This window comes from Misgurnus anguillicaudatus, chromosome 3 (assembly GCF_027580225.2).
Source record: "Misgurnus anguillicaudatus chromosome 3, ASM2758022v2, whole genome shotgun sequence".
Lineage (NCBI taxonomy): Eukaryota > Metazoa > Chordata > Actinopteri > Cypriniformes > Cobitidae > Misgurnus > Misgurnus anguillicaudatus.
This window is the reverse complement of record NC_073339.2, coordinates 37,109,010-37,175,000: the sequence shown is the minus strand read 5'-3', so window position 1 is coordinate 37,175,000 and position 65,991 is coordinate 37,109,010. Positions and strand designations below refer to the sequence as shown.

Genomic DNA, 65,991 nt, shown 5'->3' with positions numbered 1-65,991 from the left:
TCAAGGTAGGACTTGCAGATAATTTATTGCATAATGGTTTCTGTCTGGAAAATCTGACTAAATGAGCTAACGGTTCCCCATTTGTGGGTTTGTTATGAATTTTTCAGCTTCGATTTTAAATACTTGTTGATGATATGCGTGAATGTGGTTGTTTTCACAATGTTTCATAGTATTAGAACGTTGTAGCATTTTAAAGACAATCACAACATGCTTAATTTTATTTCTATTTACTAGATTTGCTTGTTTGCACAACAAAATAAAGTTTAATTCTAAATAGACATAATAAAGACAAATAATTACCAAATAATCCATCTGGTGATGTTTCTACATTGTGACTGTATAGCGGAGGCAGCATTGCTTGCATCTAAAAATAAGCAAAACACATTGGCATTTCTGTTTTAATTTATTTTCAATGAAATCATATTTGTTTAATAAAGATCCATTTGATCCAGTTTGGAATTTGATTTATGGGTTTATAGATAGATTGGTGGGGCATTCTAACAGTCAGAGCTTAGCATGCTTACAGACATGCTTACAATCACAATAGACCAACAATACAATCGACAATAATATAAAAGTGCATGCTAAAGATCAGGGGTCTCCAACCTTATTGTGAGCACAATGGAAACAATCTGGAGGGCTACTTTTTGATATAGTCTACTCAAACCTTTTATGGTTTTTGTAGATTTTATTCTATTTTACTTGATATGTTTTATCATTGTTTAAAATGTTAACATATATAAAAGAAGCCAAGCAATAAAAATGCAATAAATAAATATCACAATTTAAACTATTAATAGAATGTGCTTTGGCGGGCAACTCACAGACTCTGTGCAGGCAACCTGCCCCCGGACACCATGTTGCAGACCACTGCTATAGACATCCATGCTATGTACATACATTTGCTGCAAACTAACAAATATACAATAAACAATACAATAGACTAAAAACTAATCATAAAAAATACAATGCAATTTTTATACTGTAAAGATACAGTTAACTGAAATTGACATAATTATCAATAGAAAATGTGACGCACTCATGAATAAAGAGTAGGTTGGAACACAAGCACTATAACAGTGCCAATGGGCAAAATTATTACACGTTATGTTGCAAACATTATATTTGCATGACAGAATTATTATTGCACATATTGAGTTTTCATGAATATGACAGAAAGTGTGGAGTGTATTTAAGCATTTGACAGACATTTTTTTTCTAAGAAGGATTAGTGCTAGTATAAATGTATTCATTATTTTTATAGTGTTCATAGGGAGTTAAAACCATGACATTAACCCTTGTGCATTGTTCAAATTTACTACCCTTTCATGTTGTTAGTGGATGAAAACATCCATTATTATCATGCATTTTTGAATGTCGGTGGTTTTTCCTTTTGCAAAGAGGTCAAATTTGTAATTTTTACTGTTGATCACTATGTGGCACTATTAACTCTTTAGTAGACCTGTGCAAAAACAGAGCTTAATTTCTAGCTTGTACATAAGTATTAGTATATACATTTGTTTGACATTTTAAAAACTGATACATACTTAATAATGTAGTTTACCTTTTTTCCACACTTTTTTTAAACAAGTCATTTTTTGATACCATTAATTTTCAAGATTTTCAAAACCTTTCAGAAAAGTTGTCTTAAGTATATTTTATTGGTATCGTCAAATGAATACACTATATATGTGTGTGTGTGTGTGTGTGTGTGTGTGTGTGTATTTACTGTGGAAAAGGCCACCATGCTACCATTAGATTTGCCGTTTTTGCAATGTTATAGTGATCATATATAATTATTTCTCAGTTTCTCTTATTAACCAGAAAATACAGGAAATGTGTATGTAGTATTAAAAACAGTATAAAGTATAAGCTGAAGTGTCAAGAATTTAGGGTAAGTATTTGCCCTTGAGCAGGATCTCTTAAACCTAAATTAAATTAAATCCTAATTTCTAATTCTAATCCAATGCAAAAAAAGTTAGGCCAATAATATGCTTTTTCTTTAGTAGATGAAATATTCTGTACTTATCCTGTTCTTATTTACTTCTTCCGGGTAAACATTTTCACCACAATATTTACCCATATTTATGATAAATTTCTTTTATAACTATGATGAGGATGTTATGCTGTCGTTGTGCTGTTATTTCAGTGTTACACAACATACTTCAGCATCACTGATTTAATTCACTCAACCGTACAGTCTCAAAAGGTACAAAAGCTGTCACTGTGGTGGTACCCTTTCAAAAAGTAGCCTACACATTTTTACTTAAAGGGTACATTTGGGTACCTCAGAGATGCACTCTAAAAATTTCTAGGCTATTTTCAGCGTTGGGCCAAAATGGTTCGAGCAATGTTAACCCAGATAATGTTTATATTTGACCCAACAATATTAAAACAACCCAACGGGCTCGGTTCGTCCCTTTTTGACCAGCGCTGTTGAAAATAACCCAGCACTTTTTAAGAGTCTACGCATTGGTACTTTAAGGGCACATATAGTACATATTATGACCTTCTTAAGAGGTACTGTCCCGTGAGAGTGTATATGAAAACCCAACTGTGGTTTCTTTTTAAATTTAGGTCATTGTCCCCATTTTCAGGCCATAGTTTTTTTTCTGAGTGGGTGGTTCCTTGCCTAAATAAAGCTACTATGTGTTTTATATTGATAGCCTAAAATCTAATTCAGAATTTTCTCCAATTCTTCCTGATTTTTTTTATATTTAGATGCTATATAAAATAGGATTTACCTGTATGCTTTAAATATTTTTTGCTGTTCACATGTTTTGTGTAAAGTCTTTTGCTCTTGTTTTTTTTTGTGTAGAAACCTCAAACCACAATTGTTTCCAGTGATCATTGTGTCTGACTTTTTGTAAATATGCTGTTTTGCATTTAGATTTTAGCTATATAAATAGGTGTTCAGGTGGGGAAAGTATTTTCAGTGTTTTTTAATAAATATGATAAATCAGAAAAATTACAATATCGTTCACATCTAATTTTACAGAATGTCTGCCATTCAAACCATTAAAGAGAGGATGTGTGGTATTTTATTAGCGGTTTCATTATTACAATTAATAAGTGATTCAGATTTTACCCTTGATTCAAGAGATTGAAATGAGATTAGAATATGATCTGCAAAATGTGTTCGGTGCAGAACCAGATAGGATTGTTATACTAGGGTTAAAATGATCATGGGTTAATAATATCAGTTTTGGAAAAAATCATAAAAGCCATGCATAAAACAGATAACATGACATCATGTGATAAGACACAATCTGATTTTTACGTTGTGTATCAATAAACTTTGGACTGGAAGTATCTGAACAAACAGGATGTCACTGTGGGTTTCCTGTTATGGGCTGCTTGAATTTTGTTACCTCTCAACAGCTTACGTATTTCTCACTTTCTCCCTTTTTTCTCTCTCTCTCACTTTCACTGTATACAAATATGAAAAAGTTGACTTTTTACAAAAATTCCTAGCACTGAAATTACAAACACAATGATTTTGATAACTCAGTAATTAATATGTTCACAACATCACCACATATAAACATAACCAAAACAATAAAACCAGCAGGTTAAAGAAATCAACTTTAAAGTGGGTCTTTATGCATAAAGGCCTCCCACCACAGTGAACCAATCAGGACAGATCTGGCATCCGTTCTAAAGACCCTCAGTCTGATCAGAGTCGCTTACAATTGAGATGGAGCGGAAAAGATTTACCATCAGCATCACACTTGTGTGTAAGTTCATTTGTGTTTGAATTATTATGGTCATTTGCATATTATGCTACATGTTGTTAATTTGTTTTAACTTGTATATTTTTTGCAGATGTTTTGTTCTGTGCACATCCGAGAGTCTTTGGGATAGAAGTAAAGATCACTGTTAAACCAGGAGACAATGTCACTCTTTATTGTGATTGTGTCATACCACTTGGTTCACACATCTTTTGGATTAGAAACAGCTCGTATGGAAATCAATCATATCTACTATTAAGTGCTGAAGAGTTGTTCAACGAGAACTTTCCTCGTTTTAATTTTGTGCCAAATATCTCCAGTAACTCTTATGATCTACATATTAAGAACATCAGTGTGGATGATGAAGGGATCTATTACTGTGCAAAAGCAGAAAGAAAAATTGCATCTGTACATGGCATGCTCGAGTATCAGTATGGAAACAGAACAACTCATCTAAACGTTTTGGGTGAGAAAACACCTGCTCATGTTCTGGAGAAACTGTAGGTCTTCACACTTCACACATATAACATGCAATTACAAATATTGACATCAGACCTAACATTTTAAGCGCAAAGTTGCACAAATATGTATTAGAAAAATCAAAATTTCTGCAACCATTAAAAAAATCATGACTAAATAATGACACTATACTTCAAACAAATTATAAACCTTGAAACTCACAATGAATCTGTTTTCTTCTAATATTTATTTGAATTTAAAATAATTATAGCAATTATAGTACACATGTGCGCACATGAAATTGAGTTAAGCCTTACTACAAAAATGTTTACAACATTATTGCACTAGTTTAATATAACAAAGAATTTTTATAAAAAAATGTAGCACAGGCAAACTTTATCATTAATCTGTTCAAACACGCATGCAGAATATTTCATATTTTTTTCCTATTTATTTTATGTATATACATTCTGTGGCATGTAGAAAATGTGCACTACTGCTGCATTTAAATGATGTAATTTATAAAACAGCAAAGTATATGTCCATTCAAAGTGGTCCAGGTGATAATTATGTATTTTTTTTTATTTAGACACACTATCTACTTTTACTGAGACTCCCAGTCCCACTCCACCATATGACCACCTCAAAATAATGCCTTTATGGATGCCGCTGGTCATTGTGTGTCCTGTGTGTGTTCTCATCTGTCTATGCTGCCTTTATCGTCGAAAGAAAAAAACAGGTAGACTCTTTTTGTGTTTTGCCACCACAAATGTTGTTTATGAACAGTCTAAAGATTTTAGAGTTATTGTAATGAAACCTTTGAACTGAAATAGTTGAAAGGTGAAATCTGGCCAGGCTTTTTCATAACTTTTCTTTACTCTTTCTAGATTCTGGAACTAGAATGCTAAATAAGTCCAGACATGATGAGGTAATGCATTATATGTACATTATTATATACATTAATCAACATACACTGTAAAATGTGTTAATGTAATGCAAGCAATTGCTTCCTTAATGGTCTATTTCTACTTGATCTAAACCTTATTACTTGTATTGGCCAATGTTAAAAGTTTAATTTAAATATTAATTTTGACAAATGTGACCCTTTGTGTGAAATCCAGGCTAAAGTCTCATCAATCTAATTATAAGATCAGGAGCATTGATTTCAGATTGTAATTTTTGAAATTTTTACTTTCTGTTCTTTACGTTATGTAGGATGATTTTGTGTAGAACATAGTAAAATGACTTTAGCTGGGTTTTCACAGAGAGGGTCACAAACTAAATATGAGTATTAAAGAACATATTTTAGTTTAAAGGTGAGCGGGGCACAAACTAACATGAGGTTAATTGTAACACAGCTACGTATTTATACAGCACCAAGCAATCTGTGCTTTTGGTATTTTTCTCTTACTGTCAGAAGATGATCTCCTGTGAATCTGTGAAAAGTTTGACGTGTGTTTGTTAAGATTTTGAACAAAGAGTGTTTTGGAGGCATGAAAGTAAATTTCATCTTAGTTTTTTTTTCTTTTTTTAATTGGGTGTGTAAGTCACCAAATCAACCCTTATATTATTTTAATCACTGTCTTGTTACCTAAAACATGACACTATTTTGAAACATGTCAGCAACTCATATTAACTGATAGCTGGGACTGAAAACATAATTTACACAGCGGGGTTATTGTCACGCAGTGTTACAATTAAGCCTCAGGAATACAATGATAATGAATTTAAAACAATGTAAATACTATTCATCAAAATGATAACTGTTAATGCAATATCAGGGAAAATAACTCACAATTATGATTGTCTTGATTTGTTATGATTGAACTGACATTAATGCATAATACAGGGATGGTTAGTATCATGGATGGATGAATGTGTGGATGTTTTTCTATTATAGGCAGATATACAAACAATATCACCTTTAGTGTATAGACAGAATTTTATAGATTTGTATTTAAACTAAATTTTCTAGCAGGTGTTAAAACAAATCCTCTGTTACAATTAATTTGTAGCAGAGATGTGTGTGTTGATTGTATTGTATTGTAAAAATTATTAATATTTTTTATGATAGAGCCAAAGTCAAAAAGCAATACTTTGTGCCTCGCTCTCCCCTATACTTGACAAAACATTTTTATATAATTAAAACAAAAATGTATTTTTTAAATCTAAATTAATGGTTGATTGATCATCTTTTATGAAGATCTGCATTTATTAAATTCTAATATTATTTTTCAGGGAGAGCGTGAAGTGTATTACGCCTCATTGAACAGGACTTCCCTACAACAAAAACAGCTGAGGGATAAGCGATTGTCAAATTCTGACTTTAGCACTTATTCTCAGCTCAGAATCAAATAAAGAATATCCTTCTGAATATCTTTGTGATTTAATGCGATAATAATGTACAATCGTCACATAATGTCTGCACTACCTGTTAAAATATGTGCACTGTCAAAAAAAAATCAGGAAATGATCCTAGTTTTCACTCAGGGTGGTACCCTTTCAAAAGTATTTGAATTGAGTTCATATTCAGAGGTACATATTTGTACCAAAAAATGCATATGGAAAAGAGACACTTATGCATTTGGCAAATGTTTATATCAAATGTGACAAAAATAGTAAATTCAGATTTTTTTATTTTATACATTCCCAGGAAATTGTATTCATCACCTTGACATTGTTAGTGTCATATAGTGTTTAGTAAATGTCATTTATAATGTAGCTAAATTGGTAGAGCCTTGCTAACGTCAGGGGTCTTAATTCCAAGAAACAAGTAATTTACTGTAAATCGCTTTGCAAGTGTCTGCCAAATGAATGCATGTAAATGCTATTGGCTTGTGTGTCTGCACTGTCTGCGTGGTGCTGACACATACATGTTTGGTTACAATGAAAAAAAATCTTTAAGGTAAAAGGGGAAACCACAAAGGTTTCCACTCAAACAAGCAACACATCAAGGGCAAAACAAAGATATGTGTGCGAAAGCAAAAAAGAGTTTGTGGTTGAATTGGGTTTGCATGCATTTGAGCAACATATAGAGACCTAGATGCTACTGTGAAAAATGTGGTTGTTAAAACAAACAAGCAAAAAAACATCCTGGAAAAAGTGAGTTGCATCTGCGGTCGACTGACACCCCTTTCACACCAACTGCGTGTGCAGTATGCGGTACTTTTTTGCACCTATGTAACAGATGTGGCATAACTGGAGCATAGTGAAAGCAACAAGGTCACGGCAACAGAATGAACAGATTAAAATGAATGCACTGGATAAAAAGCATTTGACAAACTTTCTATTTTTCCTATCTATTATACACGGTTTTAAAACAAATGTGCGAGAGAACTGGTTTCAGGACAATGGACAGCTCAGCTTTTAGTGCCACCCAAATAACCACAGCAACAAAACCATGTGCACAATGTCATAATGTTGATCAAAGCCAAAGCCACATATCTGATAAACAGAACTACAGTCAAAACCACACATCTGATAAAACACAGCTAGAGTCATAAACACAAATCTGATTAAAACAGCTACAGTCAAAACCACAAATCTGGTTTAAGACCATGAAGCAATCTGCAGATGGCTCCTGCATGAACACAATAAAGAGTTTGAGCTGGGTGATCATTTTTTTTTATTTAATCTGTGTGCACCGCCTTGTGAATGTGTTGCATTTAGCCTGGCCCCATTCATTCCTATGGCTCCAAACAAAAGTTTTATTTGTGCCACCATACTTACTCATGTAATGGAGGACCACAAGAGTCATGCAAAATGTAATAAAGAACTTTAATATTCAATAACTACCTGGACAGTAAAAATAGCAATTAATAGATTTGTTTAAAAATTCATTAATTATTCTATAAATAAATAGACAAAGTTAAAAAAAATCATTATGTAACATTTTATTAGGCAATAAAAAGTGATATTATAAAAATAGCGTAGAAATGAAATATTAATCCATTAATAAATAGTTCAAAGTAATATAACAATTTACAAAAACAACATAAAACACTCAATAAGTTCATCATTTTAAATTGCATTTACAAATTCTTAATTAAATAATGGAATTTCAAAATGTATTTCAAAAAGCGGTTTAAAAAGAGAAATCAATAACTGGATTTATAAAAAGAGCATTTCTGTTTAACATTTCTGTTTTCATTTTCCCGATGGTTCTTTTTATTCTTTTCGCTATTCGATTTGCTTTCGTTTTAGCCTCACTATTTAGCTTTTCCGTGACTCTTTGGGTCCTCATCCGAGATCTATAAATCTGCGCATGACGTACAATCAGAGCCAATCAGCGAGCTTGTTACATCCACCTGGCCATAGCTAATTTGCATTTCTCATTTGACCGTTTGCAAGGACCCAAGGAGTCACGGAAAAGCTAAAGAGGCTAGAACGAAAAGCAAATCTAGTGGCGAGGGGAATGGGGAGAGCCATCGGGAAAATGAAAACAGTAATGTTAAACGAAAATGCCCTTTTAAATGCCTAATTTAAACCTGTATTTGTACTTCAATTTATAAATCCAGTTGTTTGTTTCTCTTTATAAATTGCTTTTAAAATACATTTTAAAATTCCATTATTTGATTAAGAATTTATAAATGCACTTTAAAATGATGAACTTATTGCATGTTTTATGTTGTTTTTGTAAATTACTTCGAACTATTTATTAATGGATTAATATTTAATTTCTACGCTATTTTTATAATCTCACTTTTTATTGCCTAATAAAATGTTACATAATGATTGTTTTTTTAACTTTGTCTATTTATTTATAGATTGATTGATGCATTTTTGAATAGATCTATTGATTGCTATTTTTATTGTCCAGGTAGTTATTGAATGTTGGGGTTCTTTATTGCATTTTGCATGACTCTTGTGGTCCTCCATACTGTTTGGATCCTAAGGAATGAATGGGGGCTAGGCTAAATGCTAACACATTCACAACGCACTGTACAAAAGTGCATGCATTGAAAAAAGAGAGGAATGCATTCATTTGTCTAAGTTAAGGTAAGAACACAGGAAAATATTGAAAAACGGTGGTGTTTTCCTTTAAAGACTGCATACGGTATATTTATATAATAAACCTTCATTTCTTCTACAATATTTCAGCAGTTTAAATACGGGTTTTGTGATCCAAATATCACGTTATACATCTGCATAGCCTGTCTCATGTCAAAGAACAACACAGTAAAATTAAATCTGAACCTTAAACATTCAACAAATAAAGCATGAGAAGAAATTCAACCAGAACCTACATCTTTCAATAGGTACTATACATTTATTTCAATACATTATAAAAATAAAGGAATACAGCAGACTTGTCATAATAGGAAAACATTCTTATTTAATTGTTTTTCTCAAGATTTTCAAAATAAATATTAATTGCAGCCCTGATAAAAATATTCAGGCTGTATGGCATATTTTTGACAGAATAAGAAATATTCACATTTTCTACAACTTGACCAAGTATACAAATTGTTACAGAAATCCCATTCAGACCACAAACAATAAATTCAAAACAAAATAAAAAAATAAAATACAATCCAGTAAATTCAACATATGCATAATACAAATCAATTATCTACAAAACACTTATTATTTGAATATTCAAATAATTGTAAATGCACCGCAATTGAACTTGAAAAGGTGTGGGGGAATAAAGGTAACATATTATAAGCATTTTAAGTATTATACCCATAGATCATAACGGTCCCCGTTCATGCCATTCACCAAAACAGTCACGCTTAGGCTGAAAGCACAATGCTACACTGCATGTCTCGCATACAATTGGAGTTTTTTGGCTGCAGAGTTTGCATCTCCGCCTACCGATAGAGCTGTCCTGTGCAATGTATCTCGGCCTGTGGAAAAAAGGAGTATCTGAGGGGGGAGCGGGACTTGGGGTCGAAGGCTGAGCAGAGGTAGAAATCTGAGGCCGGGTAGAAACAGGATTCGGGAACTTTTTCTGTGAACCTTTCTGAACGATTTCTGTAAGCTCCTCAATGAGCATCTCCATGAACGCCTTTCGAGTCAAAGCTTTCGTGTTTCTTTCCTTGGCCATCAGTTCCTGCAGGATGAATGCATTGTTGATGGCAATGTCCAAAAAATGATAAAAGAAACACTGGTACCACTTTTTCGGTTTATGTAGCGTTCTGTAATGCGCAGTAATGCGATTAGATGGATCCAGTGCACTCATAGTCCTGTGTGGAAAGATAGAAATACATAAATGATAAACAAATGGTTAAATAATATCAAATAACATGAAGGAATTAATTGTACTAACCTCTTGTAGTCCAACACTGCAGCTGGAATGGGAATATCAGCGAGGGTCCGACTTCCATCCTTATCGTTCACTTTCCTCTTCACGGTGTCTCCTCCATAAGCTTTGTGGAAAGTGGAGCACATCTGCACTTTCTGTACATCTTGCCATTCAACAAACAGAAGCTCATTTTCCCTAATCCAACGCACTGTGCCACGCGGATCGTTTCTTTGCAATTTATTGACAGCTGCTTCTGGAAAACCTTTCCTGTTTGCCCAAATAGGTCCACAAGCCCAAATTTTTTTAAGCAGGAGGTCACTGAAGAGACCGGGGCTGGTGAAATATTTGTCCAGAAATAGTTTGTAGCCATCACCCAGGTAATTTTCATCTACCAATGACATAACCGACTCGTAGCTCAACCTCTGGGTCTGCGGTGCGCGCGACTTACCCTCGTAAATAAAAAAGTCCCACGTGTAGCCAGTGGTGCAGTCTGACAGTGCGAACAGTTTGTAACCCCTACTTGCAGGTTTACTTTTCGAGCATTCTCTGAGTTCAGTTCTAGCCTGTGACATCACCATTCTTTCATCGATCGTGATGTTCTGAAAAGGATGAAAATAATTCTTGCAGGCATCCCTTATTTCTAGATACATGGATTTTATTTTGCCTAGTTTTTCGTAGGATGATGTTCCTTTCTTCATGTCATTTTTCTCATCCTCGCTGGTATTGCTTAAATGCAAGGCATTGGAAATCATCAAAAATTCCCGATAAGACATGACTTGTGCGGGAAAGGGAAGACTTGAGTACAGAGACTCGCTCCAATAGTCCTTCAAAGAAGAGCACTTAAACAGACCCATGTAAATGACCACCGCTATAAACGACTTAAAGTCTTGATGTGAAATGTAAAGCCATCGCTTGCCTGTTTTATCTTTGCACTTGGTCCCATAAACATTTGTGTGCCCTACGATTCCTTGTAACACAGATTTTGAGAAGAAAAGCTTAAAAAACTGCAGAGGACTGCTGCAAATACAGGGTACATTCTTTGGCCCAGGTGTTTCAATGGGTGCGAACAATATACAGGGTGGTTCCACATCTGCCTCATTTGCATTATGCCACCTTTCTTTGGAGGGAACATCAGGTAAGGACTGATTATCGCCTCCATCTTCCATGTCACCTCCTTCGGAAAAAGAGGATGTGGAGGACAGACGGGGTCGTTTTCTCTTCTGTAAATCTGTCTCTTTCTCATGTAAGTCTATCTTAGGTCTGTAACGGAGTAATCAGAAAATTGTAGCATGAGTATAAATATTTTTTATGGCAATAATTAAGGCAGATTCTACACATATTAAACAATGTTTAATATTTATAAAATAGCCTATGTATATTTTAGCAAAACAATGCTTTCACAGTAGGACCGTGTCTTGCATGTAAGACCTAAATTACGGTATAAACACAATGTTTAAAAATATGTAGTAACTCACTGATCTAAAACAGGGTCAAGACCATCAAGAAACATCTCCTCTGTTGTGGTGTCCACACTGGAAGCCACACTTTCTTCATCACAAAACTCAAGGTCTTCATCATCACAACCTGGAGCTTCCTCCACACCATTCCCTGTGTTTTCTGGATCCATCATTGATTCAGCAGATATCTGCTATGGCATACAGTTTGAAAAACAATGGGTCAGTGGAAAGTGCATGTGGGTCAGCATCCAAAAAGTGTTCTTTATGTTATGAAATGTTTTACAAAACTGAACAGGACGGTTAGGTGATTGGATAATTATGTTGTGTAAGCATATACATTTATATATAGAGAAAGAGAGTATGCTGATATGATTGTGTTTTCTCCATTTTTCTTTCTATATTAGAGTAATATATAAGAAACGACAAATCATATCTGCACATTACATAACAGAAATATTAGTAATGCAGTCAGTGATAATGAACTTTATACTACACCGTATATACTTTAGTCTACATTGCGTACTAATGTAAAATAGTATGCAAACTAGTATGCAATATCTGCTGGGAAAACATTAACCCAGCTTGCTACTATTAGCAGAATGACTCACCCGTTGCTGGTTTAGCTGAAAAATGCCAACTCTCAAATATGTTTAAAACATCCCATTGTTAACAGGACAATAAGTCACGACTATGATAGGCTATTCAATCAAAACGAGCCTAAATGCACTTACATTGGGGAAAAAAACAAGTGGTAAACGCCGGGAATAATAGTTTTAAAACACAACTACCCGACGATTTGGAAATGACCACAAAATATAAAAAAATTCACGTGTGAGCTACAAATCAACAAACAATATTTGGTGGGCGTTCCGGCGCGAGAATTCCAGGAAATGACGTTAAGGGACGTGACGTAACATCAAGAAGCATATTTTATTTTTATAATAAAACATCAATTTTATTTTTAGAATAAAAATGTCTGGGCATTTAATTTTTTTTATTCTGTCAAGGTGTCTCTTTTGGATTTATGAATATAAAATCTTGCATAACTAAAATAAAGTTAGTTATAAAATATTCGTTCCTCTTATTGGATGAGACTTTTGTATAACCGAAAAAAAATTCTAAAATAAAGAAAAAGTTAGGTCAATTTGTTTAGTTATTAATCTAGACCAATATTTCCATAGATTTCAATCTATATGTCAAATTTAAAGAAACAAAGTTTCTGCCACTGTATCACAAAATTAACAGTTTAAATCAACATCCTTTTTTGAATTTAACAAGAAATGTATTCACTGGATATCTGTGTAATATTTTGAAAGAAATTTCCTTTATTTTAGGCTATTTACTAACCATTTGCTAGGTAAACTCCAGATGGCCTTCCAATCTACACCTTCCACCAGTCTATTCCAATAGAATACACAATTTGGGGTAGTACCAATGTTTTTGCAGTTATTAACATTAATAACATCAGGGCAAGTTTTCCTATTTAAGTGTCAGATAAATCAGAGAACGGAGGAGGCACACTGCTGTTTTGACAATTAGCTTTGAATAACATTACTCCTATGGGAATTGATTGATAACTGATTGACTTGCACTATGCCTGCTGAAAATCTCTCAAAGAATAAAGAATTATTTTTAAATAAAATCATGTAATTGTTCCAGATTAAATATCTATGTGGTGAAAATAATGTTTATATAAGAGAGACCAGGCCAGTAACATTTTTTAAGGAAGCAAGAAAATTTCTGATTAATTTTATCACTTTGAAGTTGCAAGCTAAGAGAAATCTAAGGCCACCTAACAATGATATCATGTCAACATATATTTTTATGTTACTTTAACTTGACAAATTAAGTTAAACAATTTCAACTTGTTTTTCTACGATATGCCAAATTATCACAAGTCAAAATTTTAAAAGGTAGGTGGAATTGACTTGCAAAATTAAACTGCATTAAGTTGTAAATTAATGTTAATTTTTTTCTGAGAAAACTAAGTTGGGTATAAAATTCCATAAAGACTCTGGGTTTAAAAAGAAATGTCTAATCTTATTTATTTTAAAAACATTAAGAGCAGTATTAATTGCAATACAAATCTCCTTTAAACAAAGTGGCAGCATAAACTAATATCGATAGTATTGAGCTTTACTTAACAAAACACTACCTTTTAGTGATTTAAGTTTGCCTTAGTTTTCTTGAGATAGGGTCAAAATGTATATTACACCTGGAGTTTTGATCTTTCAAAATATAAAACCCCCAAAATGTCACAGACTCTTCCACTGGAATCTTAGCCAGCATTGTGAATTACAGGCAATAATTATTAACATCTAGACCACAGGCTTTAGAGAAGACCTCTTCCACATTAAAAGCAATTTGAACCTGATGATGATCTTTCAAGATGATATAATGTTTCTACCAGCAATAGATATAACTTTAATATGCTTGACCTGCCATAAGTTTTCATATTCTGAGTACCAGCAATGAAATAATGATTATAGAGTGCTGCAGGTATGACTTTTTTGTAGGTCAACCCCGGAAGTTAACAGAACACTGGTTCCCTTGCTGAAAAGCCCATTCGTTTTCCCCATAAACTTTTGGATTATTGCAACAAACATTTTTATATCAAAGTTTATGACACAAGTTTTGTCCAACAAGATAATCGTCACAGATGCAGACAATTTGTATGAATTTTGAAGTTAGTAAATGCCTTTAGACTTCAAAATTCATAAGAATTGTGTTCATCTGTGAAGATTCTATCTATATTTTATAAAACCTGAACATCTCTATAACTAATAATAGTACAATTTAGCTGTCAACGTACAGTTCAAATGGGTGATCCAAATATATACGTCTGCATAGTCTGTTTTAAAACAAAGAAGAATACAGTAAAGTTAAACTGAACCTTAAACATTCAACAAATTAAAAATGGAGTGAAATTCAAACACATCCTAAATCTTTCTAAAATCTATTCAGTAAGATATACATTTAGGGGCGGTTTCCCGGACAGGGTTTAGTTTATTCCAATTTATATTAAAACAAGAAGTTTTTACAAACATACCTCACAAAAACAACAACAAAAAAACACTACAGGTGTGCATCTTGAGACAAAACAATGTCACTGATACATGTTAAAATTAGCCAGGGCAAGATGTTTTTAAATTAAAGCAGCTCAAACAGGCATTTTAGTCTAGAAGCCCCATCAAGGAAACCACCCCATTTTAATACAAGCTTATTTAAGAATATAGCAGACTTGTCATACACTTTTTATTGTCTTCCTCACAATAAATTTCAAAATAGACAGTTGCAGTCCTGATAAAAATATTTAGGCTGTATGGCTAAGCATTACAAAATTTTCACAGAGTAACAAATATTCACATTTTTCGAAAAAATTAGTTTTTTTCCTGGAATGACCCGGTATAAAATGTTACAGAAATGCCATTCAGACCAAAGACATTAGATTCAGCACAATGCAAACTACAGTATATTCAACATATATGCATGGAATGAACAAGAGACAATTTCCCCGCAATTTAATATTACAAAGTCAGCAAAACACTTCATATTAGAACATTCAAATAATAGTAAATGCATCTGAACTTAAGAATGGTGGTGGGGAAATATAATAAACATATTATTTAAAAGTATTATAGCCACAGATCATAACAATTGCTGTTCATGCCATTCACCAAAACAGTCACGCTTGGGCTGAAAGCACAATGGTACATGACAGGTCTCACATACAATTGGAGTTTGGTAACGGCAGTGTTTGCATTTCCGCCTACCGATAGTGCTGTCCTGTGCAATGTATCTTGGTCTGTGGGGAAAAGCAGGAGTATCTGAGGGGGCAGGTGGGCAGGGGGTCGAGGGCGGAGCAGAGGTAGATTTCTGAGACCGAGCAGAAAGAGCAATCAGGAACCTTTTCTGTGAACCTATTTCTGTAAGCTCCTCAATGAGCGTCTCCAGGAACTCCCTTCGGGTCAAAGCTTTCGTGTTTCTTTCCTTGGCAATCAGTTCCTGTAGGATGAATGCATTGTTGATGGCAATGTCCAAAAAATGATAAAAGAAACACTGGTACCACTTTTTCGGTTTATAAAGCGTTCTGTAATGCGCAGTAATGCGATTAGATGGATCCAGTGCACTCATAGTCCTGTGTGGAAAGAAAAATGGAAATATATGAATGATAAACAAAAGGTTAAATAATATCAAATAGCATGAAGGAATAAATTGTACTAACCTCTTGTAGTCCAACACTGCAGCTGGAATGGGGATATCAGCGAGGGGCCGATTTCCATCCTTATCCTTTACTTTCCTCTTCACGGTGTCTCCTCCATAAGCTTTGTGGAAAGTGGAGCACATCTGCACTTTCTGTACATCTTGCCATTCAACAAACAGAAGCTCATTGTCCCTAATCCAACGCATTGTGCCGCGCAGATCGTTTCTTTGCAATTTATTGACAGCTGCTTCTGGAAAACCTTTCCTGTTTGCCCAAATAGGTCCACAAGCCCAAATCTTTTTAAGCAGGAGGTCACTGAAGAGACCGGGGCTGGTGAAATATTTGTCCAGAAATAGTTTGTAGCCATCACCAAGGTAATTTTCATCGACCAATGACATAACCGACTCGTAGCTCAAGCCCTGGCTCTGCGGTGCACGCGACTTTCCCTCGTAAATAAAAAAGTCCCACGTATAGCTAGTGGTGCAGTCTGACAGTGCGAACAGTTTGTAACCCCTACTTGCAGGTTTGCTTTTCGAGCATTCTCCGAGTTCATTTCTAACCTGTGACATCACCATTCTCTCATCGATCGTGATGTTCTGAAAGGGATGAAAATACTTCTTGCAGGCCTCCCTTATTTCTAGATACATTGATTTTATTTTGCCTAATCTTTCATAGGATGATGTTTCTTTCATCATCTCATTTTTTTCATCCTCGCTGGTATTGCTTAAATGCAAGGCATTGGAAATAATCAGAAAATTACGATAAGACATGACTTGTGCGGGAAAGGGAAGACTTAAATACCGAGACTCGCTCCAATAGTCCTTCAGAGAAGAGCACTTAAACAGACCCATGTAAATAACCATTGCTATGAATGACTTAAAGTCTTGATGTGAAATGTAAAGCCATCGCTTGCCTGTTTTATCTTTGCACTTGGTCCCATAAACATTTGTGTGCCCTACGATTCCTTGCAACACAGATTTTGTGAAGAAAAGCTTAAAAAACTGCTGAGGGCTGCTGCAATTACTGTGTACATTCTTTGGCCCAGGTGTTTCAATGGGTGTGAACAATATACAGGGTGGTTCCACATCTGTCTCATTTGCATTATGCCACCTTTCTTTGGAGGCTTCCGAAGAAACATCAGGTAAAGGCTGATTCTCGTTTTCTTCTTCCATGTCACCTTCTTCACAAGAAGAGGATGTATAGGACAGACGGGGTCGTTTTCTCTTCTGTAAGTCCGCCTCTGAATCACAGTCTTTCTCAGGTGAGTCCATCTTAGGTCTGTAACAGAGTAATCAGAAAATTGTAGCATTTATTTAATAAAAGCATAGGTATAAATATGTTTTAAGCAATAATTACAGCTACAATGCTAATGCTTCACATATTAAATAATGTTTCATATTTATAACATATGTATATTTTACCGAAACTAAGCTTTCAAAGTAGGACCATCCATGTCTTGCATGTAAGACCTAAATAATAAACACAATGTGTTTATTAAAAACATGTAGTAACTCACTGATCTAGAACAGGGTCAAGACCATCAAGAAACATCTCCTCTATTGTGGTGTCCACACTGGAAGCCACACTTTCTTCATCACAAAACTCAAGGTCTTCATCATTAAAGCCTGCAGCTTCCTCCACACCATTCTCTGTGTTTTCCGGATCCATCACTGATTCAGCAGATATCTGCTATTGCATATAGTTTGAAAAACAATGGGTCAGTGGAAAGTGCATGTAGTCAGAATCCAGAAAATAACTGTTAAGTGTTCTTGAAGTTATGAAATATTTTACTAAACTGAAACTTAGGTGATTGGGTGATTTTGTTCTGTAAGAATATACACATTAACTCTTTCTATTTATATAAATAAGTATTGATAATGTACTGCATAAAACACCGTATACACATTACTATGTGGTAATGTAAAATAGTATGCACTACTAACGTTATCTGCTGGAAAACAATCAACCCCGTTTGCTACTTTGTGCAGACTGGCTCACCTGGCAACCTCTTACGACAAAGGCGACTTAACCAGGTTATACAGGTGCGCGAGTAATTTTACATTGAAGTAATGTGCATGATTAAATCCTCAAGAAGCAGCTTACATAAAATGCCCAAGTATATAAACATCTTATTGTAAACAGTTAACCGAATCACGAATGTAATAGCCTGTTCAATCACGCACCCAAAATTTGGCCTAAACGCACTTTTATTTAAATACTGAGATGAAGAAAAAACAAGTGAAACACAAAAAGTAGTTTTAAAACACAACTACCAGGCGATTTTGAAATATTACCACAAAAATTGTAAACAATACAAGTGTAAGCTACACGCCAACAACCAAACGATGCATGTTACTCGCGCGAGAATGACAGGAAATTACGTTTGGGGACGTGACGTAACTATGCACTCGACTTCATGCGGCGCTTCAAGAACTGGACAGGCAGATGACGTCTAAGTACCGCGAGAGCAGGTCAAAATTAGACTTCTCCGTATTTCTCTAATCGCTCTCGCGGTACTCTGACGTCGGTTCTAGCGGCACCCCATAAAGTCAAACAAGCGTATTGTCACTGTTGTGTATACCAAATGAAGCTGTTTTTTAATTAACAGATTTAAACCTTATCTAATTGTGGCTAACAATCCTCAACATTGACTGTCGTAAAAGTCTGAACGCGCCACTGACGTTATTCCTATTATATGATCGGCTTAGGTGTCTCAAATAATCCAAGTTTACTGTTACGTTTTTCCAACAGTAGGCTTAATTTACAGCAGCAGCGCTTGATATCCATAATCTTCCATAACACAACCAACCTCCAGTAAGTAACATGAATGGCAGTAAATGCTATATACACAAAAGTTGTTTAGACACATGTAGATTGTGTGTTGCTGATCACATTAATGTATATTTACAGTGGTAAAATGTATTTGTTATATATAAATCAGGGTCCGATATCTCTGCACTTTTCGTTGGTCATTATGAACTAATAAGCAAATAAACACCAATATTGTGCGTTACATACAGTATCTATGCTCACATAATTCGTACTTCGTAGTCATCCGAGGCCGCATTAGTTTGAGGTAACACTGCCATCTACTGGCGATATTAAAATTATGGTGTGGGTCCCGACCATAGAAGGTCCCTTCACTACTGCCTTCTACTAAATTTTCATATTCAAATAGCTTTATTGGCATTGCAAAAAAGCCTTTACACTGCCAAAGCATAGAAACGTTAAATATATTTACAAACAAGAACACACAAAGTATGAAGTATATAAGAATTACTGGCACCCTTAAAGTAAAGACGGCTGTGAAATGTAACGGCACACCAAACCCATTATCTTTGCAAAACTTTTATAGTAACAGCTATTAAAACTTTAAACATCTCTAAATGTTGTACCTTTATAACTGATCTCTCACTCAAAAGTGCTCCTTTAAATTATTATTACCTGATAGAGAATATTGAAATCAATGTGTTGCACATTTGATGCTTGCTACATTTCAAATAATAACCCACTAACTAAAAAAAGGTTCCTATCAGATTAATTCCCAAATTACATTTATTTAACACTTTCATTTACACACGAGCAAATATATGATTAATCTCAAATGGCCAAACCTTGGTCTCTTTGGAAAAAGCATTGAAGCTAAAATTTACAGTACTACAAAAGTACAGAGAGAGCAACACTGTAAAGTAAGAAAATGGCATCAACTGTCATACCACTTGTTACTGTGCAAATCATCTCTACATCCACTTAAATTTATTGTAGCCATCAATTATAAACCTTGTTCTTCATGCCACTCATTGAAACAGTCACGCTGTGGCTGAAAGCACAACATCACATCACAAGTCACACACATGACTGTAGTTTCCTGGTTGCACAGCTCGCACTTCCGCCCAGCAGCAGTGCTGTCCTGTGTGATGTGCTTTGGCTTGTGGAATGAAGTAGAAGCAGGGGCAGGAGAGGAGGGAGATGAGGATGAAGCAGGCGAGGAAACGTGGACCCCTGCTGTAAGCTTTAAAATAAGCATCTCCAGGAATGCCTGACGGGTCATAGCCCTCTGGTTCTTTGCCTTGGCAGTCAGTTCCTGAAGAATGAATGCATTCTCTACAGCAATGTCCAAAAAGTGATAAAAAACAGACTGATACCACTTTCTTGGTTTATGTATAAGTCTTAATTGTCTGGTAACACAGTTAGATGTATCCATTGCCTCCATGATCCTGTGTGAAATAGAAAAATAGAGCATTTTTTAACTATACACATTACTTACAAAAAAGAGAAGATTCCTAAACACAAGTGTAATCATTCTACTAGCCTGTCGTATTCCAGCACTGAAGCAGGAATGGGGATATCCACAAAGGTCCGAGATCTCTGATGTCTCTTCACCTTTCTCTGCACAGTGTCTCCTCCGTAAGCTTTATGGAAGGTGGAGCACATCTGCAGTTCCTGCGAATCTTTCCAATGAACAAACAGCAGCTCATGGTCTCTAATCCAACGCATGGTGCCACGTGGGGCATCTTTTGGCAAAGAGTTAACTTTAGTTCTTGGAAATCCTTTTCTGTTTGTCCAAACAGGGCCACAGGCCCAGACATCTTTGTGCAGAAGGTCCCTGAACAGCGTGGCACTGGAGTAAAATTTGTCGACAAAAAGCTTATACCCAGTACCCAGAATATTGTCATCCACCAATGCCATAACAGCCTCATAGCTCAGGCCCTGGGTCTGTGATGCACACGACTTTCCCTCGTAAACAAAAAAGTCCCAGGTATAGCCAGTACTGCAGTCTGACAGTGCAAACAGTTTGTACCCATCACTTGTTGCTTTGTTTTTCATGCATTGTCTAGTTCTAGGCTGTGATATCTCTATTCTTTCATTAACTGTGATGTTCTGAAATGGATGAAAATTGGTCTTGCATGCCTCTCTGATAACTTGATACATCGGCTGAATTTTACCCAGGTGTTCATAGGCTGACGTTCCTTTCATCTTCTTGTTCTCCTCATCTTTATTGGTTTCACTTAGATGCAAAGTGTTGGAGATTGACAGAAATTTCTGGTAGGACATGATTTGTCCGGGAAAGCACAGACCAAAGTACTCCGACTCTCGCCAATAATCCTGCAGAGAGGAGCATTTAAATAATCCCATGAAAATGACCAGTGCTATGAACGATTCAAGCTCTTTCATAGAAATGTTTTCCCATTCCTCCTCCGTTTTCTGGCATTTTGTTCCGTAGGCATTTGTGTTACTGACAATTTCCTGTAGGATGGTTTTTGAAAAGAATAACTGAAAAAACTTCAGTGGATTGCTGCATGAATTAGATATACATTTCGGTCCAGGTGCTTGGACAGGTGTGAAGACCGGATGAGGTGGTTCATCATCTGTCTCATCTGCACTATGCCACCTTTCGATTGAGGACTTGTTATCTTTTTCATTTCCCCCGTCAGCTTCTTCAGGGGAATCAGATGTGGAAGGCAAACGGGGGCGTTTATTCTGATGTAAGATGACGTCTGAATCCGAATCTTCCTCCAGTGAATCAATCTCAGTTGAAAGCCTACTGCATGACACCAGAAAACAGAAAAACAGGATTAGAAATGAACCAGCACTTATTAAAATTTTTGTACTTATTACAAGGTACCAGTTAAACAGTGACATTGGGTCACAAGAATTGTAAATTGTCATTAAATCATACAATTAATAAATAATGTAAAATTATTTCTATACATGGTAAACAAACTTAAAGGTGCAACGTGGGACTTTAACTGGCATCTAGTGGTGAGACTGTGAATTGCAACCAATGGCTCAGTCCACAGCTCACCTATCCTTTTTGAAACACATTTGAAACACAATTAAAGTTATGGTAGCCTCAAACATGTCATTGTCTACTGTAGAAACCGGGTGTGCCTCATAAGTCTTAAAAAGTGAAGCCTCTGGCTCTTTGATCGCCCCCTGGTGGCTGGCTGCAGTACAAGACATAAACCCCACCCTCTCCATTCAAACGAATGGGACCCTGCTCTAAATAAAAAAAAATTATTTACACTTCCAAAAAAAGTTTCCAAAAATAGTTTTGGTCTTTCAGGTAGTTATCACGCTGATATATGTTCAAGTGTTCATTTTTGTGATAAGTTTAATTTTAGCTAGTAATTTGATGCTATAGAAACGGGGCGTGGTGTTATGATTGGCGTGGTTGAATTGGGCGCAAAAGCGTTTGGGCGGAAGTTTGATATCGCACCTCCGCCTCTGGCTCCACAGATGATTCCTTCTGCGCATTAGCTCCAAACTGATGTTTTTTTTTAACATGGCGATGACCATGGTCGGATATTTTTAGCTTCAATTCACAATGGAGGCGCGTTGCGTCGTCCATCTTTTTTGACAGTCTATGGTAGAAAGACGACAGCGACTTCCATGTTAGAGTACCCGCAGTGTATGTAGATAAAAACGGCTCATACTAAGGTGATAAAAACAATATAGTTCATTTTCTGGGGTCTTAATACACCACTGATAATATAGTTATGTATATTATATTTGTGAAGAGATCCTTCTTAAAGTCCCACATTGCACTTTTAAAGAATGTATTTTGGATAGAATATATACTTTAAGGGATGCACCGAAATTTCGGTCGCCGAAATTTCGGCCGAAAATGGCATTATCGGTTTCGGGCCGAAATAAAAAATCCAGCCGAAAATCTAAACCGAAAATGAATGTCAACCGTGCCCCTCCCATCTGTGCGCTAGCGCTTGGGTTTCACTCACGGTGATCAGTCGTCTCCCACCCCTCCCCTTCGTGCTCAATAGTGCGGCAACGACGCGTCGACGTCATCGATTACGTCGACTACGCGACGCGTCACGCTGTTTACATTAATCTCGCGTAATGGCGGCTTCTGCTCCTGGCAGTGTTATCCATACATTTATTTGTTTGTGTGCACCAAAAAATCAACAATGGTCGCAACATTTACATTTTTATTTTCATTTAAAACGGCTTCATTTATTGTTGTGAGCGCTCGGTGGTGCCTCTCTTGTGCACGCTCTCTCTCTCTCTCTCTCTCTCTCTGTGCGTGAAGCCCCTAGACAGCGCCTCTCTCATACATGACACTGAGTGAAAGAATTAAAAGTTGGATGTGTTTTCAATGCGGATTCCTCTGTGTACTTGCATTTTCACGTAAACGTTAGATGTTACTGACAGAGAAGACGACTGATTTGAGTTTATCATGAAAGGTTAGCAGTGTTTTCCCACACACACTGGTTCTCTATGTGCTTGTGCGCGAGCTCTCTCTCTCCTATGCCCGCACATGCCTTCTGTAGTAACTCTGTGTAATGGCAATTTTGTAATTTGCGCCGAATTGTCTGCGATGTCTCGTTTATAAATCAAGATTTTAGTAATTTAGTAGTTAAAGTAACAGCTGGTTGGATTAAACACAAGGTTATTGGGTCATGTTTAGTCACTATTTTAATAGTCTTTGGGGTGGTTTCCTGGACAGAGATTAGCTTAAGCCAGAACTAGACCTTAGTTTAATTAGGAAATATAATTAGTTTAAACAAACATGCCTTACTAAAAACATTACTTGTGTGCATTTTGAGGAAAAAATAAAGGCACTGATGTATTTAAAGATATGTCAGTGCAAGATGTTTTCAGTTTGGACAGCTCTTATATTTATTTTAGTCTAGGACTAGTCTAATCCCTGTCTGGGAAAACGCCACTATATGTCTGACAACAGAACAGATAATATGTGAAAATAGCATTCAGTTGTGTTAAAATGCTAATTTCAGACCTTATTAATGTACAACTTTGTTCTTTTGTTTATTGTTTATTAGATTTTTCCCACCTTTTTGCTGATCCGAAAAATAATCTGATCTGTGCCTCAAAAACTGTAATGTGATCCGAACTGTGAGTTTTTTTTATTCGTCACACACCCTTAGTAAAGTTAGTACACAGTGATAGCCATAAATGCAATTGTACTAATAATTGGCATAATAATTTATTTTGGTGTTTCGGTTTCGGTTTTTTGGCCTTGGTTTCCTTTTTTCGGTTTTGGCCAAGAATTTTCATTTCGGTGCATCCCTATATACTTTGGATAAAAGAGTTCCCCAAAAACGTAAATGTAAAATATATGCAAATATCTCACCAATCTAGAGCAGGGTCAAGACCATCAATAAACATCTCCTCTATAATTGTGTCCACACTGGAAGCCACACTGTCTTGGTCACAAAAATCAAGGTCTTCATCACTGCACCCTCCACCTTTCCTCAAGTCGTTCTCAGTAGTTTGGTTTGGATCATCCGAAGAATGCAGATTAACCTCTGCAGATGCCTGTTGTAAAAGGTGTAAGTGTAGAATTTACCCACATATCTGTACACAAACTCCATGACAGCCCAGTATGAAATATGACACATCCAAACAAAAACATTACATTTTAATGGAGAAGGTTCTTTATTCAAACAAACTTTAGCCCTTGCCTTTCTAAAACTTGTTTTTTTTTTTTAAAGAGTATCTGTTGTAATTAAAAAAAAAATCTGGTCACCTTACCCTACTATAATCTACTATGTCAGTAGCATAAACCAAAAGAAAGACACAAACAGAATTACAAAAAAAAAAACACTTACATCGGTGGGACAGCTAGTTGGCACAGCTCCATTCTTTAAAATCAACCTTGATGCAAGTCCAGCTTCGTATTGGCCCAGGTTTGAAAAACTGTCTGGCGAAAAGTGTTTAGAACACACAACCATTCTTTTGTCCACACTTTCTGGGGGATTTCCTTTAAATATAAAATCAAGCCATTTTGCTTTTGTTTCCTCTGAGACTGGGATTCGGTGTAAGGATGCATGTGAACCTTTACAGCTGAACACAGAGCAGGTTTTATGTGATTGCCTTTTTGTCCAATGCTTGCTAAAACAAGGCTTCGCTACCTGGACCTGTGAACAAAACGGGTGAAAAACTTTGTATTTAAGGTATAAAATACAAACAATTCTTTTTTAGTATTTCTTTATTAAAATTATCTAAGTGTACTTATTTGTGCATTTTTGAGACACCATGAATATGAACTAAAATGCGCTTTTAACATACCATCTGTATTAGAAAAAATGCATTTAGTTAAAACTTGTATTAAACTTGAACCCAACTTTCATACAAAGATGGGTTCAAGTTTACTACATGTGGTAACTAAATACACTTTAGCACATTTTAGTTCATATTCATAGTGTCTCAAAATAGCACAGAGAAGTCTTAAATGTTTATCGAATCTTAAATAGAGCTCTTATTGGGGTGCCCTTCTTTTTCACCTGGGCCTGCTCCCTCATTTGTTGCGCACTAAAATGTACATAATTTATCATAGCAAAAAACATACATGGGTAATTCTTACGAAATCCAGACTTAGAAGGTTTCCAGCATCAGATTAAAAAAAAGTCCTTGAAGCTTATTTATTTTGCACATATAAGATTAGGTCTGAACTTACTATAACCATTATTTTTAGAGGATTTAAAAAATATTTCCTATAGAATTATTAACATTATTTAGATATCATTATAAAAAATTATCATTACCGCAACATGATATTACATTAAATATACGGATTTACAAACTCATGTTTCGGTAATGAGAACTAAAAAGCTGTCTAGGTACTATGACAAAATTTCAAGTTTTATCTGGAAAGAAAAAATAAGAACTGCTTACATGGTAGCCATTTTGAGTGTCACTTTCAATAATGTCCCTTCCAACTTAAATCACCAAATACCGCATGTTTCGCTACTGTAAATGTTTATAGTATAACATGCACTGAAGCTTTTTATTTTTTAGATTTTTTAATTATGAATATTTCCATGTCAAAGAACCCAAATCCAGCCATGGACACGTTGCGGTAATGAAAATTTCCCCCTTAAATGTGAAAAAACAACAACAACAAAATTGGTTTGTATGATGTCATTTGAAATCATGTGCAAAATAGTACGTGAATGTTTGTAACTGTATGCTTCTTATTTTGATACTCTTACTTTGCTTTACTTTTTTTATCAAAATGTTTCATGACATTTCGCGAGAATCACCCACATACTTTATGGCATTCCAGTGGCAGTGAACATACTCTGCTCTGATTGGTCAGCTGGCCGAGACTGTTGTGATCGGTCCTTTCGCATGCCTGACTATGACGTTTCTCTGTGGTAAATTTTAACATCGTTTGTGGTACGTTACTGTATTTCTAATTAATTGTGGTGCACGTGCGAGAACTCAGAATGCTAAACTAAGCTGAAAACCACGTGCTGTCATTCTTTTGAAGCCCACAGCATGCAGTTATAACACTTGCCAAAACAATAATGGTACGTTAGCTGAGCACAAACGTGACTGACTGATATAACGGTGCTTAAACCAAAATTTGAATACATCCTTTATCATTACTCAAAGTACTAAGAACGATAGACATTCATGAAAAACGACACGATATTATACTACAGCGGGCCACAGCTATTTCAGCAACTATTTCAATAATAAGTTAGCTTAGACTGTCCACACTACATAACACACAAATACTGAACAACCCATAAAAATATTCACACAAATTATTGATCTCACTTACGGGTTGTGTTTCGGAGGTACATTGTCCAAATAAAGTGGGTACTGACCCATTTTTCAATGACAAACGTCTTTCGTATCCCGCGTTCACATTATCGATGTTGGAAAAACAGTCATCAGTGAAATGACGGGAACACAAGAAAAGGTTGGGATTATACTGCTGTGGCATTGCTGAAAAAACGAATTCTATCCACTGATTCCTCACATTCTGCTCTTTTGGTAGTGAAAATAAAACGAATTTTCCTTCACAATTCAGAATACAACTTCTCGACATGATGCAAAACAAAACCCGCAAACCAGCTGAACTTCTTCTTCAACTGTTACTGGCGGTTGGCATCCAACATGGTGCATTACCGCCACCAACTGTTGGGTGGGTGTGGTGCATCAAATCCATGAGGTGATTCCAGGCTGATGGTTACATACACACCACCAGACAGGTGCTACTTTATTATTTTATTAATGACCAATTTGAAAATATTAAAATCAGTGCATTGTACCTTGATTCCTTGTTACATTTTGTAAAATAAACTCTTACTGGGAAAAAATGTTTTTTATTGTTTTGCATTTCCAAAGCAGAAAAGAAATGTACTTATTAAATAGTCTAATTTAAAAATGTTTGTTTATATACAAGCAGGCATTTTCAAATCTCAAATACCTAAACCCTTGTCCCTTTTGAAACAGAATTGATGCTTAGTCCCACATTACCATTATAAAGTGCACAGATGAAATCAGCTGTACCCCCAGCATGAAGGATCCCATCATAACCATCAAAACATTTGTTTACTGAGCATTTATGTTGCAGTAGAAAAATATTAACATTATCTATAACCATTTACATTTATTGCAGCCATCATTTATAAACCTTGTTTTTCATGCCAGTCATTGAAACAGTCACGCTGTGGCTGAAAGCACAACATCACATCACAAGTCACACACATGACTGTAGTTTCCTGGTGGCACAGCTCGCACTTCCGTCCAGCAGCAGTGCTGTCCTGTGTGATGTGCTTTGGCTTGTGGAATGAAGTAGAAGCAGGGGCAGGAGAGGAGGGAGATGAGGATAAAGCAGGAGATGGGGCAGGTGAAGACGGAGGAGTTCTTGTCCTTGCCGAGGGAACTTGGGCCCCTGCAATAAGCTGTAAAATGAGTATCTCTAGGAATGCCCGACGGGTCATAACTCTCTGTTTTTTTGCCTTGGCAGTCATTTCCTGCAGAATGAATGCATTCTCTACAGCAATGTCCAAAAAGTGATAAAAAACAGACTGATACCACTTTCTTGGTTTGTGTAGAAGTCTGAAATTTTCAGAAATGCAGGTAGATGCATCCACAGCCTCCATATTTCTGTATGGAAATATAAATATATAGAGTAAGCATATATTTTACATGCAGTTGTACAAAATTCCTAAACACAAGTGAAATCATTCTACTAGCCTGTCGTATTCCAGCACTGAAGCAGGAACGGGGATATCCACAAATGCATGAGATCCATCATCTCTCTTCACCTTTCTCTGCACAGTGTCTCCTCCGTAAGCTTTATGGAAGGTGGAGCACATCTGCAGTTCCTGCGAATCTTTCCACTGAACAAACAGCAGCTCATTGTCTCTAATCCAACGCATTGTACCATCAGGAGCGTTTCTTGGCAAACTGTTGACTCTAGTTCTTGGAAATCCTTTTCTGTTTGTCCAAACAGGGCCACAGGCCCAGACATCTTTGTGCAGAAGGTCCCTGAACAGTGTGGCACTGGAGTAAAATTTGTCGACAAAAAGCTTATACCCAGTACCCAGAAAATTCTCATCCACCAATGCCATAACAGCCTCATAGCTCAGGCCCTGGCTCTGTGATGCACACGACTTTCCCTCATAAACGAAAAAGTCCCAGGTATAGCCAGTACTGCATTCTGACAGTGCAAACAGTTTATACGCATTCCTTGTGGATTTATCTTTTGTGCATTTTCTGAGTCCCGTCCTATTCTGTGATGGTGGCACCATTCTTTCATTAACTGTGAGGTTCTGAAATGGATGAAAATAGGTCTTGCACGCCTCTCTGATAACTTGATACATCGGCTGAATTTTACCCAGGTGTTCATAGGCGGATTTTCCTTTCCTCTTCTTGTTCTCCTCATCTTCACTGGAACTGCTCAGATGCAAAGTGCTGGCGATTGACAGAAACCTCTGGTAAGACATGATTCGTCCAGGAAAGCACAGACCAAAGAACTCCGACTCTCGCCAATAATCCTGCAGCGACGAGCATTTAAAAAGTCCCATGAAAATTATTAGTGCTATGAATGACTTAAGCTCTTTCATACAAATCTTGTCCCATTGTGCCCCTACTCTCTGGTATTTTTTTCTGTATACATTTGTGTTACTGACAATTCCATGCAACAGTTTTCTTACAAAGAAAAGCCGAAGAAACTTCAGTGGATTGTTGCATGATTTAGACACAAACTTCGGTCCAGGTGCTTGGACAGGTGTGAAGTCCGGATGAGGTGGTTCATCATCTGCCTCATCTGCACTATGCCACCTTTCGTTTGAGGACTCGCCACCTTCTTCATTTTCACTGTTAGCTTCATTAAGGAAAGACAAACGGGGTCGCTTATTCGGATGTAAATTGGCATATGGTGAATCGGTCTCAGCTGAAGGCCTACAGCATGACAAGAAAACATAACCACAGGATTAGAAATGAACAAACTCTTATTTGATTTACCAATTTAACTTTACTAGTAGAGACAAATGGTACAATACATGCAGAAAACTCACAGATCTAGAAAGGGGTCAAGACCATCAATAAACCTCGCCTCTGCTGTGGTGTCTTGGTCACAGAAATGGAGGTCTGTATCACTACAGCTTTCTACTTTCACTACATTGTTCTCAGTAGTTTTGTTTGGATCATCTGAGAAATCCAGATAAACAGCTACAGGTGTCTGCTGTAAAGAGAACATGAAACATATTTTCAGATCTTAACATTTTGTATCTAGACTCCAACATGGTGCCCGTACGGAGTCTGTGTGTTGCCCCCCAAAGTACATTATAAGAATAGCCTCAATTTTATTATTACATATTTTTCATATTAGCTTGGCGTCTTTCATATATGTTAACAAGTAAAATAAAATAAAATCAACAAGTAAAACAAAAAAGTTGTGAGTAGACTATATCAAAAAAGTAGCCCTCCAAATTGTTTCTCCATTGTGGTAGCCCTTGCTTACAAAAAAGTTGAAGACCCCTGCTCTAGAAGTTAGTCAGTAAAGACAGGTATATGTTGTTTTTGCTTTAACTAAAAGCTGTGGCAACTTTAGCATTACGTTTTGTTTTAATAAGGGAAACAATAAGCTATCAAAATTACATCAACAGTTTCTACTGATATAAAAAAACGAATTTATGAGCATTAGCACATTTAGCAGAACTGAAGGTGTTAAAATACAACTGAAACGCACGTCTGACCAATCATAAAATAGCTGTCATCCAAGCCCTCTCTAAAATAATGTATTGTAAAGATCTCAAAGAACGCTAAGCTTGTTCGACTTCACGTGGCGCCGCAAGAAACCAACAGGCGAATCACATCACATTAACGCGAGAGCGATTCGACAGAAAACTCCTCCCTATGAGTTCTCCAATAGCTCTCGCGATATTTTTATGTCATTAGCCGGTCGGTTCATGCGACGACACATGAAGTCGAACAAACCTGTGTGTACAGTTTTAACTGGGGAAACTATGATAATTCCGATAGCAAGTGAGGGCAGCATCAGCTTTAGCAACATTAGCCGTACATCGTGCCAAAACGTTCAGAAAGGCAATTTCGAAAGATCCATCACATATTAAGTGATACCGTTAAATAACTTACTTGTTTTGGATACGAGGGTTCATCGCGAAGCGTTGGTATTGCTCCCTGTTTGAGCAGCAACCTCGATGTAAATCCAGCCTTGTACTGACCCTCATTGACGAAGCAGTCCGACGTAAAATGCTTGGCGCAAACGTAAAACATTTTACTGGTTCTCCTCGGAATATCTCCATCAAAAATGAAATTTAACCACGCTGTTCTCACTGACTCAGATGGTGGGATTTTATGGATACGATTGTGTTCAATAGTGCACCCTAAAACGGAACAACGCTTCTTTGGCGCATACATTGTAAAACTTAATGGCAGACTGCTGCAGAGCCAGATAGGAGGAGATGGAGCTCCAGCTTCCCCTCTCTGGATCTAGTAGGCGGGGTTTTCTTCTTCTTCTTCTTCTTGTACTGTTTATTGGCGGTTGACAAGCCAACTTATGGTGTATTACCGCCACCAACTGGACTGGAGTGTGGAGCATTATATAGCGAGGAAGACAGTATTACAAAAAAAATTTTAAAACATGAAACCTTTGTCAATTGTTATATTCTACAATCTAATCTTGTGCTTTTAAGATACCTAATTAATTCCGTTTGCACTATGGATTTTCCTGTACAATTTAGTAAATCTGAAAGGATTACATTGTTGTTTCCAAAGTTTCTCATTTTATTTAATAATTCTTCTCTCTCTCTATTATATTTCCCACATTTCATTATTACATGCTCAACAGTCTCAGGCTCTTCTTCATCACAAAATTCACATAAACCTGTTTGATGTTTCCCTATTCTATGTAAATATTGATTTAATCCACAGTGTCCAATTCGAAGTCGAGAAATAATAGTATCATCATTACTTTTATTTCTAACCATTCTTCCTTTACCAACATGTCTTTGAATATTATGAAGGTGTCTGCCTTTTGTTTCCCCATCCCACATCTCTTGCCATTTGATGCTCACATTAGTTCCTGAATTCTTCCTTTTACTTCGGTTTTACTTAGTGGAATTTTAAAATCAATATCCACATGCTCCAAAGCCTGTTTGGCTAATTTGTCCACTTTTTCATTGCCTTCTACATCTACATGTGCAGGTACCCAAAGAAATCTCAAGATTATTCCCATATTTTGAATTCTATTGAGACACATTAGTATTTCACAGATTATATCTTGTCTTGAGGCAGACTGTCTACTTCTTTTTAAACTACTTAAAGGAACAGTATGTAAGAAATGTATATCAATTAATCATAAAATGGCCCTGATATGTCACTAGACATTAAGAAATCATTTTCATTTCAAATACTTATATCACTGACAACAGTGGTCTGGTCAGGATATTGTCATTTAAAAAGTGGAGTTGCAGCCCTCAACTGATGTTTATGTTGTCATTTTGGGTATTGGCCACCAGTTGTGTGATTGCAAATAACAGTCCTTGATGGTCGAGCTTCTTCCACCCATTGGACGACTAGTAAGATAGCTATTAGTTCAGTAGTGAAAACGGAAGCAAAATCAGAAGTCCTTTTTTGGATATTTATTTGAAAACTTTGCACATATACTGCTGAAGCTGTACACCCCGATATTGGGTCCTTAGATCCATCTGTATACACTTGGATCATTGAAGAGTACCTCATTCAGATACTGTTGTACAAAACTTTCCACAGGAATAGACATTTCATTTTTAAATTGATGCAAATAAAGATCAACTATATAGGCACGGGAAATAACCATGGAGGTACATTAGGCACAGTTACAGTTGGACTAACTTCAATTTGGATAATACCCAAATTTGTAGCATCCTTATTTGCTGTCCAATCAAAACATCTGATATTATTTTTCCCACATTCCCAGCATTCCTTATATCCTTAACTGGATGACTCTCTGAATGGCCTTTTAAACTAACCCAATAACTCATTGTCAACTGTAATCTCTGTATACACATGGGCATTTCTCCTACTTCTACTTGTAATGCTGATACTGGAGAGGATCAAAAAGCTTGCACTACTTCTATTTTCTTAAGCAAGGATAAAGACGTAGATCCATATATTATACATCCATAATCCAACACTGATCTTATCAGAGCTTTATATATACGCTGCAAGGATTTTCGACTTGCGCCCCATGTAGGCGGGGTTTGTGGAGGGGCATGTGTCTTAAACTGTGACGTTACGAATGGGCGTATTGAAGCGTAAAATGCAATTTATTTTAAAGAACATATAGCATGTTTAGCCTTGTGTGTAAATATTGTTTTATTTTTATCACCCTATTAAACGTTAGTTATACTCAAACATACTTACAGTCTGTCTCAGATTTATCTGCTTGTCCTGACAAACGGAAAACTGCCCCTACCTATACTGTAAAAACTCCTTACCTTAATGTTCATAATAAAAGGTTATTGTTGGCTATTGCATAATTGTGTAAATAGAATTTTAAAATACAGCAGTGTTGCTTATGCCACAGGATGTAAGTACTGTATAGTGGTTTTCATATATGTGTGAATTGTTATGCTGCTAAAGAGCCGCTGGCATTCAAGTTGTTTTGTTCACACCACAAATGTTTCCAGTGGTTTTTATGACTGTCCTCTTGTATATGGGTATGTTTTTTTTTGTAAGCTACACACATGGTTTCTATGATTTTGTTAATTAAAATGTATATTTTTAAATAAATTTACAGATGCTGTAAACAAACTTGACTGCTTACACAGCAAAATCACCAGTGTTAAATTTTCAGGGATGGTGTTAAATACACAGTGTTGATGCTGTTTTAACACTATCTGGTAATAAATAACACTGCCATTGCTAGGCCAGTGTTATATCCACGACAGTGTCAGTGTAAAACAAGGGTGTTACCAGATTTCACACTGAGCGGTGTAAATCAAGCCACGCCTCCACTAAACATTTCCTGTCAGGGATTTTACCGCCATTTTCTTTCAAAGGAGGACTGAAGAGAGCAGGTAAATCTCATAATATTCACTTGGTTTAGCTAAATTAAACTGTTATTTCTCTGTCTGACTCTACGCAGCCATTTGCCAAAAAACCTAAATAAGATATTTTTCCCATTTTATTTCCCCTTTGTTCGTTATTTGGTTCAGTTTAATCAGAGCTACCTTGTGTTACGTTGTTCCCTTGTTAGTTTGGTATAAAGTTAAACTGCTAGCTAAAAGTTTTAACCAAGAAGGATAATATTAACAGGAGATATGAATGAATGTAAGAATTGAACCATGATAAAACGCGACATGCACTACAAATTGAAGGTATGAAATTAAGTTAAATGAAAGCTTGTTTATTCACCATATGATGCTCGTTATGAGGTAATCATCTAGGCTAGATACCGTGAGTTAACGAGGTCGTTTACATGCACGTGAGTGCACGGATATCGGTTAATTATTCAAATTACTGAAAAACACGGAGAAAACCGCATCGTCATGTGGTTTTTTTTTTAGATGTATGCAAACAGGGAAAATATCGCCAAACCAACAATTAATTTTACCTCAGAATATGCACAGATTGGATGCATTGTGTGTTGTAAGCTTTTCGTGGCGCTAGATGTCAAACAGATGCAAATAGCAAATACATACGAAAGTGTAAAACTTGTATGGCGAACATTTGTTTTTCTGTCATTATAGATGCTAGTTTGGTGAAAGTACACACTGAGTGCTTAAAATCATTCAGAAAAGATGCTGTTTTTAGGGCAGTTTATTAAAGAAGACCTGACATGGATGACTTCCAGTGAGAAACGACTGCTAATACTTATATAAATTCATTACAGAAGGTAAGTTTCATTTATACATATAAATCATTTTATTTGACATAACTGAACAGTTAACCAATCTTTTTAGTATATGTAGTTTTGTAAATATTATGGTTATTAATCAGGCAAGAAAGTGACATGACCTGCTGCCAACTTTAATAAAAATATATTATCTTCTCATACATCGTTTTGCTATTGATGTCATATTAAATAGCAATCAAATTGATTACTATTTTGAAAATGTATAATTGAAGATTCATATTGTCTTGAGTGCTGTTTTTAATATAAAAAGAATGTTGAGTTTTCAGAGTCTTTATTGTCATTTTTTTGTGATAGGACCCTACCAGACTATATTTGAATACGGCATACCCATGAATTCTGGAACTTTTATTTCTTAACCCAGTTTGGAGGATAAGAGCTTACCAACTGTGTGAGTACACACAGTACTTTAGTACTGTACACTGTCTCTAACATGATTATACTGAGATGATTTTGATTCAAATAACGGTTGAAACTGCATCCTTTTTGGTATTTTCTTGACCCTTTTTGTCTTTGAAAATCTGCAGAAATATGCTGAGGCGATGTATTGCAAAATAGCCAACATACAACAAGTAAAGGATAATTGCAGCCTATATCCTGATGAAGATATGGATGACCCTCTGTCTGGTCAACAATAGTTTAAATATGGTAAGTGTAAATGAGTTTGCTACTTTTACGGTTTTAAAGTTTAGCTGTATACTCATGGTGTTTAAATTCTGTTTTGCTAGGACGGGACAGTTATGTGGCAGCTCTTCCCTGGCTCATTCACTTCTTGCCTTCATTTGTGAAAGGAGGAAAGACTGGAGAGGGTCAATGTGCAACTGAAGCTACTGATTGTGCTGTGTAAATTTTTTGGTATTTTGTTCTAGTTATTTATTCAGCAGTTAGTTGGCTTGCATTGTTCACCCCATGTAAATGCATACAAGTTCATAAATACACATGAAATACATTCATCAAATACACTCTTTTAAAACACTTAGGTGATGATCATCAATCCATGCTTTGAGGTGGATGGATCAGCACAGCCCTGCCTGCTCTGCGTTGGGAACAAAAGTTGCATCCAGAATATTTGCATCATTCTGGACCAAAAAGCCATTCCCTGCATGATGAAGACCACTGATGCAGCCTTCCACTACTGTACAGTAAAACAACTACAGAACTAAATACCAGGTTGGAACGTATTTAAGAAAAATGAAACGTCTTTTGAATTGAAATATCTGTTTTGTTATGGATAAATCTTTAGTATTGTGAAGGATAAGCATTTCTGCCTGCCAGTAAGGTAATTGCATGTATTTGAATGTTCAAGTTTTGAGTAGGGTGGCTAATTTTTTTAACTCTCATTTGATTTATTAAAGACCTTATAATAAGTGGTTTTCATGTCACTGTGCCGTGGTATAAGATAACTTTCATTATTCCATACTGTATTCTGTTTCTAATTGTAGCTGAGGTATTTAAATAAGCAGTATTAAATGCAAAGTGTTGTGTGTATCAATGTAAATATTAAATGTGATTTACTTTAATAAAAAGAGGTTTTGCAATATTTCTTGTCATTTTTCTTTTATAGAAACAACCCATTAGCAACAAAGGTGGCTATTACTCAGTATTTTAACACTTAACATTGTTGAATTCACATTACACTGGTGTTGACCTTAAATTAGGAGTGTTAATTTTTAACACTGTATTTCTGTGCCAACACCAGTGTAGTGTGGAAACAACAATGAATAGTGTTGAACAAAGTGTAAAATGTAACAATATTGAGTGTTAAATTAACATATAATGGGTGTTGTTAAATTAACACTACACTTTTGACTAAATTAACACAGTGTAGTGTGGACACATATACACACTTTGCCGGTGTTAAATTTGACACCGTGGGTGTTATTTTAACACCAGTGATTTTGCTGTGTATATTGAAAATGAATTAATTTTAATTTCTGTCCTTCAGTACATCTCGTAATTTTTTTGGTTTTAAATAAACCGCTTCCCGGTCCAGATGCCATAACACATCAGTTCCTTGAAGTGTAACATAATGTTAATATTTTTGTCTGTATGCATTAAACCATTATGTGGTTGTCAAACTAAACTAAATTGATATTAAAATGTTGAGGCATGCATTTGGCAGATGCTTTTCCTATAGCAACAATGCATTCAAAGTATCTAGTTTATCATCCTGTTTGTTCCCTGGAATTAAATCCACAGGCTTGGTGTTGTATATATTGTAGGCTTTATGCAGTGGGCATTGCGAAGAGTTATGGTTAATCTCAAGGTAATTTTACTGGCATGGGGCTTTATTTTATACTCTTTTTTTCTTGCCACTCTTGACACCACCTCACCTGTTATTATCAGTGATACAATGATAACAAAAAAGTTTCTTTTTAAATTGTAAAGATGATCACTTTAAAAATTAAAAAAATGCTAAGATGCCAACCAAATGAATAATAATATCAGATGTGTAATTATCATATCAATGTGTATAGTGTAAGTTGTATAGTTTTTGAAAAGAAGAAAAGTTTACCCTAGGACAGTAAAATACATGACAAATTCCCATCTTAGAGGAAATCAAATCCTTTTAGCAGAAATACCTCCCCACCAGAATGAACCAATCACATCACATCTGACATATACTTTGAAGACCCCTATTCACTTTCAATTTCTCATAGAGATGGAGCGAAATACCATCATCACACTTGTGTGTAAGTCCATTTTTTTGTTGAAATAAGAGTTTCTGTAAACTGAAAAAGATGCATATTTAAATTTTATTTTCAATTTTTTAAATGTATGTTTCTGCAGGTGTTTGGTTCTGTGCACATCAAAGAATCTTTGGGACAGAAGTGAAGATGAAAGTAAAACCAGGAGACAATGTCACTCTTTTCTGTGATTGTGTCATACCATTTAGTTACTTCATTTTTTGGTTTAGAAACTGCTCACATGAAAATCAGCCATCTCTTTTGATAGATATCCAACACATTTTGAAGGGGACCTATCCACGTTTTAACTTTGTGCAAAACAGCTCCAGTAACTCTTATGATCTACATATTAAAAACATCAGCGTATATGATGAAGGAATCTATTACTGTGCAAAAGCAGAAAAGAAAATAAGTGGCACCATAAGCTCAAGACTTGAGTACCAGTATGGAAACAGAAGCACTCATCTGACTGTTATGGGTAAGAAAACTTTTCTGCTTTTGCTCATGCTGATAATACTGGAGGATGTTTACTTTAGCCATAATTCTACATGAGAAACAAGCATACAGAAAAGTGGCACTGACATCATTTAAAAATGTTAATTGTCTAAACATTTAATGAGAAAGGTTAAAATGACACTTGCATCTATGTAAATACAGTGTCTGGCCGTACTGAGATTTCCAGCAGCACCGTCTCTCCTCCTCCTCCTGTATCAGACTGTTTCCTCTGCTGGATGCTGCTGGTCAGTGTTTGTGGTGTGTGTTTTCTCCTCTGCTTCATCTGTGTCTACTGCCTCTGTCAGAAGAAAACTACAGGTACTTGTGAATCCAATTGTTCATTAAATTCTATTAATATGCAGAATATGGATCTGCACACCTAATTGGCTAGTCATGCAATTTAATTGCATAAATAAATGTATTTACTGTAAGTGGTGGTCTAATTTTAACAACTCATTTCAGATGCTATAAAGGATCACAAAGATAAGATAAACAGGCCTAGTAGAAATAGCTTTGAGGTATGAACAACACAAACATTTTTATCAAATATTTATCTGAACAAGATTAGCAATATAACTTATAGTCTAACTAAAGTACTTTTATAATTAATTCAGAATAGGAAAAATCTGCATTTCAGGGTGATGATGAAGAAGTGTCTTATGCTTCCTTGGATGTGAAAGCCAGAAGACAGAAACAACTCAAGAAGAAACAACAGCAGAGCTCTGACTTCAGTTTTTATGCCCCAGTCAGAACAGACACAGTACAGAACTTCTGATGAACTTTCTGATGGTTAGAAAAGATCCAGGTGCTGTTAAATTTGAAAACGGTAACAATAAATTTCAGGTATTGCAGTTTAAAGGATAGAACTCATAAGTCATGTTTGATCGTCAGTGCTTACTACATCCTCCTCCAATATATTGCTTTTGTGTCTCTTAAAGGGGCCATGGCATGAAAATCAGACTTTTTCCATGTTTAGGTGATTGGGTCCCCAGTGCTTCTATCAACCTAGAAAATGTGTAAAAGATCAACCCAGTAACTTTTGGTACCATTCTCTACAAGCACATGAAATTTTTTTTGAAATTTGGCTCTCCTTATGATGTCATAAGGACAGTGGCGGAACTAGAATTTTTTTAATGGGGTGGCCAAAGCTACTTTAGGGGGTCCATAGTCCATAAAAGAAAATGACGTGTAACCATGTATCAAGAAAGCTACATTAATCTTTTGATCGCATTAGATGTAAAAGGGTGTATTTTAAATCTTTCTACTGTATTTCTTACATCTGATTTACTGTCTATTAAAGGGATTCACCCAAAAATGAAAATTCTGTCATCATTTACTCACCTTCATGTTGTTCTAAACCTGTATTTTATTTTAATAAACACAAAAGAAAATATTTTGATAAATGATGGTAAGCACACAATTAATGGTATATCCATTGAATTCCATCATGTTGTTTTTATTCCTACTATGGAAGTCAATGGTTACAGCTGTGTGCATACCATAATTTATCACAATGTCTTCTTTCGTGTTCATCAGAAAAAAGAAATTCGTACAGGTTTAGAACAACATAAGGATGTAAAAATGATGACAGAATTTTCATTTTGTGAACTATCCCTTTAATGAAGCAAAAGATCAGGAAATCTAAACTCCATGATAAACCTTACTTCAAATAGCAGACCTCTACCCAAGGATGTTTATTTACGAAGATACAGAAGATGCAAAAGTTTTCTTTTTTCTTTTGATATTTAATTAACTTTAATGACAGAGAGACTTCAACAGGTTAGGCTAAGACCGAATGCAATCAAATGTTTATTCGTTTAAGACGTACAGTAACCAGATGTTTAGTATGAAAATCACCAAGACAGCTATTTTGACATATATGAGCATTTGTCCGTTTAAACCAAAAAGACGCGAAGTTGCGATCATGAAGGCGTTTAAAGTGTATGTTGCAGGTTAACCACCACTGTCGATTAATGGGTACATAAATCACTCAAGATATGTGTATAATTTTTAAAATGTCTCAAAAATGGTCTTAAAGACCACTTTTTTACGTTTTTGGTATTAACGGTTTTTTTAACGCAATTCTGCGATGACGTCACGTTGGGGAGAAGTGGAGACAGACTCAGCCAGACCCATAGAGATAGATGAGACATTTATTGCTGTTTAATACTTACGTATATAATTTGGAAATCATATATACATCGTAGGAAATATATAATGTGTTATACTGCAAAGTTACCTTGCTAATTATTATTTATGATATATGTGGAGATAAATAAAACTTCGCAAATCTGCTGATTTGATCCATTCATGTCCTGACCACCAGGCTAGAGATTTTTAAACATCCTTAATCCACACTTACTAGTCCATCAAGTAATATCTCAAATATATTGTTTTGTGAAATAAAAGGATGCTTTGTTATATTGTTTATGCGATTATAACGAATCACACGATCATTTTATACGCAGCAGCAGTCAGCAGCTGCAGCACACTCGGATCCGACCGCATACATACTGTAATAAACAGGCGTTCGGCGGCTTTTTACATCACGACAGGCTAAGCCATTTGAGGAGGAACCGCTCATTGATCACCGTATTTTTATAAATCCTGTACATGTTTGGACCTGCCGAACAGGTTGAGCACTTTTATATACTTTATTGAGCAGAGAGGCTGCCTGCACAGTTTGACCAGCGGGCTGCGGGAACCGGCGCACATCACGCCGCCAGACGGTGTTGCTAATATAACTCGAAATGTATAACTATTATCAGATCGGCCCGGGAAAGTCCCGACTCTCTCGATTGCCATTCCGCTACTGGCTGTAAGAAAGTGAGTTCGTTTGGGTCGCTGGTCCCCGCGAACAGACGTGACGTGCTTCACTCACCTTCCAGGATTAGAGACATGCTGCCAAAACCGTTTGTGCTGAAGATCGCATAAAGTTACACCCATTTCAGGCAGGATCATGGACCCCCTCAAGCCAGCATGCACGAGTATGTTAATTGTTTGTTTACTTTCTACACGAAGATATGTTAACCTTATGCTATCTGGCTGTCTGCCTATCTCTCTATACTAGCCTATCCATCTGTCTGTCTGTCTGTCTATCTATCTGTCTATCTATCTATCTATCTTATTTATCTATCTATCTATCTATCTATCTATGTATCTATCTATCTATCTATCTATCTATATATGTATGTATGTATTTATCTATAATCTGCGCTATCAGAACTGTACTTTACTCGTCTTTCTATAGTCATTCTCAATGCTCTCAAGGCGGCTTTGGTAAATTCTCTCCCCAGCGTGACGTCATACAGTGCGTTGTGAGGGAAAGGAGAATCATTGCAAATTGCTGTACTTTTTCATACTTTTTCGGGTTTTGTGATACCCAACAACATAAAATACAATGGATAACAGTCTAAATGTTTATTATCAACAAGCAAATTGCACAAATTCGTTGAAAAATTTTACCTGCAAAACGCCCTTTAAGCTCTTGCTGTGCACGCGCACTATCGCATATGCGCAACGCGCTTTCAAGTTTAATGTGGCAATCCAGTCGAATTAACAATCATACAGTAGCCTATAAAGATCACGTCAAGAATGAAAACGTGCTGGGTTTTGTTGTAAACAGAATTGGCAATCTTAGACTTTATTCAGTCCACAAGAAAATTACCACACTTCCAGCATACGGTGAAATCATGTAGTAGCCTATAGGGCTTGGGCGTCGTGACGTCATTACTTGTCGTGGCAGCCATGTTGGTTGCCTCCTTTACTGCTGCGCTCCATGCTGAGCTCTGTTTATAGACATACTTTCTCTCAATCGTGTGTCTTAATTTGATTAATTTGTCGTTATTTTTTCAACCATGGTAAACCGTTGCTGTATTAATAATAAAGTAACACATTAAAAGTAATTTACATTAAAAATGACAGATAAGAACAAAACTTCATTATGTTTTATTCAATATCGGAAACCAAACATTAACCTCAACCCCTCAGTAATGTGTATACATGACATATAAATGACATTTATATATACGACAGTGAAGTATAACATCTGAATATTAATTTATATAGCTTAAGTCAACATTGAACATAAGGGAAATGTCCCGGTTTACTCGCCCAAAATACGGGAACATTTTAACATTCATCTTTGTGTTGCTATCCCTCCGCTGACAGCAAAAACTGCTGCATTAACTAAGCTAGTTGTTAAGCTAGGTCATACGTGACTTTGCTTACAGATTGGCGTGAAATCGTGCTCTTACAACAACCACGCTGTTATCTTAAATTACTATTTTTTCATATGGATCCCAACCGTTAATAGTTCCGATTTTGTCCACATACCGGTCCCTGCTTCCCTGTTTAACGTATCCCAGTAAATTACACATACTTTTCCGGATTTTAACATCTTTTTTCTTTCTTTTAATTCTCCCAACTCTGCCGCTTCTCCTCGTTCAACTTGCTGTATGATTACATTCGCGAGGCCACCAACATGGCCGCCACGTCCCAGAATGCAACGCGGCGCCCAAGCCCTATTAGCAATGTACGACTTCACTTACATCATTTTAAAGAGATTCCCAGCATTATGTAGACATGACATTTATCTTCTGATGGTATGAAAAGTATTCGTTAAATAACAGTATTTTATCTGACGCGTTTTTGAAAAGACATCACGATGGAGAGATAACAGAACGCGCACTATGTATATTTTCTTAATTTTGTGAAAAGCACAACATTCAGTTTTTATAGACATACAAAAAATGACACTTTAACGTTTTGAATGATGTATAAATCATATCTGTATGTCCAAAATCAGCAGAGTAATCCAAGTCTCTTTGAGCAGTGATTGAAAAATAAAGAGTTTGCGCCGCGACCGCAGTGATTAATATTCATAATGTTCAATGTGCTGTGCTGCCGCACGTCGAAAATAAACATAGCGATTAAGTGAAAGTAGCGCATTAAATTTGGGGTGGCACACGGGGTGGCCAGTGACCTGTCAAGGGTGTCCAGTGCCACCCTGGACACCCCTCTGGCTCCGCCACTGCATAAGGAGCTCTTATTATAATAATACCACCTCTTAATCTGCACTATCCAACCACAGCACTGCCATTTAGTGCAGAGAGAAAGAGAGAGAGAAAATAATTGACAGCACAATTTAGTTTAAGTTTCAACACCACCATCATTGTGATCAGTGTTTTAAAGGACACACCTAAAACGGCACATTTTTGCCCACACCTACAAAGTGGCAATTTTAACATGCTACAATAAATTATTTATATGGTATTTGAGCTAAAACTTCACTTATGTGCTCTGGGGACACCAAAGATTTATTTGACATCTTAAAAAAGTCTTGTGACATGGCCCCTTTAAGCCTAAAGCATTCATTGACTGTTTTGATATAGACGGTTTCAGCAGTAACAACATAAACACGCAGCTTGTGTGGTTATCATGTAACTTCCGGTAAACTCTGCAAAGAATAAATAACAACAAAGTCCTTTAAAAGTAGTTTATTTATATAACAAGCAAACAAGTTATTTTCGACAAGGTATTTGTTTAAGAGTTCCATTTCAGCAACTAGTCAGACCATTAAACAAACAGAAACCGGAAATAAAGTTCGGACCAGATGCTTATCGCGTCACCGCACGTGCGCCCGATGAAACGATCTATGGGCTGTGGCATCTGACCCTTTCACTCTCTGTTGGTGTGTATGTCTTTCTGTAATAAAAAGAGATATGAAAAAAAACTTTTTTAGTTTGTTGTTTTGTATGTGTCACTGACCTTTGTTGAAGCGAATAAGGATGAGCTGAATAACAGGATGTTATAGTGGGTTTCCTGTGTGCATTTAAACTGGTTTAGTAATGTATTTATATTTCTTTTAGATATGATGTAAGCAGTCTGGGTCTGCAGGTCAAGCCTGCAAAATATAAAGCTGCCTCTATGGCAATTATATTCGTCAGAATAATTTAAAAATATTTTCAAGCCACAAATATGAGATAATTTTACTCAATTAATTTCAGAAACTGTTTTTTGGGGAAGGGTCTTTCATTCTCAGTCATGGACAATCTTAACCACTATTGTTTCCACTGAAGTTCAGCACATATAAGACAGAAATAGACACGACACTATATGCCTCTGCTTATGTGGTCAATGTGTGGTGGAGTCGGTTTGTATGCATGTTGTGCAGTTTTCCTGTACACTCTCTGATGGTTAAGAAATATCAGCAAATAGATTCAAACTGAGTTGAACTGAATATGATTCTACCTTTTGCATCTACATTTTTGTAACTTTTTGCACTGGATAGTCGAGTATAAATTCAGGAAATATTTCTTAATCATATCTGAATCAGATCTCCTTTAAGTGGTCAAAGTAGCCAATGTGGACAGTTTTAGCAGTGGTCTGTGGGGTCACTATATATGATTGCTTTTGTCAAATCAGTCAAATGCTTGATAAATTGTATACTTATTCATTTTGTAGAGTTTATGTGTATTTTGTTATGTGAACAAATAAAGAAATAAAGTTAAGTCAATGGGGAACTAAGAAAGCACTATGACATATGGTGATTTAGTGTCTTCTGCATCCAGACAGATGAAACATTTAGTGCTGGCCTGTGGCATAGGCAACACAGAGGATTGCCGCACCAGTGAAGCACCTGTGTAGAACCATATAGGGGCCATATAGAACCACTATAGCACCAAATATGGTTCTACATAGCACTATATGGTTCTACACAGATGCTTCACTGGTGCTTCACTGGTGCTATATGGCACTAAAAACGGTTCTTCTATGATTACGAGCAAATAACCACTTTTGGTGCTATATAGCACCGTTTGTTTTTAGAGTGTAGGTAGCAAAATGATGGGAGTCAATATGCGGAAGTGCGCCCTCTTGTGATCTGTGTAGGCCTACTGTGTGCCAGTCTACCCATATATTGCATGCAAATGAACATCCTTTTTGTTCTGAGTACTATGGGGTTACAAAAAAACCTGTATTCATTTGCGAAAAAACATCAATCAAATAAACTTTAATTTGAATTTTCTGGCTTTAAATCTATTTTTACAGTCTATGATTTAAATGCACGCTAGGGCCCCCTGCTGGTGCAAGGAAAATTGTCAGGAATGTGACAGCTTTAAAAGTAGCATTGACCAGTAAAATATGGTTCTTATCACAAAAGAGAATGCTTGTGAACATCCCTACACATATTTTAGTAGGATAGAAAAGTGCAGTGCTCAAAAGATCATCAGCCGTAACATCACTAGCTCACATGCATCTAGAAATGAGTGAAAATGAAAAAATGATCCGGTGCCAAAACAACTGTTCATGACATTCATGCAGTTTATGTGTTCTGTTTTGAAATTGATTATTTTGAACCTTTTTACTGGCAACAATGACACTGTGACCATATTTACTGATTGTAAGTGAACTTGAAGTTACCCTACTGAAAAATCCAGCTAAGACCAGCATAAGCTGGTGAGCTGGTTTTAGCTGGTCTTCCAGCTTGGTTTTAGCTGGTTTTGCTGGTGTAGCAAGCTGGTCTAGCTGTGTTTTGGTCATTTTTTAACCAAAATCAACTTTGCCAGGCTGGGAGGGCCAGCTTAAACCAGGATTTTTCAGTAGGGAAGTGCATTATATGTGTGACTAAAGTCCTTGCCATTAATTATACCACATGAAATTTTGAACAGTTGATCACTATGTTCAGTGTGTGTACACATAAGAGTACTTGTCTGCCAGCAAAAAGCCTGAATTTGCCCCAAATGATCTTATATTATGTAAGAGAGTTTTGGCGACCCCTGGTGGAAACTCATTGTAGAAGATCTGTAGAAATTCAGCACATTGGACAGCGCTCAATGTTACTGTAAATACCAGCCGACGTATTCAGCAGTATACGGGTTGTCCTTCCCAAATATTCAGGACACATTTAAAGAGACATTAGCATTTTTCAGACAAAATGGGGGTTAGCTGATATCTGATTCTACTAGTTTGTGAATATTGTCCTTTTTTGGACAAACCATCATACTGGCCATCATTCATTTGTTAAAATCATGCACTTCTAAAAGTACATTTGACAGTTAGTAAGTGATGGGACTCTAGAGCAACAAGTCATGTGAGTATCACAGTAAGTGAAAGAGAGTTTAACTAGTGTCAGGTTTATTTAATGTAGCAGTTTCATTTAATGAAGGCCTTTCAGCTGTAGTTTCAGCTTCTACCACTGGGGGGCAGTTCAGAACACACACACACACGCACACACACGCACGCACGCACGCACGCACGCACGCACACACACATATTCTTGGTGTCCAATAGGTGTGAGTTTACGATGTGTAGAAAGAGTAAAGATGTGTGGAGTTTGTAAGTGGTCTGACAGGCTTGTGGGTTTCCTTTTTGTTGCCTCACAGCTTTGCAATTCAAAACACATATAACAAAATAAAGAGCTCATGAATTATGATTCTATATGGACCAGTTTTTTTTAAACATAATCATATTTTAGCCCTCTTGGCTTTTCTTTGTTACTCAGTAATGGATGTATCATATGATTTGTTTGTGATGTGGGTGGGAGTGGAGTGGGTTGGAGGGAATTAACACATTATTGCACAAAGCGGGGAGCAGGCTTATCCACCTTGATCGGCAAAAATACTACACTCATGCACAGATGTGGGATTTAAACAGTGGGAGATGCAAACTCTAACAGGTTGACGTACATGGTTGTATCTTCCATACTGTACTACATCCTGGTTAGGAGGAGCAGCTTATATTACTTGTACATTACTGTAAGAAAAACAATAAAGCGATATTTTGAATCAGTTTTAGTTGTCTTAAGGCGCCTTTGGAAATCTGTTGAGGCCCTCCTGGAGGCCCTGCCCCCCTGTTTGGGAAACACTGATCTAGTAGAAAGCGGCTGTGGAGATGTTGTTTTCAACCTTCTGTGCATTTCCGTACTATTTTCATGATGAACGTGTGTTTAATGGGTGGTGTGGTATAGTGGTGTTTCATGGGTGGTGTGGTATAGTGGTGTTTTATTGGTGATGTGGTGCAGTGCTGCTTTATGGGTGATTTGCTGTAGTGCCTCAGCATCTGGGCTGATGACATAAAGATTTCGTGGTTGAAGTCATCAAGAAACAAGCTTTGGGCTTTCATCGATGTGCCCTTGACCAAGACATTTAACCCCGGCTCAGTGTGCTCGAAGTGAGGGGGGCTGGGGGGATTCTGGGACCCTCCACAATGCATTGGGGAACCATATAGAGTGTAAAAATATACTAATGGGCATCCCTCATATATTTTTAGTAAATATAATGATAAATCCGATTGAACAGATGGCAATTTCCAATTATTTATTTATTTTTACACTTAATTTTTTACACATTATTTTGTGTTATGCTATTTAAGCACGGCTTAATTTAAAAACAACTTGTACTGACATATATTAACATATATCAGTGGCATTTTTTGTCTCAAGATGCACACCAGTATTGCTTTTTGTAAGGTTTGTTTGTAAAAGGGTCAATGACGTGACGTTAATTATTTTGTGTCCGTATGGTTCAATTAAATGTAAGGGTAAAATTTCAAAATAAATTAGAAGATTACTTGGAAACATTCTCTTTTTTGAGGATCAAGTCAAAAATTTCTGGTTTTATTTCATTTTGAAAGAATGTTTTGGGGATAATTGCAAAAATGTCAATTTGGTGTAACCAGTCTGTGTCAATTGATGTAACTAGTATTTTTTTTTAATGAAAATTTTATATATATATATATATATATATATATATATATATATATATATATATATATATATATATATATATATATATATATACAATATACATTTTCATTTAAAAAATACTAGTGCAAAAAATAGTACAATAAATATAATCATCTAGTTTAGTGTAATATGATTTTTACATACATTTTTACATCATTTAAAGATTAAATCAAAGATTATTTAGAAACAGAGCTGTTTTCAGCAGGACGAATTTTCAAATTTACATTTAGAAATAACTAATAAAATTATATTTTAAAACTATTTATATTTAACTATTATGCTTATGTGCCATCAAGGTAGATAAAACATTTAATATTGATCATTCTTTGGCGCAATTGGCGTATACACCATTTGATATTTTCAGGTCCATTCGGTCTTAACTTTCATAAAAATGGTGCAAATGTAATTTTTTATTGCATAAAATTAACATACATACAAGGTGCATTGAAATAAACCTGATGCATGCTTTTAAAACAAGTTTTTTTTTTTAAAGATTTTTGTATTTCTCATCTTGCCAAACCGTTTTTGTCACTGACCCAAAAACTATAATGTCCTAATATAACTAAAACTTAGTCCTGGATCAATCTAAACTCTGTCCGGGAAACATCCCCTATGTGTAATTTTGTGTTCATTTTGTGTTCAAATAAATAAAAGGTACAACAAAACATGAGTTAAAATGACACAAAATGTGTTGCTCCAATAATAACACAGAGATGTGACATACAATTTGTTGTTTTAACACAACTGTTTTAGGAGTGCAGGCTGCTTGTCATGTCTCTTTAAAAATGTAAATGCCACTACACCTACAGACCGCTAAGTGCATGCCATTGTTTACTGTTTCTTCCCAATAACATGAACATTACAGATGCTTTTAAAGGGGTATTTCTCAGGAATGCCTCCAACAGTCCGATCTTCAGCTGTCAAGTTCACTGGAGTATTAGGACTATAATTTCCATCATCCCACACACCACTCTAATAACTCCACACATGTGACACCCTTCCCTATAAAAGCCAGACTCTTATTCCGTGCATCTGTCAATCTGTGTCTCCGTCGATCGGCCCGTCAGTCGATCCATCAATCAATAGGAGATTTATCTTCTCCGCAACAGTCTCCGTGAATTATTGTTTGCCCAGCGACATACCGAGTGGTTTACTCTCGTGTTTATTCTAAGGATTACCTGTGTTTTGACATGGAGTGTTCATACCTCTGTTTTTTTTGCTGCCTGCCCTGAACTCTGTCTATCCCTGGATTAGTGAGTGTTTACTGTCTGCCACTAACTTTGTCTGTCTGACCATCTTTGAATGTTTGCGGTCTGCCCTGACCACTGTCTGTTCCAGTGTCTGACCACTGTGTTTGATTTGGGTTGGAACTGAAATCTGCAGAACAGGTGCCTTCCAGGAACAGGGTTGGAGACCTTAACCTCCTAAGATCCCAGCTTTGGTTTGGCTTGCATTTTAGATTTCTTCCAGCTTTTTGGGGTTAGGAAGAACCAATAATTATAATCAAATTTGTTTATGAACCAAGTATGTTTTTTTTAATATGAAGCAGTGTATTTGTCTACATTTGTGGTTCCAGTTACACATGATTAAGTATTATGTTGCAAACAACAAAAAATATGACACCAGGAGATTAAACATCTAAAATGATTTTTATCTGTATGTTTTCCGAAAGTTGTACCATTCTAAATACTTATGGGTGTCCATCCACATGCGCATGACATTTTGGTTTTGGATTTAAACATCCAGGAATTAGAAAATAAAGTGCAGGACTTGCTTGATGTTAAAAGAGTGCACAGTTTTGGTGAAAAGGACTAGGACAGTTTTGGTGAAAAGGACTAGGACAGTTTTGGTGAAAAGGACTAGGATGAAAGAAGAAGGGAGGAGATTTGGCAAGATGAAACAATTTTGTTTGAATAATATGCAATTCAGAGTTTTTCTAATAAATAATAATGCTTTATAAATAAAGATGTGACGTAGTTAATCTGGTTCTTTTTTCTTTTTTGGCTAGTAGAAGTCAGTGACGGCGGGGCGCTCGATGCCAAGTTCATCACTCACAACATGTATGTTTTGTCAAAATAAGTGCCTGCTACAGATGCGTTTAAAGGGTTTATGATAAAAGAGACCCTCGCGTTTGCCAGATACTCGCATAATCTCATGCATAATCAGAGTTTACTGTTAATTGACTGTCTTGCGTGTATTTTGTGAACATGAGCGTCTCTTTTATCATAAATGGTTTTGACGTGTGTGCAGCAGGCACTTATTTTGACAAAACACATGATGCACACAGGATCTCTCGAGGCGCAGAACACATATTTTGGAAAAAGGAACCACACACATGACACTCTAAACACTTATCACAAATTTTTATGGATTAGGGAAGAGCCGGGGGGGGGGGGGGGGGGGGTGGGGTTACCATTTTTCAGATAAACAATTTTAAAAGATAATGTTTTAGACAGAGATATATTTTTGCTGTTGTCACTCACAAGTGTGGTCTATCAATACCAGGTGGAATTTTGAAAAAATGTAAAAGAACTTCTGTATAATTTCACTTTAAGCATGAGTAGTGAATTGTTACATTTTAACCCTGACAGCTGGGACGAAAGTAACGCAACAAAACAAGATAGATTTTTGTGTTAAACTTGTTTTAATTAAATATACATGACTATGATCTTGTTAATATGTAATGTGTATGTTTTTTGTCATTTATCTTTGTAAAAAAATAAAGAAATTACATTTTTATTTTAAATTTCAGTTTTATTAAATGTTTCAAGAGCAACCAACAGTACAAACTTACTGTCAGGATCCCATCTCCAGAACCATCAACCTCATCATTCACTCCTCCCACTCATTCACATTCCCCTGAATACTAATCATCCTCACCTGTGCCTCATCACCATACCCCTTTAAATAACTCACCTTCACACTCAGTCCCCATCTGGTCACATCACTAGAATGCTAGACTCACCTGCTACACTTACCTGGATATCCTTTGAACTCTTCATCTCTGAACCAACCACTCATCAACATCATCATCCGCTCCTGCAAACAAAGACTTTGTTACCATCAGCTAAGTGCTCTATCATCTACCATATCTGAATACTCACCTGTCTGCTTCATTATTGTGTGTGTTACAATAAAGATAATTTCTACTTACATTGAGTGTTCTTCCTGGTTCACAGCATGACAGAAGACCAGACCTGCAAAAATGCAAAACACCACGGAGACCGAAGGGAACCCGATTCGCAATCCCTTTGCGAAGTTGGTACAAGCTGTCCATCTGTCATTACTTCCATCACCACCCAGTCACCCTCCTGCCGTACCCGAAGATATCCTTCACTCAGCCCGGCTACATTTACTTCCTCAAAACCCCGCTGCCTCTTCAGCTGCCTCTGTCAGTCCCATGGCCCGACCAGCGGCATACTCAGGTGAGGCGGAGGATTGCCCGAGTCTTCTCTCCCAGTCAGATCTACGACGGTCGAAAGCCCTACTGTTTCCAAAGAGGTGGAAATACCCGAAGAATACTGGGCGTTCCAGGATGTCTTCAGCAAGCAACTGGCTACTCAACTTCCCCCACATTGGCCATGGGACTGTGCTATCGACCTGCTACCTGGAGCCTCACTACTCGTATCTACCCCCTATCCATTCCTGAAAGAAGGCCATGGAGGAGTATGTTGAGGAAGCTCTTAACCAGTAGTTAATTCGACCATCTACATCCCCTGCCACTTCCAGCTTTTTCTTTGTGGCCAAAAAGGAAGGAGGCTTGAGACCCTGTATTGATTGTCGTCATCTCAATTCTCAGACTGTAAAATTCAGATATCCCCTTCCTCTGGTCCCTGCTGCCTTGGAACAGCTACGAGGAGACCGCATCTTCTCTAAATTGGACTTAAGAAATGCATACAACTTAATCTGCATCCGTCGAGGCGACGAATGGAAAACCGTCTTTGCGATCCCCTCAGGCTATTATGAATACCAGGTCATGCCCTTCGGATTATCCAACTCTCCCTCCGTGTTCCAGGGATACATGATCGAGATTTTTCGTGGGTACCTGAATAAATTTGTCATCGTTTACATAGAAAATTTATTGATCCACTCCTATACGCTTACCCAACATCAGCATCATGTAACCCTTGTACTGGAGAAATTACGAGAGCATCAACTGTACCTTAAGCTTGAGATATGTGAGTTCAATACTTTTTCCAGTTTTTGGGGCACATTGTCAATTAACAATGTGTACAAATGGACCAGAGGAAGGTGGAACCCATTCATAACTGGCCCATGCCCATCACTATGAAGGATTTACAGAAATTCCTTGGATTTGCTAACTTTTACTGTAGATTTATCATAAATTAGTCATATCAGTGCTCCACTCACTTCATCTTTAAAGGAACTCCCAAGAATGTCACTCTATTTCCAGAAGCCAAAGATGCTTTCTGTCTTCTCAAAGCCCCATCCTTGTGCATCCAGATCCTGACATCCCTTTCATAGTCAAAGTTGATGCTTCATCCTCCGGAGTGGGGGCCATCCTCTCTCAGTGGCAGGGGAATCTTCCCAAACTCCATCCACGTGCCTTCTTTTCCAAGAAACTCTCTCCGGCAGAGTGGAACTATGACATCGGTAACCATGAGTTGCTCGCCATCAAGTGCTAATTGGAGGGTGCTAATTACCCTTTTGAAGTTATCGCCGATCACCGTAACCTGGAATATCTTCGGGACGCTAAAAGGTTAAACCCACATCAAGCTCATTGGTCCTTGTTTTTTTACCCAATTCAACTTCAAGGTAACCTACTGACCTGGAAGTAAGAACCTGAAGGCAGACATCCTCTCTCGACTACATATATTCTCTGAGGATCTCCCTTCCGAACCCATACTCCCTCCAGCCATGTTTGTCAGCCCTATCATTTGGGATATTGATGAGCTCATCACCCAGGGGAATCTCACCAACCCCGCACCGGACACCCAGGTAGCAGGCAGACCCTCTCGCTTCTCAGTCAATGGTACTGGCTACCTGCCCAAGTCCCAGAACAACACCTGTGTACTAGTCGTCGTGGATAGGTTCTCGAAGGGATGCAAGTTAATAACACTTCTCAAACTACCCACTGCCTTCGAGACCGCGGAGGCCCTATTCCACCATGTATTCCAAAACTTTGGAATTCCAGAAGATATTGTCTCAGACCATGGGCCACAATTTATCTCAAAGGTATGAAGAGAGTTTTTCAACCTCCTAGGTGTTACCATCAGTCTATCGTCCGGTTATCATCCCCAAACCAATGGTCAGACTGAGGGTAAAATTCAAGAGATCAGTCGTCACCTCCGTACCTACTGCCATCAGTACCAGCACAGCTTGAGCCACTATCTCCCCTGGGCCGAATATGCCCAGAACTTTTTACCTCAATCCACCACTGGTCTCTTCCTGTTCCGATGTACTCTGGGCTATCAACCACCTCTATTCTCTTGGTCAGGCGAACCTTCAGTGGTTCCAGCTGTCGACCACTAGTTCCATCAGAGTGAGAGGGTTTGGGACTCAGCTTACGTTCATCTACAACAGGAGTGGGGAACCCTGGGTCCTGGAGGGCCACTGTCCTGCAGAGTTTAGTTCCAACTCTAATCAAACACACCTGAATTTAATTTCCAAGTGATCGTGAAGACTTGAATTGGATTTTTCGGGTGTGTTTGATTGGGGTTGGAGCTGGGCTGTGCGGGACGGTGGCCTTCCAGGACCAGGGTTCCCCACCCCTGGTCTACAACAAGCCGTCAGACATCATTAAGATCAAGCCAACTGTCATCATTCAAACCCACCACAGTACCAACCAGGCCAAAAGGTATGGTTATCCACTCGAGACATCTGCCTTTGTCTCCCCTGTAGTAAGCTGAGTCCTCGATACATTGGTCCCTTCACCGTGCAGAGGCAGCTGAATGAGGTCACCTACAGACTCAACCTACCTCCAGAATACAGGATCTCACCTTCATTTCACGTTTCTTTGTTAAAACCATTCACTGATCCTGTCTCTCCTTCTTCCACAGACCCCAGCACCGATGACGTACCTCCTCCTCCCGTTCCCATTGAAAAAGACCCCATCTACAGGGTACATGACATCCTGGACTCCTGGCGGCGAGGCTCCCGTGTGGAATACTTTGTGGACTGGGAGGACTATGGCCTCGAGGAACAGTCGTGGGTTCTCCGGGAGGACATCTTGGATCCAGCTCTACTTACCCAATTCCACTCTGACCACCCCGACCGTCCTGTCCCCAGACCTTGAGGGAGACCTCGCCGTCGTACTTACCCTTCTCAACTGGCGTCAAGAGCTGCCTCGGGAGGAGGGGTACTGTCAGGATCCCATCTCCAGAACTATCAACCTCATCATTCACTCCTACCACTCGTTCACATTCCCCTAATTACTAATCACCATCACCTGTGCCTCATCACCATACCCCTTTAAATAACTCACCTTCACACTCAATGCTAGACTCACCTGCTACACTTACCTGGATATCCTTTGAACTCTTCATCTCTGAACCAACCAATCTGATCATCATCCGCTCCTGAAAACAAAAACTTTGTTACCATCAGCTAAGTGCTCTATCATCTACCATATCTAAATACTCACCTGTCTGCTTCATATACCCTGTGTGTTACAATAAAGATAATTTCTACTTACATTCAGTCTACCTACTGGCTCCTGGTTCAGTAACAAGTGTTACTTTTTTCCCAACAGGATTTATTTAAACTCGATTTACTTTTAATTCGAAAAACTCAGAGAAGTCAAACTTCAGGATGTGTTAGGTCACTAAATAACCTGTAGATTGATAAGCATTGTAACACATGAAACGAGAAACACAATGGTTATAAGAAAAAAATGACTGCTTTTGGAATGTACTTATCATGGTTGAACACACCTTTCTGAATCTACACGGAAAACAGTGAGTAAATAACGCGATATTTGTCAGATTTGTCAAGGGGTTGTGTGTTAAAGATGCTGTCATAGTTTGGGATGCAAATGTTTAGTCCCATGTTACTTTTGCCCCGGTTCTCCCCTATCTCCTCGTCGGTTAGGCATATAAAACAAGTACTTCTGGTATTTTACCTGCAAGTAAAAATCAGTCTTTACAACTTTTACTTGCAATGGAGTAACATTTGGCCAGTAGTATCTGTACTTCACTCAAGTAAGCATTTGTGCACATCCACCACTGGCTTACCATTGCTTTTCCGTTGAGCCACATAACACATTACACAGAGCCACATTACACGTTTGCTTTGTATCACTGATAAGTTTTGCATCTGACTGTAGCAGACTGATGTTTTGCATCTGACTGTTTTGCATTAGGCTGATATAAGACAAATAAGTTGCTGCTTGACTTCACTCATGTTTTTTAAACAAATGTCACGTACATGTTCACTGTAAAAAAAATCATGTCAAGATAAGTTTTGTTTTACATTAACTTAAGAAATTAAGTTCATAATTTTAACTCTTTTATAAGTTATGTCAACAATATATCAACATATTAAACAATATATTAAGTCAAAAACTTAAAATAATAAGACTTGCATAAAAATTTAGATTAAACTTGCATGTAGCACTGTGGCTACAATTTTGGTTTTACAGTGTACACTGTAAAACTTTCATTTTTGCACTTGCTTTTTAAGTTTAATCAACTTACATTCAGGGCCGTACGCAGGATTTTATAAATATTGAGGTTGATATAAGTATTTTTCTAGGGCATGCACCCCAGGAAAAAAAAATCTTATTTCTCTTCTCTACATACATCAGAAAACCAAAGAATCAAATACCTATAGATTTCAAATTGTTACAAAAATACATTGTAACAATTATTTTAGTGAATTAAAGCATATCAATAATTAGTTTATTAAATTAATTCACAATATACACATACATATTATACACTTAATATGCTGAAATACAATATCAATAATGCAGTGGGGGAACTAGAATTTTATAAATGGGTTGGCCAAGGCTACTTAATGGGGTCCATATCCCATAAAGAAAACTGAAGGCTGAATTTTAAACTTCTCACATCTGATTTACGATAATCACACTGCGTGTCATTTGTACGCTTTTTGGTGAGAATGGGTTGGATTTACTGTCTGTTAATGAAGCAAAAGGCTTCATGTTAACTGCAGTAACTTCAGTAAAAGTTGTTCAGGAAATCAAAATTCCATGATAAAACTTAAACTTAAGCTTAACACTATAAGAAGAAGTTGGTAAGTTACAGTCTTTTGTTATTTCATTAACTTTAATGTCTTCAAGTGTTGGATTCAATAAAAAATATTGTGTCAACAGGTTCCACGCAATTTGTTTAAGTAATCTCAACAAACAATAATTTAGTTAATTTTACAAGAGAAGTTTAAGTAAACTCCAACCTTAGTAGAGTCAACAAATAAAAATTTAATTGTTAATTTAATTGAGTTAATTGTAGATACATTTTTTTTAATATGGCCATTTTTTAACCCCACCCCATTTAATTAGGATTTAATAAGTCCATAACAAAGAATCAATCAATCAAAGTGCAGCTGCTCAATACAACTATCAAATATACCTTTTTTAATACAGTTAATCACACATATCACAAACATATTTGAAATGCATGTTGCATTTCAAACCGTTTGTTTGTTTTTTCTAAAATATATCAGAACAAGTTAATTAACTTGGCCACTCTTTACTCAGGTACCTATCTAATGGTGCTACACTTCTGCAAAAAAAGAAAGTTTGTACAATAAAATGTTTAAGCCAAAAGATGAACATGTGCTGTGTCTCAATTCAAAGGCTGCAACCTTCTAAGGACATATTTTAAGACCGATTGCGTCACAGCAGCGCGACTTGAGGCTAGTAAGGCCATCCCAACTCAAAGGATGCTTACCCAGATAGCAAAATTGCTGTGGCCCATATCTGGCTCACATCTGACACTTTCATCTGGCCCACCGTTGGCATGGAATAATGGCATTTGAGCGGTCCACCACTGTTTTTCAGAAAGCAAGCCATAGAAATACCACATGTCAGCCAACCACAAAGAAATAATGCAGAACTGGCCCAAATCTGGGTAATAGTTGGCCCAAATTCAGCCCAGATCCAACAACTTTCTCTGGCCCACACCTGGCATGGATTGACGGCACTTGTGTGGTCCACTCCTGTTTGACACATCTCAACCATAAGCAAGGCAGAGTGAAACCACAATCAGAGTATGAATCTCAACCATGGTGACAATTAAATGAAAAACTTCATGCTGCAATGCATGCTGGGTATTAGCAAATTACAAATCTCATCCAGGACTCCCAGCATGCACTGCGACATGAATAAATAGTTAACTTTTTACCATTTTCTTTGTCACCATGGTTGAGATTCATACTCTGATTCTTGATGTTTGTACGTCCCAAGTATACAGTGGTTATATTTTATCCAAAGTTTCTAAAACTCCTTAATGACAAACTGCTGTAAAAGTGCTAGATCTCATACATATTATTGACAGAAAAGAAACTTTTGTTGAGTAAATCAATTAATTTGATGATGATTTTTACAAATATATACCAACCACCACAGAATTGCACTATTAACTTTACATTACCATAACAAATGTGTTTTATAAAATAAGGCAACCAGGGAAAAGTTAGTAAATAAGTCAAGGGTCCAACTAAAACAAACACTAATCACAATAATGGTGAGCTAAAATTAAACAAATCAATATTTTTACTGAACATTCACAAATAATGTTTTATAACAGTTTTAAAATAATAAAATGCAATGTTTCTCTATCATTTACATAACAAACAAACAAACAAACAAACAAACAAACAAGTCAATATAGAAAACAGTTTTAGTTTTAAACATTGTCTGAACATTAAAACAGGACATTGTCATAACAATTGAAAATGGTTAAATGTAACATCTCTCTAATGTTCAGACAACACAAAAACATTCTTAGAACGTCAAGAAAACTGGACACTTTCTATGTTGGAACATAGGGAACGTTTTTAGAACTTTTCTCTGTCAGGTGGGTATGTGGACACCCACATTAGCAGATGCTTACTGTGCCATATCTTTGCCAAAACTGGCCCGGATATGTTTTAAAAGAACTGGGCCACATTTGCTACATCATAGGTGGGCCACTTCAGACTCACACCCACGAGCCGGTGCTTACTGTGCCATATGTTTGCCAAAACCGGCTCGGATATGTTTTAAAAGAACTGGGCCACATTTGCTACATCACATTTGAGCCACTTTAGACACACACCCACATAAGCTGATGCTTACTGTGCCATATCTTTGCCAAAACTGGCCCAGACACATTTGTAAAGAATTGGGCCACATTTGCTGCACATGTGAGGGCCACATTTGGTTTATTCCAAGATTAGGACGTGTCTGTTGTGCAACATTTTGGGCAAAGGTGGCACATATTTGTTGTTTGATATTTGGGACATATTCAATATTTGAATATGGATGGGCCACTTTTGGTTCATATTCAGATGACATCCTGCCGTGAGCACCGCATCTTTGCCTAAAAAGGCCCAACATGTGATTTGTTATATTTGGCCCATTTTTGCTATTTTACATGTGAGCCACATGTTCGCATGGTGGCGCCACAAGAAGTCATGCGAACGCGGAGCGTTCAGTCAAATAAGACAAGCGTCAGAAAATGACAGAGGTCCGGACCTTGGGGACCTCAATGGTGGGTATGGCCACGCTTACATTTACAATTAATTTAAACTTTTTTTGACTAGTGAGGTGTTGCTATAAATTAAAAAAATAAAGTTGAATTTCCTTAAGTTATTTCAACTTTATTTTTGTACCTTATAGCAACTCATCACTAGTCAAAAAAGTTTAGATTATTTGTTAATTCAAGTTTTTTAAACTTAAAAATGTAAGTGCAACAAGGATTTTTTACATTACTGAAATCAAAGTAACTCACTATCCACAAGTTCATCAGTTCATCATCAAGATGCTGATCTTATATGGTCAGTGAACGCATTAATATACAAATAGTGGTCATTTTCATAGTGGCCTTTAGGATCAAGAACCCCTTAGTTTGATTGGTTCTTGAAGATCTCTGTGGTGTTGAATCATGGGAGTGAATCTCTATTTGTATCAACAAACTTCATCTGATCCTGCTGTAGACTTCTGAAGTGGACCATTTCAACACTACTGTAAAGACTAAAGGTATGAGATACTATTTATCTCTAATGGTTTAATTTTAATAAATTAGCTTATAATTTTGTTCAATAAATGCATTACATTTGTAAGTGTTCGTTTTATAGTAAAGTTGTTTTAAACTATTTTTTAGGATTTTCATTTTAAATGCCACTATCAGCATGACACAAAGAGTGCATGAAAACTTATCTGGCAAATAAAACGACACCGCTCGGTTGTACAACCTGACCTATTTGAATAGGAGTATCAAAACTATTGAGGAAAAAAACCCTAAAATATAGTTAAATGTTATTCAAAACACAAATTTTTGAAAAACATTAACTCAAAAATGTGCATTACAACCATTTTACACTTTAAAGATTAAATAATAATAATAATAATAATATATATTTATGTGTTTTTACAAGCTTGTTTGTTATTGAACCATTAACATTACACATATTTTACACAAAGCGACTCACCATGCATTGGTTCCAAAACGCAATACATTCATTTTGACTAATTTGGGTAAAAATGTGTTTTCTATAAGTGACCAGATGAAAACCGCTATTTTCTGTTACAAACTTTCACATAGCATCTTTAGGTTATAATAACATTAAAAATTCAAATCCATTATTTAAGTTTCAAAAATGTATTCTAAAAACTGATTATTTTTTCCGCAAAATGCAATAAATCCAAGATTTTTTTTCAAAATGCTATAAATCCATTGAATCAATTTATAAATGTGCATTCATCTTTGCCACGTTATATTCATTTAGTTGACTAGTGGTATACTGATAAAAAACATTAATGGCATTAACCAAAACACTTACTTTGTCATGTTAAGAACACTGTTATTGCTGCCATCACTAAACGACCAGCTGTAAAATGTTTTGGTCCTGCCGATTTTCATTGACTTCGAGGAAAATAATGTAAAGTTTATCCTCTGGGGTCAATGTGTTAGCATGACAGAAGCTTGATGCTGTTAAGAACAAGCAACAGCCGACAAATGTCTTTCCCCGAATGCCTCTCATGTAAATTATTTGATTTTTATGGCTTACATTTCTTCCCCATCACAGAAAAACACGTTTATCAATATCATCTAAAGTATTAATTTGTTTTTGTTTGTTTGTTGATCATGAAGTACAAGATGAGGAAAACTAGTGTGTATTCAAAACGCCACCATTATTGTTACCATGCGTAAAATGCTGCGGTGTGATTGGTTGAGCGGATTTATTGCATTCTGCTGAGAAGAAGAACTGCCGTTTTTGTTTGGAAAAAAATCTGAAAAGATGACAGAATAACACGGCGGTTATCAGATTTTGCGTAAAATTAAGAATTTACTTTTTAATACTGACCTGATACAATACTGATTTTGGAGGTAACTTAAAAAAAGGTGTTTATCGCGTCTCGGAACAAACACTATAATCATATATTATTAACTTAATTTTTGTTTATAAATTTAAATCTTTTCAATGTTACATTATAATTGTATATATATAATTGACTAGATATTTTTCTGTTTATTTTATATTGTATCTTTCAAAAATGGCCAAAAAAGGTAATACATACTACCTACAAATTTATTTTTACAATTAATTACAATAAAATTCACTTGAAAAGATAAAACTACATAATAATAAACTATATAGATAAAGGTGTCCTTCAATTAACACTTGACAACATAAATATTATATTGTGACAATACGCCCCGCTATTAGAGAGCAAGTGTGTATGTGACTGTGTGTAATGATGATGTTTTATATATAAAAAACTGTTAAAATAAGAAAAAAGTATTGAGTGACAAAATACAGAACTAATAAACAAAAACTTGTGCTGGTCAAACGGTCTTTCTCTTTTAATCTTTTCAACATTTTTGGTCACTAGAAAATTACATTTGTGGTATTTCATATAGTTTTGATGATTATTCTAAATAAAAGTAAAAATGTAATGGAATAAACTGAGTCCAATATTTATAAATCTACTGTATTTTTCAGCTGTTTGTACAAGCTTACAGACATTTCCGATAATGGACAACTTCAGCTACATCAACTCTTCTCTGCTCATCAGTCATCGCCCTCTAAACTCATCTCAGACCGATAAGACTGTGTACGCCATCTGTGCACACATACCAGCAGGACTTTTCTTCTACCTGTCCTTGGGCTTTCTCAACATGTTCCTGGGCATCCCAGGCAATGTAATGGTTGTGTGGCTCATTCAAAAGAAGAGACGCGAGTCGTCCACATCAGACATCTTCATCGCCCATCTTTCTGTGCTAGACATTTTTTTCTGTCTCATTTTTCCTCTGGAATTTGCAAGCATTGTCTATTTGACTACCAGCACCAACTGGTACATCCTTCGTTTTTTTCTATGGCGTCAAAGACTTTTCGCCCCTCTTCTTGTCCTGTATCTCTTTAGACAGGTATATGGCTGTAATGCATCCCATTATCTTCACCAAACTAAAGGACACATGGCATCGGCCTGTTTGCATTGGTGTCACGTGGTTTGTGATTTTGGTCTGCTCTGCAGGGAAGTGTGTAGGAACCTTTCCAGACTTTGATAAAGTCTTCACCGTCATGATCCTCACCGTATTCGTCTTCATGGTGTTCTGTAACATCTCCATTCTTAGGGCTCTAAGACAGTCGGCTCCAGGACGAGACAAGAGACACCCTATCAAGAAAAAGGCCTGTAAGATGGTGCTCATCATTCTGATGATCGTTGTCTTTAACTACTTGCCACCTGTGGTTCTCTATCCATTCCAAGACTATTTTTCTCCAGACATCTTCAAATGCTACATACAATATATCGTCTTTGGCTTCATGGACCTTAGTAGTGTCATACAGCCGATTTTATATCTCTCCCAAGGAAAAATGCTGGTGGCTCCGGCGTGCTGCTGTAGCTCCGTGGAGAATGACACTGAACGTGCTAATGCAAATAGTCCTGCAAATGCCTGATGCTGTAAAACACCAGTGACACCAGATTAATTCGATCATTAGAGAAACCTAATATATGTAAATGCAGTTTCACATATGTGACACAATCTTTGAAAACCCAGCTAAAGTCTTTTTTATTATTTACGGTTTTCTATCTATAAAAAGAACATTTTGTGAATATAACATTGATATCTTGATTGAAATCAACAAGAAACTTTTATGCTCCTAATCTCATAATCAGATTATGAGACTTTAATCTGGATTTCACAGACAGGGTTACATATTGTGTTTTAAGGAGTTATTGCATGCTATTTGTTTCTTTTACATTCACGTTCAATTCTTTTTTTTCACATTTAAGTAATATATGAATATCTGCTATCTGACCTTATGAAATATTATTTTGGTTTACCTGTTGCTTATCTTGTGTAGATCTTGGTTAATGTTTGTAAACTCTGTGTGTAGTGTTTGTTTTCTGTAAAGCTGCTTTTTTATTTAATTTCTCGTGTGTACATTTTAGCGGCATCTATAAGGTTGTGTAAGGTATTAAAAACCTTTAAAAAGTCGTTTTCTTTCAGTCATGGAAGTAGAAATAGCAGGCTTTCAATTGCTGTAAATGAATGGATAGCCTATCTGTGTTATCTAAAAAAAAACAACAAAAAAAAACAACAACAACTCTAAAAATACTTTAGTTGTAACAAACAGGAGAAAAGCATTACTTAAAAACGGTTCTCATCTCATCATATTTGCAGGTCATCATATACAATAAATCTGTGGGGTAGCATTTTAAAAAAACATTTAAAAAAATGTATGCAATATTTGCATTTGTTTAAAGCAAAACGTTTAATTACTTACCAGGCTACAGGTGAAGCATAGGGGTCATTTACACTGGTGACGCGGGGGACATGTCCCCACCACTTTTTGAAATGGCTGATTTCGTCCCCACCACTTTTTGAAAGCATTTGGTTAAAATGTTCTGAAAAATTAAGCAAACCAAGAAATGTTAAAGGTTAATTTGCACAAAATAAAACACGCAATGCAGTTTAGATACATTACTGTACCTAAGATTCTATTGTCTACCTTTAAAAGTACAGTTTACTGTTTTATACCCCAGACTTTAACTGCTACCAAATTCTTCTTAAAATTGTGTATATGTGGTAAAAGCTTCCAATCTCCCTATATACAATATCTTTGCCTCTGTGCCGTAGAATGATTATTATTTTTGTGCAAGGAAAAACCAGAGAACAAGTGAATGAGAGTGGTAATCGAACCGTTGCTAGACCCCATAGGGTCAGTCATGATTTATCACTGTTGTGCTATGTGTGTCACTGTGATAAGTTCATGTTGACATCACTGAAGAGACTTCCGCCTGCCCTGGTCGAATAGCAAACAATAGCGACTCTAGATTCGAATCCATCCAGCTTTCATGGCCGTACGTGATGGACATGTTTGTCTCTCGACCCTATCTTTCTCTCGCACGCATGCATATTTTGCATGGGCTCACTGTGTGTCAAAAGGGCAGCTTTTCACCATATTGTTTGGCAGTGTAGAAGAAACAATGAAGTACACGAAAATAAAGAAAAGGACAAGAACTACAACAGGAAGTCGGCAGTCACATCCCACTGTAAAATGACATTTTGGCTAAGTGATGTTATTGCAAAGGCAGGCACACCAACACACACGTACCTCTGTCGAGTCTTTCCTAATAAAAGCATAATGAGTCCTGCTCCTGTCAAAGGGAAAAAAGAAGGGACTGGACAAAGAAAGGGATGAGGAGAGAGAGGGCGAGAGACAGCAAGATATAGAGGGAGAACGTGGCCTCATCCCTAACAGATGTGAAACTCCTGCTGGCACCACATTAAATTGATAGACTGCAGTGAATTAGAATTCAATTAGAACTTTATTTTAAATGTTTTTAAATACATGATTTGGACTAAAGAATGAACATAAAGCAACCAATAACAGCTCAGATAGATAGGAACTGTTTAAAAACAAGTTTAAAACCATCTCAGGGTGAGATCCCCAAAAGGTTGATAAAATATAAAAGCTTTATTTCTACAAACTATAGTGGCTACTTTGCTGATACTAAAATATAAGCAAGTTTAATTTTTTTGTAGTCACAACAAATTCCCAAAGATACTTATTTACACTTAAATAATTCCCAGTGTAAAATTATTGTAAAATGTAAAAAGTATGAATAAACTATGAGTAAGTGAACGGTTTGGTATACCTCTAATGCATTTGCAGAAATATTTCATGCAAGAGACTACTGTTTAAGAAAGTATTTTTAGAGTCATTGTGTAACAATTGATGCAAAGCCAGAGAGATTCTGCTGTCTTAAATTTTATGATAAGCCAGTGGCATTTTATTACAGCAGGACAATGACAAAAGACTAATTTTGTAAGCCAGCGCTTTTTGATTTGTGAGGCGGCTCAGATACACACCAGGGGCCTCATGTATAAAACTGTGCGTAAGATCCTTACTAAAAGTCTGCGTACGCACAAAAGCCAAATATGGCATACACCAAAAATTATGAAGACTTCTAAAACAAAGCAATGTTCCCTTTATAAATCACAGATCACCTGCAAGTGTGCATACATGAATCGTCCTCATATCCCACCCTGCAAGCTCATTCTTCCATCAAGTTTGTTTTTTATAAATCACAACCTTTGGGTGGGAACTGCCGTACGCACGTTTCCAGACCCATTTTGTGCATACACATAGGCCCCAGGGGTTTCACGAAATGCTCGTAAGTACACTGAAACTTCCCAGAAGCCCAAAATGTTTTGCATTAAAAATGTTGTTTAGACTTAAAACATACATTTTACTGCGCAAACACAAAATAAAAATGCTACGTTTGTGAAATATTTGGTTTTAAAGTGCCATTTGGTGTGTTTTAATTATAATTTTGTTTAAAGTAAAAGTTTTGATACCCCTGAGAGACCCTTGCTATAGAAGTTAGTCAGTAACGGTTATATGTTTTTGCTTTATCTGCCTTAACAAAACAACACAAGTTTGGCTGCGCTGTAACTAATGTAAAACTAAAAGCATTACTTTTTGTTTTACTAAGAGAAACAATAAGCTATCAAAATTTAATTTATCGAATTTATGAGCATTAACAGAACGATGTTAGAAACGCACGTCTGGCCAATCATGAAATAGCTGTCATCCAAGGCAAGCCCTCTCTAAAAAATGTATTGTAAAACTCTCAAAGAGCCTCAAAGAACCCTTCGACTTCACGTGGCGCCGCAAGAAATGAATTACATCACATTACCGCGAGAGCAAATCGACAGAAGACTCCTCCCTATTTCTCCAATAGCTCTCGCGATATTGTAATGTCATTCAGAAAGGCAAATCCGAAAGATTCATCACATATGAAGTGATACATAACTTACTTTTTTGGATACGAGGGTTCATCGCGAAGCGTATTGCTCCCTGTTTGAGCAGCAACCTCGATGTAAATCCAGCCTTGACCCTCATTGACATAGCAATGAGGCGTGAACGTGAGACTTTGACTGATTCTCGTCGGAATATCTCAATCAAAAATGAAATTTAACCACGCTGTTCTCATGAATTCAGATGGCGGAACTTTATAGAGACGTTTGTGTTCAATAGTACATCCTAATACGGAACAACAATAATAACGCTTCTTTGGCGCAGACATTGTAAAACTTGACAGACTCTGTGCTTCTCACACACAGGGGTTGCTTTTATGCAAATAGCGTGAGAAGTAGTTTGCTGCAGAGCCAAAAGGGAGGAGCTGGAGCTCCAGCTTCCCATCTCTGGATCTAGCGGGCGGGGCTTGAAGCGCGAGTTCAAAGGAGGGGCGTGTTTCTTAAACCGTTACGTCACGAATGGGCGTATTGGAAGCATAAAGTGCAACATTTTTAAAGAGCATGTTGCATGTTTAGAGTTACCTCATGTGTAAATGTCAATGTTTTATGACCTATTAAACGTTCATTATACTCATAATCATACCAACAGTCTGTCTCAGATTTATCTGCTTGTCCCGACAAAGTGAAAACTGCCCCGCATATACTGTAAAAACTGTTAAAACCAGCATAAGTGGTTTTAGCTGGTTTAGCAAGCTGGTCTAGATATGCATAAGCTGGTGAGCTGGTTTTAGCTGGTTTCCCAGCTTGGTTTTAGCTGGTTTTGCTGGTGTAGCAAGATGATCTAGCTTGGTCACTTTTTAAGCTGGTCTAGCTGTGTTTTGGTCACTTTTTAAGCTCGTCTAGCTGGCTCACCAGCTTGACCAGCTTTGTCAGACGGGGAGGATAAGCTTAAACCAGCTACTGCCACCTTAAATAATAAAAGGTTATTGTTGGCTATTGCATAATTGTGTAAAAAAAGTGTAAATAGGATTTTAAAATACAACAGTGTTGCTTATGCCACAGGATGTAAGTACTGTATAGTGGTTTTCATATATGTGTGAATTGTTATGCTGCTAAAGAGCATCTGGCATTCTAGTTGTTTTGTTCACACCACAAATGTTTCCAGTGGTTTTTATGACTGTCCTCTTATATATGGTTGTGCAAGCAGCGTTTTTACTTTGTAAGCTCCACCCATGGTTTCTATGATTTTGTAAATTAAAATTTATATTTTTAAATAAATTCAAAGGAGCAGATGCTGTAAATAAACATGACTGCTTATATTGAAAATGAATTGATTTTAATTTCTGTGGTTCAGTACATCTCATAACTTTTTTGGTTTTAAATAAACAGCTTCCCGGTCCAGATGCCATAACACATCAGTTCCTT

The 65,991-nt window shown here is 36.6% G+C and overlaps 4 protein-coding genes, 2 long non-coding RNA genes and 1 pseudogene across 13 annotated transcripts in view; 4 read left to right on the top strand and 3 right to left on the bottom strand.

The window, feature by feature from the left end:
* The window catches only part of stim2a (tromal interaction molecule 2a), a 15,868-nt gene extending 15,417 nt beyond the window's left edge, over positions 1 to 451 (top strand). Inside the window, exon 12 of the mRNA XM_073865962.1 lies at positions 1 to 451. This exon is cut by the window's left edge and continues 1,533 nt beyond it. The gene's annotated coding sequence lies outside the window, so the exon portion shown is untranslated.
* Positions 452 to 9,448: 8,997 nt separating this feature from the next.
* LOC129444821 (piggyBac transposable element-derived protein 4) lies at positions 9,449 to 12,791 on the bottom strand. 4 transcript variants are annotated; one of them, XM_073865952.1, is made up of 5 exons: positions 12,503 to 12,791; positions 11,913 to 12,082; positions 10,462 to 11,697; positions 10,140 to 10,378; positions 9,449 to 10,109 (listed from the first exon to the last, which is right to left on the bottom strand). In XM_073865952.1, exons 2-5 carry the CDS (start codon positions 12,065 to 12,067, stop codon positions 9,883 to 9,885), a joined length of 1,857 nt encoding a protein of 618 aa, XP_073722053.1. In that variant the 5' UTR covers positions 12,068 to 12,082; positions 12,503 to 12,791; the 3' UTR covers positions 9,449 to 9,882. The 4 variants fall into 4 exon arrangements, with proteins under 4 accessions (XP_073722053.1, XP_055061728.2, XP_055061727.2 ...); XM_055205753.2 differs by having other exon boundaries at positions 9,449 to 10,378; positions 11,913 to 12,085; XM_055205752.2 differs by having other exon boundaries at positions 9,449 to 10,378.
* Positions 12,792 to 15,135: 2,344 nt separating this feature from the next.
* Positions 15,136 to 19,483, bottom strand: LOC129444820 (piggyBac transposable element-derived protein 4). Of its 4 annotated transcripts, none has more exons than XM_055205750.2 (4): positions 18,042 to 19,483; positions 17,615 to 17,787; positions 16,120 to 17,376; positions 15,136 to 16,032 (listed from the first exon to the last, which is right to left on the bottom strand). In XM_055205750.2, exons 2-4 carry the CDS (start codon positions 17,764 to 17,766, stop codon positions 15,543 to 15,545), a joined length of 1,899 nt encoding a protein of 632 aa, XP_055061725.2. In that variant the 5' UTR covers positions 17,767 to 17,787; positions 18,042 to 19,483; the 3' UTR covers positions 15,136 to 15,542. The 4 variants fall into 4 exon arrangements, with proteins under 4 accessions (XP_055061725.2, XP_055061723.2, XP_055061724.2 ...); XM_055205748.2 differs by having other exon boundaries at positions 17,615 to 17,784; XM_055205749.2 differs by having other exon boundaries at positions 18,097 to 19,483.
* Positions 19,484 to 19,839: 356 nt separating this feature from the next.
* On the bottom strand, positions 19,840 to 27,057 carry LOC129444819 (piggyBac transposable element-derived protein 4). Of its 2 annotated transcripts, none has more exons than XM_055205743.2 (5): positions 26,648 to 27,057; positions 24,687 to 24,995; positions 24,209 to 24,393; positions 20,411 to 21,643; positions 19,840 to 20,315 (listed from the first exon to the last, which is right to left on the bottom strand). In XM_055205743.2, the coding sequence occupies exons 1-5, from the start codon at positions 26,915 to 26,917 to the stop codon at positions 19,871 to 19,873; spliced, it is 2,442 nt and encodes an 813-aa protein (XP_055061718.2). In that variant the 5' UTR covers positions 26,918 to 27,057; the 3' UTR covers positions 19,840 to 19,870. The 2 variants fall into 2 exon arrangements, with proteins under 2 accessions (XP_055061718.2, XP_055061719.2); XM_055205744.2 differs by having other exon boundaries at positions 20,411 to 21,640.
* Positions 27,058 to 33,216: 6,159 nt separating this feature from the next.
* On the top strand, positions 33,217 to 36,146 carry LOC129414054 (uncharacterized). Its single transcript, XR_012360726.1, has 5 exons — positions 33,217 to 34,222; positions 34,538 to 34,631; positions 34,768 to 34,888; positions 34,969 to 35,083; positions 35,221 to 36,146. It is a non-coding gene; the product is annotated as an uncharacterized lncRNA (long non-coding RNA).
* A 644-nt stretch (positions 36,147 to 36,790) lies between these two features.
* On the top strand, positions 36,791 to 37,941 carry LOC129444818 (uncharacterized). The gene is made up of 3 exons (XR_012360716.1): positions 36,791 to 36,933; positions 37,031 to 37,740; positions 37,885 to 37,941. It is a non-coding gene; the product is annotated as an uncharacterized lncRNA (long non-coding RNA).
* A 22,389-nt stretch (positions 37,942 to 60,330) lies between these two features.
* LOC129445453 (uracil nucleotide/cysteinyl leukotriene receptor-like) lies at positions 60,331 to 61,286 on the top strand (annotated as a pseudogene).
* Positions 61,287 to 65,991: the final 4,705 nt, after the last annotated feature.

Bases quoted from the DNA above. Each gene is read 5' to 3' on its own strand.
- LOC129444821 (XM_055205753.2), bottom strand. From the start codon at position 12,067: ATGATGGATCCAGAAAACACAGGGAATGGTGTGGAGGAAGCTCCAGGT. The intron at 11,698-11,912 runs GTGAGTTACTAC...ACTCCGTTACAG, and splicing joins CTTGACCCTGTTTTAGATCA to ACCTAAGATAGACTTACATG. The intron at 10,379-10,461 runs GTTAGTACAATT...CTTTCCACACAG, and splicing joins GCAGTGTTGGACTACAAGAG to GACTATGAGTGCACTGGATC.
- LOC129444820 (XM_055205750.2), bottom strand. From the start codon at position 17,766: ATGGATCCGGAAAACACAGAGAATGGTGTGGAGGAAGCTGCAGGCTTT. The intron at 17,377-17,614 runs GTGAGTTACTAC...ACTCTGTTACAG, and splicing joins CTTGACCCTGTTCTAGATCA to ACCTAAGATGGACTCACCTG. The intron at 16,033-16,119 runs GTTAGTACAATT...CTTTCCACACAG, and splicing joins GCAGTGTTGGACTACAAGAG to GACTATGAGTGCACTGGATC.
- LOC129444819 (XM_055205743.2), bottom strand. From the start codon at position 26,917: ATGTCGAGAAGTTGTATTCTGAATTGTGAAGGAAAATTCGTTTTATTT. The intron at 24,996-26,647 runs GTAAGTGAGATC...TTTTGTTCACAG, and splicing joins GTACCTCCGAAACACAACCC to GTCCAGGTAGCGAAGCCTTG. The intron at 21,644-24,208 runs GTGAGATATTTG...GGTGTCATGCAG, and splicing joins CTTGACCCTGCTCTAGATTG to TAGGCTTTCAACTGAGATTG.